Source organism: Convolutriloba macropyga, chromosome 6 (assembly GCF_964194025.1).
Source record: "Convolutriloba macropyga chromosome 6, txConMacr16.3, whole genome shotgun sequence".
Lineage (NCBI taxonomy): Eukaryota > Metazoa > Xenacoelomorpha > Acoela > Convolutidae > Convolutriloba > Convolutriloba macropyga.
In genome coordinates this window covers 19,370,359-19,442,447 of record NC_134473.1, presented here as the reverse complement: position 1 = coordinate 19,442,447, position 72,089 = coordinate 19,370,359, and the positions used below count along the sequence as shown (strand labels likewise).

The 72,089-nt window shown below is 35.8% G+C and overlaps 2 protein-coding genes across 2 annotated transcripts in view; one reads left to right on the top strand and one right to left on the bottom strand.

The window, feature by feature from the left end:
- LOC142340839 (uncharacterized) overlaps positions 1 to 17,738 on the top strand; it is a 23,001-nt gene extending 5,263 nt beyond the window's left edge. Inside the window, exons 2-4 of the mRNA XM_075391581.1 lie at positions 5,194 to 5,350; positions 6,189 to 6,375; positions 17,523 to 17,738. Of these exons, the coding sequence (XP_075247696.1) occupies positions 5,212 to 5,350; positions 6,189 to 6,375; positions 17,523 to 17,559 (363 nt within the window). The 5' untranslated portion in view covers positions 5,194 to 5,211 and the 3' untranslated portion in view covers positions 17,560 to 17,738. The remainder of the gene's footprint in view (positions 1 to 5,193; positions 5,351 to 6,188; positions 6,376 to 17,522) is intronic.
- Positions 17,739 to 22,237: 4,499 nt separating this feature from the next.
- On the bottom strand, positions 22,238 to 52,808 carry LOC142340838 (uncharacterized). Its single transcript, XM_075391580.1, has 5 exons — positions 52,800 to 52,808; positions 50,113 to 50,374; positions 43,149 to 43,408; positions 42,275 to 42,531; positions 22,238 to 22,553 (listed from the first exon to the last, which is right to left on the bottom strand). Exons 2-5 carry the CDS (start codon positions 50,205 to 50,207, stop codon positions 22,407 to 22,409), a joined length of 759 nt encoding a protein of 252 aa, XP_075247695.1. The 5' UTR covers positions 50,208 to 50,374; positions 52,800 to 52,808; the 3' UTR covers positions 22,238 to 22,406.
- Between the last annotated feature and the right edge of the window lie 19,281 nt (positions 52,809 to 72,089).

Genomic DNA, 72,089 nt, shown 5'->3' with positions numbered 1-72,089 from the left:
TTTCACTTCACCAAACATCAGGTAAGAAAGTTTTCTTCATATGTCGAAGTTTAAACTTAAGTTGCTAAGTTCGTTACATCTCGATATATCACATCCTCCCTCCTTTTTTAAACAAGTTTGTAGGAATAGCTTCTTCAAATCTTTCTGGTTGTTTTTTATTTCTGCTTGAAGTTCTCGTGGCCACTGAAGGTTGTTCCCCTTCAACTACTGAGGTTTCTTCAGTAGAGTTGGGTGATGCCACGTGTATGTCGTCCCTACTGCTCTCAGACTGTGAGTCAGTAGACTCAGTCTTGATGTCGTCAGGATCCAACCGTGCAATTGGGTTGTCACTAACAAGAACTGTCTTGTTTGAATTCTCCGGCTGGATGAACGAAGTGTTCATTCCTTTACGGATAATGAAAGTAGCTGGAACCGTTGGTGAACTCTTCGTCGGTTTGAAGAGGACTCGTTCACACAGATCAAAATCAGTGACTGCTGGATGTCTTATTTTGCGTCCCAGTAGCAGTTCTACAGGAGTTTTACCTCGCGTCTTCGTCTTGGAAGTGTTCCGATGTGGCATCGAAGCCCGCTGTAGGAAAGCGCCAAATGACACATTCAAATTTGGACTCCAGGCTTGAATAGCCCGTTTCACTGTTTGGACCGCTCGTTCAGCAATCCCATTTGCTCTTGGATGGTAGATGGGAGATTCCATCCTTTTAATCCCAAGTGATTCACACCATTGCTTTAGGTCACTGCTCACAAACCAAACTCAGGACCATTGTCTGATACTAATGTTCTTGGTATCCCAAATCTTGCAAAGATTTGACTCAAGTACACCTTCACTGTTTGTGAGGTTCTATTTCCCGCAGGAAAGGCTTCTATCCAACCTGATCCCGCGTCTACTATCACTAAGATATTACCTTGATCCTTAACGTAGCCCCAGTCCATGTGGAGTCTTTCCTAAACTTCAGCTTCCGGCCAAGTAGATACTGTTTTCTCCAGGCTAGGCCTGTTTTCTTGGCATTCCTTACATTTACTAACATATCGAAGAATATCTTGACTGATGCCGGGCCACCAAGCCATCGTTCGAGCTGCTGTTTCAGTTGCATTTTTGACTGGGTGAGTCTCATGAGCATTGGTCATCACCATGGGTCTTAGTTTTGGTGGAATGAAAGGCACAACTCCTCGAAAGATCATTCCATTGTGAATGGTCAAGGCGTCTTTCTGTTGTTCAAATCCTTTCTCTGCTTCTGAGCACTGTTTCCAGATGCCACTTTTTAATCGTTTGATGACATCTTGAAAGAGTCGATTCGATCCCAGCTCAGTTTTGATGTCTGACTTGGTCACCAGGTCGGATTGGACGAAGTAGATATTGTCAAGAGCAAAGCAGACTCGATCATTGTCATCGTCATCATCAAAATCTAGTCTGCTCAGAGCATCAGCGTGGGGGATCTGTTCTCCGGGTGTATATTTCAATTCGAAGTCAAATCCCATCAGCGATATCGCCCATCTTGTGATTCTTGCTGATGCTGTTTTGGAAATTTCTTCGTCTGGGGCGAAGAGATGTTTGAGAGGTTTTTGGTCAGTCTGTAGAGTGAACCTTCTTCCGAGTAGGAATTGTTTCAATCTTGTGACCACAAAGACGATTGCAAGTGCCTCTCGCTCAATATTGGAGTAATTTTGCTCGGCTTATGACAACTTCCTCGATACGTAGATCACAGGATGTCCTTCTTGTGAGAGTATCCCACCTATAGCTTTCTCTGAGGCGTCTGTTGTCACGGTTGCTTCCTTCGTTAAGCTGTAAGGCTGTACAAGAGGGTTAGCACATAACTCGTTTTTGATGTTTTCAAAAGCATTTTGCTCTTCCGTGTCCCATCTGAATTCTTCTTTTCGAATTTTGTTTAAGGGTAGCATTTTGGTTGCAAAATCCGGTATCATTCGCCCATAAAAAATTGCTAAGCCGACAAAGGACTCAAGTTGTTTCATATTTGATGGCGGTTTTGCTTTTTTGATTTTCTCAACATGTTTAGGATCGGGTGCTATTCCTTCTTTGGAAACAGAGTAACCAAGAAAACTTACGCTTGAAACTGGTTTTGAGTTGGATTTCTTCTCATTGATGGTGAATTTTTTCACGTAGCCGACTCTTGACTGCAAGCATTCGTTTCTCGCATTGATCCTTTGTTGTTCCATATACCAGAACGTCGTCTTGGAATATGACCACACCCTTGATTCCTTTGAGAGTTGACTCAATGCAATTCTGGAAGATTGATGAAGAGTTCTTTAGGCCCTGAGGAAGCCTGCACATCTTGAACAATCCTTGCGATGTGTTGATTGTGCATATTTCTTTTGCATCCTCGTCCAGCTCAATTTGATAGTATGCATCTGATAAGTCAATTTTTCCAAAGTAAGAGGCCCCATGGAGATTATGGAAAATGGTCTCCATGTCTTGGATTGGATAGTCCTCGTCCATAACTTTGCAATTGATGTGAACTTTGAGGTCCACGCATAGTCTCAGAGCTCCATTTTTCTTCCGCTGCCACACTACTGGTGATGCATTTGTATCCCCAGGATGCCCCAGGATGCCCTGTCGTACCATTGTCTCAAGCTTCTCTTTGACCCTGTCTTGGAGAGGTAGAGGTATCTTTCTGGCTTTGCAGAACATTGGCTGTGATCCCGGTATGAGTTTCAGATGCGCTTTGTATCCTTTGACTGCAGGTAGTCTTTCATCACTCACTGCATTTATGCCTTCTTGGGGTAGTATTTCTCTCCCAAGTAGCCCAAATTTTTTGTCGGATTGCACAACTGCTAGTTGTTGTTGCCTGTACGTGCTTCCGTTCCACTCAACATCACATGTTAGGTATCCCAGAAGCGTCAGTTGATGACCATCATAGGCCTCAAGACGTCTGACTTTCCCATTTAACTGAGGTTTACCAAGCTCAGTCCAGATTAAGGATGATATCACGGTGCTATCAGCACCGGTATCAACTTGCATTTTTATTTTATGGTCTTTTACTGTAATGTACTCCATGTCACCGACATGTTAAAAACGTTTTCCCGCGTATAGTACATTCCCATCTCCATTTCGGACGATGTTTGACCAGGCAACTTATCTTCTTCCTCGCAGAAGTTGTTGTGCTGGTCAGACTTACCTGACTTAGGCTGGGTTTTACTTCTGCACATTTTTGAAAAGTGCCCCACCTTTTCACAGGTGTTACAATTCTTGTTTAAGGCCGGACACGGCTTGCTGTTGTTTGGCTTACCTCCTCATCTATTACACAAGTTACCATTGCCTTTATTACCAGTGAACTTTGTACTAGGTTTTCTGAAGGTCTTTTAGAAGTTGTATCCCACTTCTTCTTTTTTTACAAATGATCTATTACCTGTTGAGGAACTCGCAAAAGCCATTGCTTGACTTCTGAACTGTAAACTTTCTGTCATTTCAGACAGAGACATCGTTGGCTTAGTTTTAATGCCGTCTAATAGTCTTAATTTGGCCTCATGGTCTCTCAACCTATGATAAATTTTAATTCCACCAACTCCTCTTCAGGGTTGGTTACTGTTTTAAGTTTTTCGAAGTCACAATAACGTGACGCGCTAAAAAATCGTCGTCAGGTTCTCCAATACCTTGGACACCGGACAGAAATTTAGCCCTTTCTGCGGTTACTACTCTCTCCTTAGGTGAAATACAGTTTTGAATAGCTAGTCTGATCTCTTTAAAAGGATTAAAAGGAGTGTCTAACAATTTTTTAGGGCTCATAAGGCTCCTAAGTTTAAGAAGTGCGTCCTGGCGGCATATACTAAGAAAGAGATTTGTTACCTGTATGTCCACGATCGTACCGTCGTTGTTGACTTTATCTTCTTTCCTCTCTGTTGTTTGCACTTAACACATTGTTCTCCCTACCTGAGAACATGTCATTGCTATCTACTGGGAGGGTCGGAGAGTTGGTTGCCGATCGTGTTTGGTGGTGGGAAGGTCGAATCCATCTCACAAATTTATGGTTTATGTACATTGATAGCCTTGTGGTGTGAACAAATTTGAATCGACGATTCGGTTCAAACTAGAACCCATTATTCAATTTCACTTCACCAAACATCAGGTAAGAAAGTTTTCTTTAAATGTCGAAGTTTTAACTTAAGTTGCTAAGTGTGCTACTTCTCGATATATCACAAAAATTTTGCTTTTTCGAACAAAATATGACAGTGCGCATAAGCTACTTCTTGAAAATAAAATACTTCCCGCAGGAATTCAAATAGCAAAAACTTCATTAAATAGACTTTTCGATATTGTCCAACAAACAAACATACAAGACCACAGAAAAAACAGAATAATCTGTGACGTTGAAATTAAATTGAATAATCGTACAAATGATTTTTTCTCTCACAAAATCAAAATGGAGTCAAAATTCAATTATAAGAAACTTTGTTCGGAAATGGAATAAACTTCCAAGATCTCTAAGACAGGAAAAGTCAATGAAAAATTTTAAAAAAGAATTAAAGGAAGAGATGCAAAAAAGACACGAACGAGTTCCAATGGACAAAAAAATGAAGGCTTTAAAAGTTTATTTTTTAAAAATAATTCACGATAACTAGAAACTGAACCTTAGTTTTTTATTGTTATTATGTGTAGTTATTCAAGGGAAAGATGTAGTATGTTTGATTTATAATATTACAACATGTAACTTTAACCTTGGGGTTATTCGAATTTACATGTTTGAGATTTAAAAAAAATTACACTTGAATAGTTTTACATTTCCATTATAGTTTTTGATAACTATTTAATTGTGGAAGTTAGCCTCACATTTCTAAAAGTTGGACTTTTCTATCATCGGAAAATTTTTATTGATATGTTAGCGATAAAGATGGAATAATTTCAAAATCATTTCTCAATGATCTCAATGAAAACTTGGATGAATGCATGATGGTTTAGTGAAACAGTGGTGGAAAACTGCAACCTTGAAGTGAAGTTGTGCATCAGTGAAGTTTCAGTGTAATAGTAGTGGATAGTGTCTTCTAATCGAATACAAGGGTGCCAATTAAGGGTATTAGTGAGGGCGCATACCCGGTTCATTTTGCACCGCGGAAATGCGAACAGCTCTTGAAACTTCAAGCAGCTTTATCGGGCAGTAAAAATCATAAAAATAGGAAAATCTTCATAAACTCAACAAACAAACTAGAATAATTTATGCCCTGGTAACGGGAAACGGAATTGAACAGGAATGCTGTGGAAATGGAATGGAGAATGACGATGGCGTGTGTTACTTCGGGAAGTGTAAGAGAGTGGGAGATGGGGGAGTGAAGAGGGGGGAAAGGGGAACACACTGCAACAACATTTCACAGTGCGCAGAGAATCACTGCTGTAGATACATGCAAAGTTAGTGCTTCTGCTTCAAAAGAAGACCCCAGTAAAAAATAACACGTTAATTCCTGAAATGATATATAAACACATCATGCAGGTAGTGTATGTAGTAAATGAATAATAAACAGAAAAGTCATTTTTGAATTGATAACAACAATAATTAAATAGATAGGAATAGCACACATCAATTCACGTCACATCAATTGGCCGAATTGAATTCCGAGTTCCAATTCTCTGACTGTTCTTTTAGATGGATCAAAAGCGATTTCATAGACCAGAAAAATTTCATGCATTAGTTTAATTAAAACACCTTTGGCGTGATTTTTTCTTCGTTGACCTTAATCTACCAAGGTATCATTTCACAAGATAGATGTTAATCTCTCAAGAATAACAATCTTTTGGACGATGATATGTTATTAGATCACCCTCCGGTCTCCATCAAGGGGAATGATAAGGAAAAAGTTTAAGATATTGGTCTGTTAGTTGAATTTAGGCATGCAATCTCAAAAACGGCTGATTCGCACCGAACGGAATTAGTTTTTGACGATAGCGTCAAATATAGTATCTTTTGAAAACCAATAGCGAGCTAGCTGTTACACCCTACAGCTCTTCTGGAAATTTGCTGAGAATTATGATTATGACGTAATTTATGATGAATGAACAAGAAAGATGAACGAAATTTTGGTGAGAAAAAATGTGGTCTTCCCTTCATAGCCCACCAACAAATTATAGCCCCATCATTATGGTATAATTACCATAATGAGGGTATAGGCTATCTGACCACTAAGCTGGGGGGGGGGGCTATAATGGGAAAGACCCTAAAAATGCGTGTACAAAACTTCGAATATTTCAGGCTTTTCCACCAACGTATGCGACAGAGAGAGTCAAGAGGGTGAACAATGTCTCTTTGACCCAGATGATATGGGATCTGATCCAGACAACTACGGGGGTGCCATTGAGATCATAGCCGGCAGTTCTGCTATCAAAATGTCAGGTGGATGTGCTCCGTGTCAGAGAAAGCTCACTTGCCACCACCAATCGTATGAACAATTATTCTTGTAAAAACAAGTTCTGAGCAAATTTTATGTATCAGATAGGCTTTTTCAGCCCAAAAGACGTAGGTAGCAATAAGAGTTTGCAATGGGAGAGTCGATAGGACAGTAAAATTAGTAAAACTTTTATATGTACACTTTCAAGAACGAAGTCGGAGTAAAAAATGGCCTGTATTTTGTCTGCTGAAAATTTTTCTAATGAATTATAGTCCGTTATGCAGCTCAAAACTCTTTCATTTCTTTTCTTTGCGCTGCAATGGGCATCCAAGGGTGGGGGGGGGGGGTTAAAATCACGTAAGAGTTGGGCTGTCAAGGAGGGTGAAACGATGTAAGCGTGGGACTGCAGTAGAAAAACTACCTATATGTGGATCGCAAGATCCAATAATTCGCTGAGTTGGATCTCAAAGAGTTATTAATAAAATTCGAACACTAAAGTTTTCGGCAAATTGAGTGCCAAAAATTGTGGATAATGGATAGGTTATCCACCAATACAAGTGAACGAAGTCTTTTTTTTCTATCACATTTTCCACGGTTTACGCAAAGTATAGTATTTCCACCGGAAATAAGAATGACGATAAATGAGATTATGTGACGACGATTTAAGTTATAAGCGCATACTATGAAGGTAAATAGCTAGTCCGAATTCTCTTGTAATACCTTTACTGAATTATTGAACTGTTGAAATGGAAATTGACTTCTGAATTTGGCTCATATCTGCAAAATATTAATTCAGTTTCCTGAAAGAAAAAATCAAATGACCAAAAATACTAACAGCAGCGTGCAATGATTGGACCAGCAAAAAATTCAGTGACCTAAAAGTGGCATATCAATGATGATTGTAGAGAAAATACGAGGTTGCTCGTGATAAAGTTTTGAAAAAACCAGTTTAACTCGCAATCAGCTCCGTAGCGATTTTCATTCATTAAATTGAGTACTTTTTCTCGTTTGTAATTTATTCATCGTAGTCGCAAAAATTGCATTTGCTCACTCCAGATTACTCACAAATGTTACTGTTGTTTGCAGTCATGTTTTAAAATTAGGGTTGTAAGCATATGTGGAAATTTTACTTACAAAGCAATTTAAGCTCAAATTTGCTTAAAAAATTTGCTACATTTTGCCACGATGCCTTAGTTCGTGCAAGTTTGGAAAACAGCAAGAAAAGTTTCTCCATGTTGTCCAAATCTCCGTCACAATTGTCTACACCGTCACTGATCTCTCCTGTTACCAAGTGCTATAGATAATAACTGTAACGGCTGCTCTCCTATCAAAGTCAAGGAAAACTTTACACCGCCCAGTTCGTTTCAGCGGTTTCAAATCTGTCCGGATATTGTGTTTTTGCAGTTAACTTTTGTGAACTGTATTATCCGCTATACTGTAGATTAGCGTTGCATTGCTTGTTGCTCAATTAGTCTCAATAACTAATTGCTCAGCTTTGCTGTATAACAAACTTGTTTCTCTCAGAATAACAAAATAATTGAAATTGAAACTATCAAATTTTTGTTGAGTTTTTGTTAATGACTGAACTTATAAACCGAAATTTGGAATTCTAATACCGACAAGTTGTAGCCCTATAACTTGGCTATAGTCTCGCAAAGTTTCAGCATTTTATCTCAAAGATTGCAAAAACAGTCAGAAAACTGTAAATGTAACTGAACAACAACAATAAATTTTCTAATTTTAATTTTAGCAAGTCTCTCTATTGGTTTCAATAACACCAATGTTGAACTAGAGTAGGCTTCGTTAAAACCAGTAAGAGCAACTGACTTTGTGTTTTGCACAAAGTTTCTCTTACTTGGGAACTTTGTTCCTCAGAAAGAAAGTTTTGAGAATATCAAAGTTAATTCTCTTTTCACAAGTCAAAGTAAAGTTAAAACTGTAAAATCACTAATATGATCTACAGAAACAAGACACGATAACAAGTAATTTACCGCTCAAGAAAGTGTGCCTCAATACGCACTGTATGTCAGTTTAATACAACCAAAATTGCAAGTTTCAACTGATTTTTGGTACTTTTTCAAGCTCCTTTTATGCTGCTAGTCACGTGGATTTACATGTCAAATTCAACTGTTGATTGGTTGTAGATAATAATGTCGAAAGAAAGTGAACACTTTTCCATAACGTCACTTTTTCAGTGTAAATTTGATGTCATGGGAAATTTGTTAACCATGTAGAAGTTTTGTCGAATATTCTGTATCAATAACAGGTTGATTCGCAATCCAATCGCAAAGAATCTGATGCAATACCGTTAAGTTGTAGTATTGTTTTGCTGGTGGTTGAGGTAGTTCAAGTTTGAGTTATAGTTTGACTTCATGAATGACGATTGTGAACTACTCATAGTTGCTAAATATAAATGTTGAACAAAATTAACAAATCCGTTCGGCTTCGATAGAATGTAGCAATAAATTTCGCTTGTCACACTATTCTAGCTTTAAGGCTTGAAATGGCCTTGAAACGCTATTCACTTTGATTTCTGAGTTGTTAAGCTCAGCCGCAATATCGCCGGCCCTGTTTTCCATCGCGAAAACATCTTTTCCAGGTAGTACTTGGGCGAGCTTCACTACTGGTCTCTTGTACACTCCGTCGTTCGTTCGAACTATAGCTGATCGAATCACACCGTCAGACCCATCGATGGTCTCCGTAACTCGACCTAGGTTGTAATATCCACGCTTATTGCTGTCTTCGACCAACCAAACGAGATCGCCTTCTTTAAGGGTTTCGTTTGCCGTAGATCGCCATTTTTGCCGATTATTCAGAGTTGGCAGATATTCTTTACGAAATCTGTCCCAAATGAGATTTGCATAGGCTTGAGTTTGTCGAAAGAGCTTTCGATGATCAGCAAATTCTTCCGCGCATGGTAGATAGGGTAAGCAAACGTTCTTGTTGCCAAGCAAGAAATGATTGGGAGTCAATGCTTCCAAGTCATTAACATCTGAACTGACTGGAGTCAAAGGTCTCGCGTTCAAAGTCTGCTCAACGATGCACATCGTTGTTGAAAGAACGTCCTCGGTGACTGATCTGTTTCCCAACACTGCATACATTGCTTTCTTGCAACTTCTCACCAACCGCTCCCATACTCCTCCAAAGTGAGGTGCTGCGGGTGGGTTGAACTTCAAACTGATCCCCCGTTGACTTAGATGTTCTACAATCCCTTCTTTGTTCCATGCCGCAACGTACTCCGCAAACTCTCTTTCAGCTCCAACAAAGTTTGTCCCGTTGTCACTGATGATTGTAGTTGGTTTACCTCTTCGGGCAATAAATCTCATTATTGCATTGAGACAACTGTCTGTGTCCAACTTGGGTACCACTTCTATATGCACCGCTCTCATAGTTAGACAAGTAAAGAGACAACATCATCGCTTTTCGTTTCTTCGCCCAATCTTCACAATGAAAGGGCCAAAATAGTCAACTCCAACATTTGTAAAGGCTGTTGAAGCATCTAACCGCTCTTCGGGTAGATCTGCCATGACTGGTGCTATCGTTTGTGCTCTGCCTTTTCTGCAGGTAACGCACTTGTTCTTGATTGATCTTAAGGCGTTCCGTATGCCTAGGATCCAAATCTTCTGCTGAACAATGTTTCTTACACGCTCAGTGCCTTCATGTTGATTGTTCTTGTGCTCGTTTCGCAAGAATAGTTCAACTGCATGATGTTTCCAATGTAGCAATATTGGATGCTTTGCATCGAAGTCCAATTGGTTCTTGCCTATTCTGCCTTTGGCTCAAATAAGTCCTTCTTCATCTAGGAAGGGTGAGAACTGTAGGATTTTACCGCCTTTTAGAATTTCCTTTTCAGCTTTGAGAGATTTCATCTCTTCACCAAACTGTTCTTGCTGTAGTAACTTGAAGATTGTTGCTTTTGCTTTTTCTCTTTCTTCAATGCTGACTACAAGCTTTGCTGGTTTGTGTTTGTTCAATGCTCGCTGTACGTATGCCACTGTATTTACTAGTCTGTTGAAGTTACTGAATCGTTCCCACTGAATAACAGCTTTCTTCTCTTCAGCCTGTGTCATGAATACTGATGAGGGTATATTCTCTTCATCTGATGCAAAGATTAGGTTCACTTGCTCTGGCCACTCGCTTTCTGGTTGTTTCAACCAGGCCGGCCCAGTGAGCCACTCACTTCTCTTGAGTTCTTCAATGTTGATTGCTCTGGTGCCAATGTCCGCTGGGTTGTTGATACCGCTCACATGTTTCCACTGTGAAACATCAGTTGTATCTAGTATCTCAGCTACTCGATTGGCCACAAACACTTGTCGTTTACGATGGGAACTGTGTATCCACTGCAATACTGTAGTTGAGTCTGACCAAAAACTGCAACTATTTATCTTCATTTCATGTTCCTTGACTATCCGTTCTTTCAACCTCACTGCCATGACTGCCGCTTGCAACTCCAATCGTGGTATTGAAAGATGCCTCATCGATGCCACTCTGCATTTTCCAATGACAAATGCTAAGTCAGCTGAGTATTCTTTTGGTTGTGAACGTAGATAGGCTACTGCACACATCGTGTCAGATGCGTCAGCAAACACATGAAGTTCGGTTTTATCCCTCTCTCTGTTGAAGTATCTTCTATCGATGCTTGTTTCAGCCACTATTGGAAGTTGTTCTTTCCATCTCAGGAATTCTTCTTCTTCACTAGGCTCCACTTCGTTGTCCCAATGTTGTCCATTCTTAGTCCAGATGCCTTTCAGAAGTCGTCTCATATGAACACTGAACGGAGCAAACAATCCGATCGGGTCGAATACTGAAGATACCAGTGACAGAATCTTCCTTTGGGTTATAGGTGCTTCAACTTCCTTGTTTGTACCTCTGCATACTTGAAGACTGTCATCAGTAACGGTTCATTGTAGTCCTAGCACTGAAGATCCCTCCGTACTGGGTTCCACTTCGACTTGCTTTGTGTTGCTGATTGACTTCAAGTCTTCCGGGATTGCTTCGGTGACTGCATCATTGTTGCTTATCCACTTCTTCAGTTCAAATCCATGTTGTGAGAGAAGAGGTTGTAGTTGGTTGAAGACTTCAATGGCTTCTTCCGGGGTTTCTATTGATTTGATGAAATCATCCATGTAGAAGTTGTTTTGTATTGCCTTGGTTGCTATTGGATACTCTTTTTCGTTGTCCAGTCCCACTCGCTTGAGAGCATAGTTCGCGCAAGTTGGAGAACTCTTAGCTCCAAATACGTGACGCTGATATTCGTATATCTGAACAGGTTCGTTAGTTCTTGGACGCCATAAAAACCTCAAGCAACTTCTATCCTGTTCAGGAACTTGCACTTGTAGAAACATCGATTCGATGTCGGCTGTTAGGGCTATTGGTCCCTCACGGAATCTGAATATTTTTCCAATCAACCCATGTAGCAGATCAGGTCCTGCTAGTAGCTTATCATTTAGGCATACTTCTTTGTACTTTGAGGCAGCATTGCAAACACGTCTTACTTTGCCAGGCTTGTTCGGGTTTAGCACTGGATGGTGTGGCAAATACCATTCTTTCCCGAAGTTGCCTTTCATTTCGGACTCGTCCAATATCTTTACGAATCCTTTTTCTACGTCTGTATCTATTGACTGTTGATACAAATTCTTCAGGTTTGGGTCTCTTTGGAATCTTCGCTCCAGTGAGTAAAGCTGACCCAAGGCTGAGCTGTAGTTGTTCGGTAGGTTTGGCTCTGGTTCACTCCACAGCATTCCCACTTCGTACCGCTCGCCTGTGAACTTTGTCGTACTCTCTAGCATCTTTTGTGCCTGCAGTTCTTTCTTTGACTGACTGACGACGTTGATTTTGAAAGCATAGGTTTCTATGTCCCACCAGGTTTGGATATTCTCAGCCACTTTCACATCTTCAGTGAAGGCGAAATGACAAACATTTTGTCTTCTTTTGCCCGTCATGGGTCCACTGACTACCCATCCTAGTTCTGTTAGAACGGCGAAAGGTTCACTTCGTGTTCCTATCTTATTGTCCAATGGTCGTTGTAGCTCATAAGCATCTTGACCAAGGATGATGCCAACTTCCATCAAGTTGAAGCTTTTGTTGGGTAAAACACTCAAGTGGTTGAAGCTTTGCTTCAGCTTGTTGTAGTTGTAGTTTGTGTTTCCCAAGGAGATTGACGGGTGTGCAAACGCTTCGATTGAATGCACCTTTGAATGTACTCCCTTTATTTTTAGAGGAACCTTTTCTGTCTTCAGATCCTTCGTTCCGTGTATGCCAGCTATGTTGAGCGTCACATCGTTGCCTTGGGCCCGTAACTTCTCTTGCACACTTTGATCGATGAATTAAACCGTTGATCCACTATCGAGGAAAGCATATGTGTTCAGCCTGTTGCCACCGCTCTGTATTGAGACAGGAACTATCTGAAGAAAGCTAGTAACTTCGTTACTCTGGTTGATTGTTGCTGCGCTTACGTTGACTGCATGATTGCCCTCATCCATTTGGTTTTATGAGTGTAGCAATCGGTTGTGCTTCTTGATGCATCCATTGATGCCGCACGCATTGACTTTACAATCTTTGATTGCATGTCCTTTGCCTAGACATCCGTAACATAAGCGTTGCTTTCTCACTGCTGCGTACCGATCATTCACATTCATATTCCTGAATAGTGGACAGTTCCATTTTTTATGAGTGCCATCAGCTAGCGGGCAGTGATCACTTTGCGTGGGCTTCGTTTCTTTAACGTTGGAATTTGCGCTGAAGTTCGACGTTTTCTAGAACCGCTTGTCTCTATTTGTGCTTCTTCGGTCTTCTTCTCTTCGCTCTCCCTTGAAAGCTGAAAACCCTTCGTGCACGAATGCTATCCTTGATAGCCATTTTTCAAACATAATCAGATCAGGCCAATCTTCATCTTTATCATCAACATAGAACCACAACTTCTCTTTGAGAACTTGAGGTAGTTTATCTACTGCCATATACAGTGTCGAGCTTGATTGCAGATCACCAATCTGCTTGTACTCTTTGAGCACATTCACAAAGTTCGAAACAATAACTGAGAAACTGATCAGACCTGTTGAGTCGTGAGGTTTCACCTGACTTGCTTTGCGAAGGCTCTCCAGTTGTGCATCAATGATCACATGAGGCCTCCCAAATTTCCTCTCCAGAATACTCCAAGCAGCACCATAGAACTGTCCAGAATAGCCCATTCCAGAGATTGCTGGCCTTGCCTTGCCTGTCAGTAGAGTCTTCAGATGGCTCATCTTCTCTGAGTCTGGTATTGGTCGTTGATCCACTGTAGCAATGAACATACTAGACCACTCTGGCCATTCGAGAGGGTTCCCGTCGAAGTTATTCAACTTCAGCTTTGGTAGGCTACTACTACCTGAATAGCCAGTGTTGTATCGTATTAGACCAGCTCTGGGGGAAACGTCTCGGTCTTCAACACTTGAGGATCGGACTCGTGAACTGCGATATCGTGAGAAGTGACTATGCCTGTTCACTTCAGGGGTTACTTCGAAGTGAGCTGTTTGTCGTTCTGGTGTTAGAAGGTTGTCGATTCTGCTGGCCCAGTCAGAGACATCTCTTTTCTTGGGGGTCCAGTTGAAAGGCGATTTGTCTCGAGCACCAGTTGATTGGGAACGAGTATCATCGTTCTCTAATGCTGTTCTCTACACTTTGCGCTCTAGCTCACGCTCTTCCTCCAGCAGTTGATGCTTGGTTTCCAGTTCCTTCATTTGCATTTCTAGCTCTAGCTTCCTCCGCTCGAACCGTGCTTGTTCCATTTGCATCTTGGTTTCGAATTCGATATCGAATTTCTTCATCCTTTCCTCTCGCCTTTGCTTTGCTGAAGATGTTTCCGAAACATTCTCCGTCTCTTGGCCACTTGCTGTTGCTCCATTTTGCACTGTTTGAACAACTGGGCTGTCCGTTGGGTAGTTGTTGTGGCTCTCGCTGTCATTCACAGCTTGGGTTGCGTTGTTTTGCTCTGCATTCATTTCTGGTTGCGTGCCTTTGCTTATATATGAAAGCCAATGATAGTCCAAACTTGCTTTGCACTTCCTTGCTTCTTTCAGATGTTCTTCAACGAAATTTGCTTGGTAGGGCACAAGCTTGTTTTGACGCTGCAGTTGCTTGGGTATTTCTTCCTCTAGGAGGTGGACAGTCTGTTGATAGAGGACCTTTAATTTGTTGGGTCGATCTGAATCTTCAATTATTTTGTAGCCAAGACTTCTTTTAGTGTTGACTTCTTCCACTAAGTCTCGGAATCTCTTGTCGTACCTGTGAGCTGTTGATTGAAGCTCCTCTCTGCTGGTTGTGCTCGAATTGCCTGGTTGCTGTTTGCTTTGCTTGTTCCGTTTAAAAGAGGTCAATTCTTCAACGTGTTTTGTGAATTGCACTCTTCTGTTCGCCTCACTGGCCTGTTGCTGTTGATTTGTTTGATTCTCTTTTGGGGTTGCCTTCGGCAATCTCTTCATCAGGTTGGACAGCAGTTTGTCTTCCACTGTCCGGGTGGGCGGACCAAATGTAACGGCTGCTCTCCTATCAAAGTCAAGGAAAACTTTACACCGCCCAGTTCGTTTCAGCGGTTTCAAATCTGTCCGGATATTGTGTTTTTGCAGTTAACTTTTGTGAACTGTATTATCCGCTATACTGTAGATTAGCGTTGCTTTGCTTGATGCTCAATTAGTCTCAATAACTAATTGCTCAGCTTTGCTGTATAACAAACTTGTTTCTCTCAGAATAACAAAATAATTGAAATTGAAACTATCAAATTTTTGTTGAGTTTTTGTTAATGACTGAACTTAAAAACCGAAATTTGGAATTCTAATACCGACAAGTTGTAGCCCTATCACTTGGCTATAGTCTCGCAAAGTTTCAGCATTCTATCTCAAAGATTGCAAAAACAGTCAGAAAACTGTAAATGTAACTGAACAACAACAATAAATTTTCTAATTTTAATTTTAGCAAGTCTCTCTATTGGTTTCAATAACACCAATGTTGAACTAGAGTAGGCTTCGTTAAAACCAGTAAGGGCAACTGACTTTGTGCTTTACACAAAGTTTCTCTTACTTGGGAACTTTGTTCCTCAGAAAGAAAGTTTTGAGAGTATCAAAGTTAATTCTCTTTTCACAAGTCAAAGTAAAGTTAAAACTGTACAATCACTAATATGATCTACAGAAACAAGACACAATAACAAGTAATTTACCGCTCAAGAAAGTGTGCTTCAATACGCACTGTATGTCAGTTTAATACAACCAAAACTGCAAGTTTCAACTGATTTTTGGTAGTTTTTCAAGTTCCTTTTATGCTGCTAGTCACGTGGATTTACATGTCAAATTCAACTGTTGATTGGTTGTAGATAATAATGCTGACAGAATGTGAACACTTTTCCATAACGTCACTTTTTCAGTGTAAACTTGATGTCATGGGAAATTTGTTAACCATGTAGAAGTTTTGTCGAATATTCTGTATCAATAACAGGTTGGTTCGCAATCCAATCGCAAAGAATCTGATGCAATACCGTTAAGTCGTAGTATTGTTTTGCTGGTGGTTGAGGTAGTTCGAGTTTAAGTTATAGTTTGACTTCATGAATGATGATTGTGAACTAATCATAGTTGCTAAATATAAATGTTGAACAAAATTAACAAATCCGTTTGGCTTCGATAGAATGTAGCAATAAATTTCGCTTGTCACACTATTCTAGCTTTAAGGCTTGAAATGGCCTTGAAGCGCTATTCACTTTGATTTCTGAGTTGTTAAGCTCAGCCGCAATAATAACAAGTCCATTAGAATAAAATGAGAGAAAAACTAACTGGTGATTAGTCGGAGAAATGCTCCTCGAAAATCTAATTGTGGGTTAAGAACACAATTAACAATTCTGCCATTGCCTATATGTGGATCGCAAGATCAATTAACTCGTTGAGATGAATCTCAAAGAAATGCTAATTAAAATCGAGCACAAAATTTTTAGGGAAGTTGAATGCCGAAAATTGTGGCAATGGATAATTTATCCACCAATACAAGTGAACGAAGGCTTGTTTCTATCACATTTGTCCACAATTTTCGTAAAGTATAATATTTCCACCAGAAATAAGAATAATGGTCAATGAGATAGTGTGACGAAGTATTTTCACTGTTTTCCACAAAAAACCAAGGGAGCCTGAAAGGTAGCAAATTGAATTGTTGCAGCGTAAAGGTGAGATTTTTTTTTTAATTTAGCTGACACAGTATTCTTTGTTGTCGATGAAAACTATTCATGACTAAACATATCATTATTTAGTCCATGTTTCGAGTGACAGGACTTTGTCTAGCATAAAAGTTGAACCAAAATTGCGTCAATTTGGATAAATTCTATTTGCACAATTTGTCAAATGCAAGATGAGATGATATAAGAGTGCCGAAACTGCAATTGATTTTAACTTCACTGAAATCAAGAGTTATTAAATATCAAATAAATGCTTGCCAAAATACTTTTCAAAGTGACCACAAGTTAGTTGTGATAGATTCAAATATCTCTCATGAGCATCTAAGGCATGGCCATATTCCGCAATTACATTTGTTTGCTTAAAATTTATCGAGTGGGAAATAAAGGAGATTTTGGCACTCTTAAAATTGTCGGATTAGTTGAAGGCCGCCATTGGTTTCTGATAATCCTATAGTTAGATCTGTCTCAGATGTCATACAACAGTTTGTCAACAGCAAGCACTGTAAACAAAAAGAATGTATTTTTTTATTTGAAGGATAGAAGTTTTGAACTGCTTGACGGATCACAAAGATTGTTTTTGCTTCAATGGCTCTTTTTGTACTGTTATTGAAGATAAACGCACTTATTATTAAAGTAAACACAGTTACGCAGCAGAAATTGGATTCTTTTTCCGATACCATCCACTCCATACAATAATTAATTTCATACCGCGCAAAATTTTATGACAATTTGAGGTGCAATTTATTCTATAGAGCAAAAAGTTTTCTGTTTCTTTGTGCACGCAATATTTAATATCAAGCCAAAATATTTATGATTGAGTGTAGAAAATGCATGTGACAATAGATGTAATCCAAGGAATTATAAAGTTCAAAAGTTTTGAACTATTCAGTATATTTCTTTGATCCGGTTTCGCAGTGTAACAGCTACCAGAAATTTTAATTGCTTTTTTTCAGACTTTAGAGCAATTAGAGTTTCAAAATTCCAACACGCGACCATAATGATTGTGTTTTAGAAAAACATGCGTGCCGAGGGACGCAACACTTGACTGAGAGAAACAAACAACACTCAAAGAAACGCAACAACCTACATTTTATTCACATTTTGTCAACGCTCGCGGTCCTGTTCAGTGCAATAGATATACGTTATAATGAAATATAGTTAAGAGTTATAGTTATTTATGATTTTAATTGTTTCATTATCCCAACGAGTTAATTCATTCTCCTATTTATTTCGCCTCATAAAAAGTGCATGTAAAGAACCATCAATCTGCTTACTTTAGATTTAAAAATGTTAACTGTCTATCTTCACTTTTTTGTAGATACAACCAGCCGATCGATAAATATTACGCAAAAATATTGGCATTACTAAAATGCCCCTAAAAGTAATTGGTTGTTAAACTGATTTACGCTCATGCAATTTTTTCATCTGGAAGACCTACAAAATCCTCGATATAAGAAACACAAAAATCTGTTGAACAATCTAACCGCTCGCCAAGAATTACTAAATTCTGAAAATTAAACGCCTGATAAGGGTTTACTGATTATTAAGAGATGCTAGTTAAAAAGTTGAGTCTTGAGGTTGATAAAAGTTCTGTGATGCCCACAAATCATTCTTTTTTCCTGCAAAAGAGAAACTTGAGGTGATTTTTTTTTAGTTTTAAGTTATCTTCAAAAGTCGAGAGCATATAAAAATATAATTTATATAAAATTTAAATAAATATAATTTTTGTTCTGGATTTTTCCACTTAGAGAATTCTCGTGCCTAACATTCAGTCATCATCAGAACTGATTCAGAAGATTTTCAGAGTAATATTAATTTTCAGTAATAATTCAAAAGATTTTCAGAATAGTTCTTGTTTCGATTCTGAAACCTCTTTGAATCGGAGCAAAAATTCAGAATCAGTGTTCTCTGAATTTCTCCGAATTAGAGAAAATTTCAGAATGCAATTCTGAATTAACTCTGAATCAGAATGAAAATCAGAAATTTTTCTCAACACTGTAGACAAACTTGAAAAAACTTTTCATCAGTTATTCAACCATTTTTATTAGGTTTTGGAGCAAAATATCAAAGATTTTAGTGAAACATATTGATATTGCTTCTTTGCAAAATTCCCGAATTTAAAAACCTTAAATTTGTTCTTTTTCTTCTTACATCTGAATCAGTGCTGAATTGTTTCGAAAAAAATCTCCTGATTCAGTACTGAGCACCTCTGAAAGTTAAGTAGAGGGAGATAGACGGACAAAATGGAACTTTAAGAAAATATGATACAAAAATTCTCGAAGAAAGATTTTATAATTGAAATGTTGTAGGCAATAACGTATCAAGGCTTTCAGAAGCTCAATTACTCTTTTAAAATATTATTATAGCAGATCAGAAAAAAGGTATCAGAAAACCCTGAGGTTTCCTAAATCCTGGAAAATTACATTAAATATTTTGACAAAAGTAACAGTAAAATAACCTTTACTTTGCACACACGCAAGCACATAAACAAATGCACACACGCAAGCACATAAACACACACACACACACATGAAAAGACACGCAAACATACTCACATACACACACACGCACACACAAAAGCAGGCACACATGCACACATGCACAGCAAACACACACACGCACGCACAAACACACATGCAAGCACACTCAAACACATGGACACACACACACACACGCGCAGACACACACACTCCCACACACACACATGCACGCCGCAACATGGACAAATGCAACATGGACAAATGGAGAAAAATTTTCTTTAACCGACCACTGCTTTATTTCTAAAAATCAAATCTTCGAAACAGATATAATAGAGTCAGTACTTGAAAATGATCATTTCACTATTGTATATCAATCATCATTGAAATTAGAATGGAAGCAGCAAAAGACACAAAATTTAATGCGAGATAAAAAGAGATACACAAGAAGTAAGTTTAACCGTGATATTGCTTTGCAAGACTGGTCACTAATGTACAAAACCATTGGAGCAAATGAAATTTTTCATAAATTTATCGAAATTTTCTAAAATGTTTTAAATAGTCACGCACCTTTGAAAAATATAAAAGTGAAAATAAAAAAGGAGCACAAAAAATGGCTATCAAAAGAACTGCGTAGTCTCATTAATGAGAAACATCGTGTATTCAATGAATGGAAAAAATATTCTAACCAAGAGCTCTTTAACAGTTACAAAGTACTTAGAAACAATGTTGATAGAAAATTGCGTGAAGCATCTGACGATTATACGAAAAATTTTTTCGAGAATCTCCCAACTTCAAAAGAACAATGGAAATTTATCAAGAACAAAATTAACTCAAATAAACAGACAGAAAAAATTGCAAAGCTCGAAGAGGGCTATAACGAATATCAGATGAAAAAAGCATTGCTAATTGTTTGATTAATTGTTTTTCCCGTCTTGGACTTTACAAGTGCAAAATAATTGCTCCTAAGTTGCCTTCTTTTAATTTTAAGGGAAATGAATTCAACTTCAGGTCGGTAACCAGAAGAGAACTATACAAAGTTATTGACAAATTACCAACACAAAAATCAGCTGGACCAGGGTATATACCATCCTGGGCACTGAAAGATTGTAAGTTGTCCATTGGAACCCATTTACACTTTGCTATTAATGAGTGTATGAACGCAAACACATTCCCTGAAATTTTAAAAGAAGCCTATGTCACTCCCATCTATAAGAAAGGAGACAGGCATAACCCCGAAAATTTTCGACCAATTTCGGTCACTCCAACGTTAGCAAAAAGTTTTGAAATACTTCTCTTGGAGCAAGTGTCGGAACATTTAGATATGAATAAAATAATTAACAAAAATGAATTTGGTTTCCAAAGCAAAAGTTGTGTCTCAATACAATAATTGCACTGACAGAGAAAATAAATCATTATACTGATGAAAAAGATATAAAAATTTAACAATCTTTCTGTATTTAGCGAAAGCTTTTAACTCTATCCTTGGACATTTTTATTCAAAAAATTAAAAAATATGGTTTTGGAGAAAACGCAAGAGTCTTATTGAATTCGTTCTAATTAACAGGAAACTGCGTGTTAGAAATGGAATAGTTGAATCCGACTGGATATTTATAAATCATGGTGTTCCACAAGGTACTGTACTAGGACCACTAGTATTCACACTTTATGTAAATGACTTCGGTGAGGAAATTGGGAAAAGTTCGAATGTATTACAATTTGCAGATGACACAGCAATCTTACGTCATGAAAAAAATGAACAGTGTTTAGAAGCAAAAGCTAAAAAAATATTGATGGAAACTGAACAATATATGAAACAAAACAAGTTAACTCTAAATGAAGGGAAAACAAAAAATTGGTTTTCAAAAATGAAAAGTTATCAACTGTCATTTGCGTTGAATTTAAAAGTCACCTATTGAAACCAACTGATGAATGCAGATACTTACGTGTTATTCTTGACAAAGAGTTGACATACCAAAAACAACTTAATAATGTGATCAGTAAAATGGTTTTAGCTATCAGATCAATTTATTTGGTACGCAATCAAATACCTTTAAAGGTTCGAATAAATCTCTTTAGATCACTTGTTTTATCGCATTTTGAATTTAGTGCAATTTTTTTTCAAAGTTTGCCGTCTTGACAGAATAAACAAACAAGTTAGATGGGACATAAAATTTGCTTTTTTCGAACAAAATTTGACAGTGCTCATAAACTACTTCTTGAAAATAAAATACTTCCCGCAGAACTTCAAGTAGCAAAAACTTCATTAAATAGATTTTTCGATATTGTCCAACAAACAAACATACAAGACCAAAAAAATTCAGAAAAATCGGAGACGTTGAAATTAAAGTTAATGATCGTACATATGATTTTTCTATCACAACAAAACGTAAATCAAAATGGAGCTAAATTTCAATTACAAGAAACTTTGTTCGGAAATGGAATAAACTTCCGAGAGCTCTAAGAAAGGAAAAATCAAAGAAAAAATTTAAAAAAGAAATAAAGGAAGAGATGCAAAAAAGACACGAACGAGTTCCAATGGACAAAAAAATTGAAGGCTTTCAAAGTTTATTTTTATGAAATAATTCACGAGAACTAGAAACTGATCCTTAGTTTTTTATTATGATTATTATGTTTAGTTATTCAAGGGAAAGATGTAGTATGTTTGATTTATAATATTACAACATGTATCTTTAACCTTGGGGTTATTCGAATTTACATGTTTGAGATTTTAAAAAAAACAAACACGCACGCACACGCACGCACACACAAACACATTGACACACACACACAAACAAAATTTAAATCGAATTTACTTGAATTTTTTTTCCAGAACTGAGGTAATATAAAACTCGGTAGCTGTTGTTTATTTGTTTTGATGTTCATCTTCGCTTGCGAAAGCTACTACATGACACTTCCAAGATAAACTGAATTGCTGCTATAATGAATTCTATGAAGTAGTTTATAACCTTATAACCAGAGCCGAAAAATATTGTACTTATGGTATCATTATTTGCACAAAAATTTTTTAGAGAAAACAACTTTATTTTTTAAACTGTGAACCATTCAACAAACCTTTTGCTAAAATGGTGCAAAAAGAGTGCTGCTAAACATGGCAATCTTTGAGGCCCTCAGTATGATTATCTTTTACCAGGACATTATCAGTTTTTCAAATACAGAAAATTTGCTTCACAAAAACTTTAAGATATGAGTATATAAAATCTTGTAATAATTACTTATCATCAAAAGATTGCAATCAAAACATATTTACTGGGAGATTATTAAAATTTCAAAGGCGTGACATTTATTGAACTTATAGGATAGCGATAATAACTTGACAACCGTGGAGCTATATGGTAAAATAATGTTATGTCAAACTTAGTTTACAATAACTATACTTATACTTTATAATAATTATCTTATAACTTTTCATGGCCTCTGACATCCGCTTGGCTGTAGGAAACTACTTCGGGAGTTGTTGACTGCTGTTTTTGTTGCCTCCGCTGTGTTCGTGTTTTGAGCCATTCTCTCACGATTTTCGCCATAGTTACCACAACGATAGTAATCTGAAACAATTCAACCAAAATATATTAAACTGCGAGTGCACTTAAACTATTTTTTCGATTTCAGAAAGTACACCCCGATTCTAGACATCGAATTATTCTATGTATCATTACCATATTTACAATTTATTTTAAATACACTGCCCATAGTCCAGCTAGAATTGGTGATTCACGGGGGTGGTTTCGAAGCTTAATTAACTCCCGTGATAACAGAATTTATGACTGAATAAAGGCTTTTTGTCGATGAACTTGCTAGAAAACAGTTATCCTGATAACAAAAGAGCTATCACTTCTCTGAATAAGCATCGATCTTTCTACAACATCAGTGGAACTTTTGTGCACTTTTAGCACACTTTGGCTCATATTTTTTTTGCACTTAAGCTGTTCCAATTTTTGAGAGCGAGCTTTGTTTCATTTTTGTTAACTAAATCGGTTCATTCCTTACGTCATCAGCGTTCGATAGTCCTTCGAAATGATCTGAAAAAATTAATATCTTTGAGGGAAAAAATCTTGTTTTCGAACTTTAGTTTTTTTTTCAGTTGAAATTAAGAGAAAACTCCAGATCGCAATAAAAAATATATTTGCTTTTTGAAAAAATGGGATATACAAAAAACGTTTTTTTTATGAATTTCAATGTTATCATCTGGGAACTCTGATAAGTGTTCAGCGCAATCAAAGGAAATTTTTATAACAAATTTGTATTATTTGTCGTGTTGAAATTCAGACATATAATAGCAACAATTTCATTGATTTTTAAAAAGGTTGTTCTCCAAAAATATTGATAGCCTCGAAACTATCAATACATTAATAGGTATAGATTTCAAATTGATGCAACGGTACTTAGTTACCATAAAAAGCGTACGTATTATTGGTTAGTTATTGGATCTTCGAGAACAAACAACGCTAAAAAACTTTGCTTGTGATATTTTTTAAACTTTTTCACAGTTTTCGAACTGTTCTTTTCTGTTTTGATTGTAAACTTCGCAGTAGAGATGGTTTTAGAGATAGTGAAAAACAGACAATTTTTTGAAGCAGAAAAATTGGAAACTCAGATTTTTGTTTTGTGATAAAATGTCTGATATTAATTAACTGAAATATTTTCTAATCAGAGCAAACCTTTATTTCTTTTACTTTATTTTCAGTTTATACCAAACAAAATTGCAATTTTTTCCTGTATCTCATACCTTTATTTACTGTCTATATAATCAACTAACCCAGTTCCTTGTTACTGTTTCAGTGGTACACGCAAGGTCAGCATAACACCACCCGTTTATGTAACAAGGCAATGAAGTATATAGAGTTCCCTCGAAATTGATCTCCCTTTGTTTCTATTTTCAATGACACAACTTCAAGTTAGTGGAGCGGATGCTGTTTCAGCCTTCTTTTAAACAGGGTTTGAGATTTTATTTTTCGTATTTCAAAAGGAAGTTTGCTCCACGTTAGAACTTTTTTTCGTTGTAGCGAACGGTTGCTTGTTTTTATATTGATGAGTTGTTGTGTTCTGTATTTTTTTCTCACCAAAACAATGCCCCCAATTAAATGTTGTTATGAATTGTCTGTATGATTTGCCGCTCACATACGAATGTCATTTCCTAACTTTACAGTAGCCAGCTTCAAATACTAAGTGAATTTTTTTTCATAAATAGCAGCGTGAAGTAGGACCTGTAGTTGTCTTCCTATCAAAAACTTAGAAACTTTGATAGCCCTTGAAATAAAATGTCGCAGTCCAAGAGCTTTGTGATTGCCAAGTAAATCAGTTGCCTCGTATAAAACTTTTAGAATAATTTTCCGTTAATTGATTTCCTCTTTTACAACAAAACTAGAAAAAACCCGATCTCCCACTTTTTCCAGATTCCTCATCTCTAAATTTTGAAAACTCTTACTCAAGCAATTTTCAATTTTTAATTTGTTCTCTAAAATGATACTACCATCGTGATTCTTGTCATTAAAAAATTTCTCTTTTTCCCGTCCAATTACGTTTTTGACAAAATTCCACTGTTCCTTTCCTTACTTTTTCAACAGTCAAGGTAAAATTGATCGCAATTTTTGTTTTTGGCTTCTTTTAAATTCAAATTAAAAAATTTTTTGCGTTCTTCTAACAATTTATGTGTTTGCGTGGAAAAAATTTCTCAAATTGTGCAAGACGTTTGTCTAAAATCTACGTTTGTCTATAATCAAAATATCAAAATTCTTGTTGAACAAAATTGCTCTTGTGACGCACTTTCATGGAGAAGACGAATTTTTAACTTCGCGTGTGTATTCAAACTAGCGCTACAAAAATCAACAAAAAATTTTTTGACAGTTGTCATACGGTATGGATATTATCCTCATATATCCATCACCGTATTTAGTTTTTATTGACCATTTGAAGAGCAGGTGCTTCACATAGCTAGTTTATTTTAGTTCATCATACGTTATTGCAACTTCATGTCTGTTCATAATTTAGACAGAAAAATGTCTGTTCACAAGGTAAACAAATTGCGGAGTTCTTCCTGTTCAATGATCATGTCGTGAACAAAATGTTATTTCCTTTTTAATCTTAAATTGTAACTTAAAACTTTCATTCTTCAATTTGCATCACTGTAATTGAGCTTCAATTCAACTTCAATAAATCGCTCTCCAACTACGCCTGCTCAATTCAGATTGAGCCATTCGCACCGCGAATAACCATTTCGGAGTTGAGAATTCAATTAGCATAAAGATAATTGGCAATCGCGACGCAATTCCCCTAGCTCAGTAGTTTGATAAGCATTCGCGACTCAATTGACTAAAACAATAGTAATTGAGTATAACATGGCGCAGTCAGCAACTGAGCCCAAAAAGAAGCCTCTTCATGTCGACGCTTTCTGGGAAAATCCTACTGCCACTCCACCGCTAACGTGGGATAAATGGACACAACAGTGGAAGCTAGCACTGCTAGCAAAAGAAGAAATTCAGCTTGAAGATCTTTTGAATGACCCACCAGCCACGGTAACATACCCACCCGAGCCGACTCACGAGGAACCAGTGGAGAACCACACGCAAGCCACTGAAAGGGACCGAAAGACCCGCAACCAACAGCTCAAGGTAAATAGGCAAAATCGTTGCAAAAAGATCGATGAAATTGGTATGTTGAGCGGAGATAAACCATGGGGATCTGTGAACAAAAATCAATATCACTACTCTACTTGAGCATTGGAAATGAGGGACGACGTATTTTCAAAAGCAAACATCCCCATTTCCAAATAGAAAAACAGCCATTTAAAGAATTATGGCAAGCAATGGAGGACTCCTTCACTAAAGTTAGAAACATCACGTACGACCGCTTTGTCTTCTATTCTTGCAAACAACAGAAGGGTGAATCTGTTGAATGTCGTCTAATTGAACAATCAGAAAGTTGTAGTTTTGGGAAGTGAAGAAAACTCGAGAAAGTGAAGAAATTCGAGATGCTTTTACACATAACATGATAGATCACGAGATTCAAAAAGAGTTACTAAAGGAAAATGTTGAAGCTTCCAAAGCACTCGAAATTGCAATTCAGATGGAAATGCGTGCACAAAATCAACGAAAGTTAAATCAAAACTTGGCTCTAACCACAGACTCAGTCAATGCTGTCAACACTTTTCAAACTCGAAATCGCAAAGCGAATTACTAATCAGCTCGCAAGGACTTCACAAGCTACCCCTCTGTACCCCAAAACTACCAATACACGAGTGTTTGTACAAATTGTGGCCAACGATGGAGCTACAATCATAAACAAATCTGCCCCGCGAAAGGAAAAAAGTGCAATAATTGTGGTATAATTGGACACTTCGCAAGGAAATGCAGAAAACCAAAGAGATCACAAGGACAGACGCCCAAACCTCCACAAACAAACGTCAATCAAATTGATAACACTGCTGAAAAAAGTGGTGATGAAAAATCCGTTAATTATATAACTAGCTACCAACAGTTATATGAGCAAGTCTATGACTCTAACTATGATAGCGACTCTGATACTTATGTAGCGGCATTTCCTGCGATTCAGTTCATCAACTGGAACCCCTCCTTGCAACAATACAATTTGGCGAAGTACACGCAAACGAAATGATCGAGTCTGGAAGTGTAGTTAGTCTCTTCGAACTTCACCATCTGCAAAATGGATCACTACGAAAGAGAGGAGGGAATGAAAAACTTTTTCAAACGAGCCAATCAAAGTCCTTGGACATCTCGAGGCCACAGTGTCATACAATAACTGAACATGTAGAGATGATCGCCTAGCAATTGTGCAGGACGGTCACGAAATCATCATCGGGAGAGATCTCTTCAATAGCCTTGGCCTTGCAAGAGATTGGTAAAAGTATTAAAAATAATAATAATTCTACTTGTAAGATTAAAGAGACAATCGCGGCACAATTTCCTCATTTAGTCTCAAAAATAGCCCTCTCAAAGACACATGTAGCGAAATCAAATTTTCATCAAAAGTTTACAACAAAGCACCAAAAGGTCGGCGCGTTCCAATTAATCTCCAACCTAGGGTTACAGCAGAATTGGAACGTCTACAGAATGAAGGGCATATCGAAAAATAACCTAGTTGCTCAGACAAACATTTCATATCTCCAATCGTGATCACAGTTAAGAAAGACTAATCTATCAAATTGGCATGAGACTCTAAAGTATTAAATATAGCCAAACATAAAAACAAATACCAAAAGTCTAACATTGACATGCTAATTGTCACAATCTCACAACACCTTATAAAGACTCAAAACGGTCAACAAGCATACTTTTTCCACATTAGATCTCAAATATGCTTATAGTCAATTAAAACTACACAATGATACTGCCAAACACTGTAACTTTAATATTAATTTTGGAGAATCAACTGGCACTTATAGACTTAAAACAGGATTCAACGGCCTCACTGAAATGCCGGTAGAATTTCAAAAAGCAATGGACTATAAACTGCTAGGCCTACAAAACACCTATTGTTTCTGAGATGACATCATAATTGTTAGTACTGGGACTGAAACAGATCATATAGCATATGTCACAAAGTGCTCAAAAAAATTAATTGAAGACAACCTGAGAATTAATCTTCAAAAATGTCACTCTGCCAAAACGGAAATTGAATGGTTGGGGTATAAATTTACCCAAACTGGTATATCACCACTTGAAAGCAAAACTCACCACTTCATACCACACCTAGCACAGTTATGTCATCCACTTAAACCATTTCTCAAAAAATCCACAAAATTTATTTGGACAGAAGAACACACTAAAAACTTAATTCTATAAAAGAAAGAATTGCTAGCAGCACGGAAAATAGTTACTACAATCCGAAACTAGACGTTGGAGTTAAATGTGACGCTTCACGTTTAGGACTGGGAGCAGCACTAAAACAGAATACAACCGAAGGATGGAAACCAATAGATTTCCCGTCACCATTTCTAAACTCAACAGAAAAACGTTATAGTGTTAACGAACTAGAACTATTGGGAATAGTTTGGTCGATTGACTATTTGAAATACTATCTGTATGAAAAAAACTTCGCTGTCATAACAGATCATCGGGCATTTTTATCCATTAAAAGAACACAGATCAAATATATCTTACATTAGCCTACTTTCTAGATGGGTAGACAGATTACGTCCATACAGTTTCACGATTGAACACATGCCGGGAGCAAAACTGGGCTTAGTGGATTATAAATCTCGAAACCCATTTGCAAAAGCTAAAAAGATTTCCACATATGACGAATATTTCGTAGTAGCAACAATATCTAAAATTCGTAATTCAATGAAACACTTAATTAGAAATAAACAGAACACAATACAAAAACTTGATAGCATATTAAAGTTACATTTACCCTCATCTAAATCAAACCGGTTAATAGCACCGCAAATGCATGCATCATTAAATACTAATTCACAATTTAGTACTAAACCAGTTGCCTCACAATCATTACAGTACAGAAAGAAATTTCCATTCTTGCCGCAATTAACATTTTCAAATTCAATAGTTAATCCGCAATTAAATATACCATTAGCATCGCAAATGCTTCTTCAAAATACAAAATCAGAATTTGCACTAAATAGCTCCACAACAAATAATTCACATTCCATTACCAAATTTACTAGAAAAGCAGTGCAAAAGTCAGACGGTTAAGAATGTGAACAATTATGCCCAATAAAACCCATTAATGGTATTAAATCAAACAATCCACCTAAATACTCTAAATTAAGCGTGAAAACACTTGTTCCTAATTATAAATACCACCGGCAAAAAAACTCGCTTTTTGCCCAAAACAATTTCAGAATTCAGTCCTCTTCCAATAACTCTGTCAAATCAATCAACTCAATCAACCCTGTTCATTAAATCAACAATTTGCCGAAAACAAAAGCCAATAAATCTACTCCGACGAAGGCCGGGGTCACCTTTTTCAGACACTAAACCGTCGACACTTGCAACAAATACGTCATCGAATACGGAAACCACTCCATCAGGCAGTTTAATCGACGCGACAGACGATATATGTTTCACGGAAGCACTCAACAAAATTTTCAGCAAAAAACTTCTAGCCATCCTCACGGGAAGGATGCAATCTTTAAGGAAGTTCGCGATTTTATTATACAAAATGATCCCGATAGACTACGCGAGTTAAATGTGACGCTTCACGTTTAGGACTGGGAGCAGCACTAAAACAGAATACAACCGAAGGATGGAAACCAATAGCATTCCCGTCACCATTTCTAAACTCAACAGAAAAACGTTATAGTGTTAACGAACTAGAACTATTGGGAATAGTTTGGTCGATTGACTATTTGAAATACTATCTGTATGAAAAAAACTTCGCTGTCATAACAGATCATCGGGCATTTTTATCCATTAAAAGAACACAGATCAAATATATCTTACATTAGCCTACTTTCTAGATGGGTAGACAGATTACGTCCATACAGTTTCACGATTGAACACATGCCGGGAGCAAAACTGGGCTTAGTGGATTATAAATCTCGAAACCCATTTGCAAAAGCTAAAAAGATTTCCACATATGACGAATATTTCGTAGTAGCAACAATATCTAAAATTCGTAATTCAATGAAACACTTAATTAGAAATAAACAGAACACAATACAAAAACTTGATAGCATATTAAAGTTACATTTACCCTCATCTAAATCAAACCGGTTAATAGCACCGCAAATGCATACATCATTAAATACTAATTCACAATTTAGTACTAAACCAGTTGCCTCACAATCATTACAGTACAGAAAGAAATTTCCATTCTTGCCGCAATTAACATTTTCAAATTCAATAGTTAATCCGCAATTAAATATACCATTAGCATCGCAAATGCTTCTTCAAAATACAAAATCAGAATTTGCACTAAATAGCTCCACAACAAATAATTCACATTCCATTACCAAATTTACTAGAAAAGCAGTGCAAAAGTCAGACGGTTAAGAATGTGAACAATTATGCCCAATAAAACCCATTAATGGTATTAAATCAAACAATCCACCTAAATACTCTAAATTAAGCGTGAAAACACTTGTTCCTAATTATAAATACCACCGGCAAAAAAACTCGCTTTTTGCCCAAAACAATTTCAGAATTCAGTCCTCTTCCAATAACTCTGTCAAATCAATCAACTCAATCAACCCTGTTCATTAAATCAACAATTTGCCGAAAACAAAAGCCAATAAATCTACTCCGACGAAGGCCGGGGTCACCTTTTTCAGACACTAAACCGTCGACACTTGCAACAAATACGTCATCGAATACGGAAACCACTCCATCAGGCAGTTTAATCGACGCGGCAGACGATATATGTTTCACGGAAGCACTCAACAAAATTTTCAGCAAAAAACTTCTAGCCATCCTCACGGGAAGGATGCAATCTTTAAGGAAGTTCGCGATTTTATTATACAAAATGATCCCGATAGACTACGCGAAATCAGCCCATACATCTTCTCGTACTGGCGAGACCTCAGTGTTAGGCATAGATGTATCTGTCTGGATGAAAGGATAGCAATACCCAAGGCGATAAAAGATGCAGTGCTCAAAGACATCCATTCAACCCATTCTGGGAGCTTCGCGATGCTAGCATTAGCACAAAATTATTAGTGGCCATATATCATTGGGATATACTGGCAAAAGCCAGCGAGTGCAAAGCCTGCACAGAAATTGGGAAGAATTTATAATCAGTGATTCTGCACTGCAAATGGTCACCTCTACCAAATGTGTTGAACCGAATGACGAAATACAAATAGATTTTGGCGGACCAATGCTCAACGAAAAGGGTATAGAACAGTTTTTTATTACAAGCATAGATAGATATTCAAAATACCCTACAGCAGAAGTAGTGAATAACGCTTCCAGTACGTATTGAAATTTCAAAATAACTATATATATATATATATATATATATATATATATATATATATATAGCCATGGGGTTCCCAGAACTGTAAGATTAGATCAAGCTAGATGTTTTACAGGAAAAAAGTTCGAAACATTTTGTACAGAAAATAATATTAAACCTATATATGCACCAGCAAATGATCACAGGGTAATAGGTCTACTAGAACGTCTTATTCAAACAATTGAACGCCAATTATCATGTATGAAAACACGACTGAATTAAAAACTCAACTTAGAACATTCACTACATGCAATTATACAACGACTAAGAATTTTAAAACAAAAAACAATAGACATTACACCATTTGAAGCACATTTTGGTAGAGCATGTAACACACCAATTTCAAATATCACCACCAAACTTAACATTAAAAATTTGAGTTACAACAAAATAATTAAACATTATTTAGATGAAGACACAATACCAATCCGATCCTATCTGACAGAGGAACAGTGAGCGGACACATTCTTATGCTCAGATACGTAAATCGAGAAAGTCATTTGCGCTGCAAATGCACGTGCCAAGAAAGTGCAGGATAAAATGAAAGCGAACCGCGGCTCATATGGTCAGAAGGAGTGAACCGACGAATTCATTGCAGCGAACGCAGTTCACAAGTGAAATTAGCGAGAAAGATTTTCGAAAATCAACGCCAGAAGAAAAACTTAGATGGTTTATATGAAGTCCTCGCTCCTGGTAATACTGTGTGTAATACAAGCCCAACTACGAGTGTTATTAAGGAACCTAACCGACAGGAATTACGCGTGCAAAACTCTGATATCGCGAAATTCGGAGCAAAAGCTGAACGTGATACAGATTTGGGGCTAGATATAGAACGCAGACCAAAGAAAGATTATGAAAAAGCGATTGAACAAAAGATCAATAAACACAGAAGAGATGTAGTCAGAATAAACACCGGAGACAAAAAGATTAATCGGAAAAGGAACAATCAGATGACATCAGCGTCGTATCATCGGGCAGTTATTGTATTTCAACTTTGCACGTTCATTAAAGATGAGGACCCCAAACGCAATCCGAAGCACGATAATGCTTTCGCTAACAGACCCGACCTAACACAATTTTTATACTTTAGTCCACTTATGCCACTGGCAGCACCACCGAATAATCCGAACATAGCTGGACCATCCACGGCACAAATGGCTTCACCAAAACAGCCAACGCTCATTTTACGCAAAAGTCAGCGTAAAGAAAAACAAAAAATGGCAATAAGTGACACATCCGATTCGGATACATCATCAGTCAGGAAAAAAAAGGCCCTAAAAAGACAGAAAAAGACTACGACATCCATAGTTGAAAAAATTCAAAATACAAATGGGTATTCGGCCGACATTCTTGAATCAACTACAGCATTCATTGGGGAAGTGTCACCACGAAACCCCAATGAAAGATGGACTACTGACCGCAATCCAAATCTACCCAGAGAAATGACCGTTTTGCAAGCCGAGAACTGGGAACAATCGGATTCTGAATAAAACACAAAAAACAAATTGAAATATATATTTTATCGATTATTTAATAATTTATTACCTATATAACCGTGAATATGTATTAATTTTTTAACTTTATGTACTAATTTTTCTCCCAACAGGGGGAAAAGTCATACGGTATGGATATTATCCTCATATATCCATCACCGTATTTAGTTCTTATTTACCTTTCGAAGGGCAGGTGCTTCAGTTAGCTAGTTTAATTTATTTCATCATATTTTATTGCAACTTCATGTCTGTTCACACTTTAGACAAGAAAATGTCTGTTCACAATGTAAACAAATTGCTGAGCTCTTCTTGTTCTATGATCATGTCGTGAACAAAATGTTATTTCCTTTTTAATCTTAAATTGTAACTTAAAACTACGCCTGCTCAATTGAGATTGAGCAGGCCTGCTCAACTACGCCTGCTCAATTGAGATTGAGCCATTCACACCGCGAATAACCAATTCGGAGTTGAGAATTCAATTAGCTTAAAGATAATTTGCAATCGCGACGCAATTGCCCTAGCTCAGTAGTTTGATAAGCATTCGCGACTCAATTGACTAAAGCAAAAGTAATTGAGTATAACAACAGTGTTTTAAACTTTGAAATGGTAAAAATGACTCCATTCGTGAAGTGACATTTCTAGACAAAACTTACTTTGAGTAATTTCTTTCTATTACTTGCTATAATACTCTGTGGACTGTACGTGGATTGTAAAGAAAAAACCGATATAATAAAAACTGAATGCGCAATGTCTAATGGTGGGTAAAAACTCATCTATAAAACTTACTTATTTCTTATCGATAGAATGTAGGTTATAATGACCGAACAATAAAACACTTGATGTAATTGAAAACGCATTGGGTGTCTCAGATTTTATTCCCTCAATAAAAAAATGCAAAATAATTGTTTCGACAATGTCAAGCATTCATTACGACTGTTTTAATTGAATTTCTCAAAAAACTCTCATAGGCTCAGTTTATCTCATCTCTCTTCTCTTCACGCCATTGCCTTAAGAATGCACATTGAACGCCTGCCCCAGACTGTCATCCGTTGTTAATGACTGACTCTTCAGAAAAATTGTTTGGAGGTCGAAAAATTTTCTCTGGCTTCTCCGTTTTCTTGTAGTCATGTTTCAGTTTGGGTGGTTATTGCGTTTGGGTGGTCTCTACAGTTTTTAAAAAAAATTGTGTAAAATTTGATCTTGTTTAATGAGAATACGTAAATTAAGGAGACATATGTTATCTGTACCAATTTTTGTCCACTTTCTTTAAAGAAACAATGGTTTGTGTACGTAAGAACAATCGGGGCGAAAACTTGGGATGTGAACGAACGGATCCTTATTTTGTTGCAATTAATTTCATATTCATAATCCTTCGACCTCAACAAAGTGTAAACTCTTTCTTGGACAATTTCGAAAAAATGAAAATGAATTGAATAAAAACACCGCATTTGTGCATTTGTCGATATTCAATGTTGTTTTGTGAGAGTTGACTGACAAAACAATATTTGAATAATTGACTGACAAAAAAATTGAATATTTGACAACTTTGCACTTTATGTAGATTTAAAGGAGCACAATCATTTGATAGATCTGACGTAGAAATTTTTCACGTCAGATGCTCGAGCTTTTTCCTTTCTCTAATGCGAAAGATTTCTGTTGCACTCTTGCTTATATGCTTTTTGAGTTGTTCACTAGCAAAAATAATTGAATAGCGTCAACAATGAAAATTTTTTTAACATCTGGTATCTTTAAAGGGCAGAGGTTTCGCAAACGTCAAAGTTCCACTTTTTTCATTGCTTTCGGCACAGTTTCAAATAATTGACTTGCTGCCACAACTCAGATATTGTTTTATCAATGCTCATGTGATCTTCGCAAATAATCAAAAGTTGATGGCTGGCATCTAAGGAAGAGTGCTCGATTGTTTTTCCCAAATCGGAAATTGTGGCAGAGGAATATGAATGAACGCCAGTATCAACTGAAATATCGAATTATAATAGTAATTATAATAGTAATAATAATGAATTTCACTGAGCTCGGTTTCACCAAGCTTAGTTAGTCCCTAGCGGGGCTTGAATTTGGTTTCCCTCAAACACTGTCCATCCATATGGGTACGATTTGTAACTAAAACTCTTCTAGGCAAAATCAAAAAGATATTCTTTGACTTCTGTTTTGAATCTGGGAGGACTTGAATATGGGTTATAGTTGGGAAAATTACGCACCAGCGACATCGAATTGTTGAAGTTTGTAACTCGGTAGAAAAAATTAGATCGGCAACGCTGGCGATTACATTCGTTTGAGTATAAAGTTTTTTTTTCTCGTTTGATCGTGTTTTCGGATGTCCATTCCTTATTTGCCCAAATTGCTCTGCCTCAAGTGGAAGTTTTCTTGTCAAAATTCTGTTTAAAACCAAGAGATCCAGAAAGACAAATTGATATGTGATCGGAAGTAAATTTACTGACTGAAGACAATCATTGTATTCTTTATCAGTAAAATGACTGTTTGATTTTATCCATTTTAAACTTTTTCTCTGAAGCCTTTCCATTTGCCTGACGATAGTTTTACTGGCATACCAAACATTCGATCCATAAAGGTTGCATTTGACTGACAATTTTGTTTCACTTGGAATTCTTCTGTTTAGATAAGCAGGCTTCGGATTTGTTTTAGTAGAACAAAACTTAAGTGATGATCCCATGATAAATTTTCTGAAAAATATATGCCCAAGTCTTTGAAGTGTGTTTCCTGTGAGATGGTTCTATTGCTGGGAAGACGCAAATTTTGCTTGTTTTGGTTTTTAAGTGATGAAAATTGCACGCTTTTAAGTTTATCGAAATTGGAGTTTAACCGATTCTCCTTGCTCCAAACAATAGCATTTTCAAAATCTTTTTCCAGCTGTATTTTTTTGACTACAGTGCTGACAATTTTTGTGTCATCCGCGTATAAATAGCACTCATTGACAATTATTTCGGATAGGTCATTTGTATAAACGGAAAAAAGAAGGACTGTAAAAGTTGACCTTTGAGGCCCACTGTGATTGGCCGAAGGTTTGATCTTCCGCAAGATTTTACAACTCTCTGTTGTCGATCAGTTAAATATGACGCGAAAAACCTCAAGAAAGCACTGTCAAATCCCATTCGATATGATTTTAAATGCATGATATTATAATTGATGGTATCAAAGGCCTTTGCTATGTCTAGATACAATGTCATTGGCCTTTTGTTTTCTTCAAGTATTTCAAACAACCTGTTGCAGTAGAGAAGTAATCGAGTGATGTTTGAACGATTTTTCATGAAACCATGTTGCTCTACGCAAAGCTTTTGTTGCAGAAATATCGAGAACTGTTTATACAACATACGCTCAAATAGCAGTGACAAGGAGCTAAGCATGGCAATCGGTCAGTAGTTCTTGATATCTAATTTGATACGGCTTTTGAAATTGAGTCGTACGTGCACTTTTTTCTACTCACTGGGAAACTCACATTTGCTTACACAGCAACTGAAGATAGACTAAAGTTGATTCGAAATGTACAGTAAAGCAGACTTCAAAAATTTTGGGCTGATTCCATCAGAAGAGTTAGCACCAATACGTATGTATTTGATTTCCTTGCTCAGAGCCGCCTTGCCAAACTAATTGTCATCAAGAAATATTGCTGGCATTTGAATAAAGTGAATAACAACTTCAGAATCGTCTTGAACAAAAACAGATGCGAAGTAATTGTTATAACATTCTGCAATGCTCTTGTACCCAAAGAAATCTTTTTCCATGTACACCATTTTCTCAGGAAGAGCTGGCTGTTTTGTTGTTTGTCTCATTATATTGTATGAATGGTTTGTTGACCTAATTTTGCTTTTTTCAAGGTAATGTTTCTTGCCATTAATTAGAGTAATAGATAAATCTTCTCTAAGTCGTGAAATTTTCTCTGCGTTTTGTATATTTTTCAAACTTTTTCTGAGTTTATTTTCTAAATGGATACTGTTAGAGGACATGTAAAAAAGCGCAATGGTTTTTCTAGAGGTTTTGAGCGGAATTGCAATAGAAGACGCTAGGACTAATTTATGGTAAAAGGAGTCGACAATATTATCAATTGTGTCAAATGAAGACATTGGAAAGTTAAATTTGCTCCTAAATTCGTCCCAATTAGCTTTGACAATATTTAAACGTTTCTTTTTTAGGCAAAGCTTCTTGCTCTGCAAATAAAATTGATATTTCAACTAAAAAATACTTGTGATCTGAGAACGATTTCTCCTCTAATAATTCGCTACACAAGTTAGCTTTGTTACTAAAAAAATGTCCAACAAGCTTGCATGAGACTGCAGTGATGACATATTTAATTTTGTCAATTCGTTCAAAACTGCTTTTTTGTATGAAGAATTATTACTTCAAGTACGCCAATCTGTGAGTGAAGTTAATGTCACCATTCAAACAGAAAGTAAAGGATTCAATGGATCTTTGATATTCTTGGACATCTCCTGAATGGTTTTGCAGTACAAATCTGCACTCAATTTATAATTGCTGTCAGCTGGGGGATTATAAGTGGTGATAATAACGATTGTAACCTTCTTGAAGATGTATAAGCAACAACAAATGAAATCTGAATTTGTTCGCAAAACCTCCATTTTGCATGATAATTTGTTTCGGTGTGCTATTAAGACACTCCCTTGCGGTCCAAGTTTTCTATCTGATCGCGACTGGATTGAATAAGATTTACTAATTAGGACTTCCTGGTTTTCAATAATTGGGTTTAACCAGGTTTCTGTGTGGCAAACAATATCGGGATTAATAATTTTCAGGAGGATAACCAACATCACTCGTCTATCCATACTTAATATTGAACAAAAACTCAATGATAGTACACGCAAAATTTTACTTGATTGTAGTCAACTGAATTCAGGAGGGTTCGTTAGTTGGCGACTATTTTCTTCTATAGATAAGTTAGTATCAATCATTTCGCTCCTAAAAAACAGCTAGATGATCTCATTTTAATATCTGAACGGTTTATATTTATTGTTTGAGCAAGTTTAAATCAATACTCTTCAGCTTGTTTTTGTTTTTCCCAATCAGTTTTCGATAAAAACTGTTTGATAAAAATATTGTTGGCCTTCAATTTTGAATTTGACATCATCATGATTCTGCAATTCCAAGTGTTTGAAAGTATCACCACCAGTGGTCGTGGATGAGTTTGGGTTGAGCTAATTTTACCCAGGCGAAAATTGTCTTCGATATTTAATGTCTGGATTCTAATTTTTCGAGCAAGTTCTTCACCATATTTTTGTCATGAATGATTCTGTTCAATACGATTACCATTGTATCGCTTGTTTTATCTGGTACTCCGAAAACTATGATTTTAATTTCTCGCTCTGATCGACTAGTTAGATCAGCATTCGCTCTTGAGTTCTCAGTAACTTTTTGAGGTTCATTCTCGTATCGTAAACTATTAAGCGTCAATATATTTTCTTCTATGTTGCTAAGCATTTCGGTTTTAAATTCAGTTATCTCTTTTAGCAAGTTTTGTCCTATTCCAGCAACGATGTGTTGAAAATTATTTTGCAAATTTTCTATTTACTTGTTTTGGTGATCTAAGATGTTTGATGTACAGGCTACGCAGGTCCAAAGCACCATTTATCTTGTCCAATGCCACGCGGCTCTCATGCAACAAATCTGTACAAGAAACGTGAAGTCATAAATTGCATTTAAAGCAGTTAATGCATTACTTTTTGCAATTCAATTTGCAGGAGCAGCAAGGAAAATTTTTAGAGGTGTTGTTACTTGTTTTTGTGCCTTTCTGTTTTTCCATTTCCGACTTGTGCATAAAAAATAAGCGTTGGGTAATGGTTGTTGCTTGTTTTCAAAAGCAAACCGCCCCAGAAAACTTGGGGGGATAGACTGAACCTTTACAGTTAGACCACCCCGGAAAATTGAACCAAGAATAGGTACAATCTCACCGCAGAACTGATATTGAGCACTTCGGCTAGCCCCCGTAGACCCAATTAAATAAACTGCAGTCCACTGCACTCCACAAAAAAAACAGATTGTAGCAAATGTGGGTAAGATTTTCAATAAGAATTTTCAGTTTTCAAATCAATATTCCATCAACTCAGCAACTCAATCATAAGCACATGCCATGTCAATCGTATTTTTTTTTGGTGTGTTCTATCCAAAATTAATAGGTGATTTTTTATTGCATTAGTTGAATAAGTATTGCTCAGAAAAACTGCTTTTTTATTCTTTAGTCCAATTAAATTTCCAAGTCAATGATCTGTTCGAGTTGCATAGGTAACAAACTTGGCATCAAAAGTGATCAATCATTAGACGCCAACTAATATTTGTTTTTTATTTCAAATTGTTTTGTTGATTCTGAGTAAGAATAATCTGATTCCAACCATTAATTGTTTCCTCTTGCTTTTCGATCAGCTGTTTAGTTTTTGTTGTATTTCATTTTTCTGCCTCATTGTTTTTTGAAATAGTAATAGTCAGTTTTGACAGCTCGTTGCTCATTTCAGCCTGTGTAAGTTGAGGCATATTCAATCAAAACTTTTGTTGATTTTATATTTTCCTCAGTAATTTTCATTCACTAACTGTTTTGCTCTTTGAATTTTGCTCTTTATTGACTATAAAATTTTTTAAATTTCCTTCTTTTGGAATAAAATGATTCATTTTCTTCCTAGAATGCCATCTATTTTTACGTGACTTTAGAGACATTTGTCGAGATTTCAGATTTAATAATGAGAACCAACAGGACTCATCACATTGCACGGTTCTTTGCTAAATTTGTGCACCTACAAATACTCTATTTTTTTCCACAAACTGTCATAGACATAATTGAAATTGTTTTTAAGCGCTTATATCTGTTTTTGAGATAGCGTTTCAAAATTCTGTAGATTGCAAGCGGTCCCTATTAATATGGCGTTCACTGATGCATCGAGCGTAAGAAGTGTTGTTGTTTAAAGTATTCAAACTAAAATTGTAAGAAAACACTAACTTTCGACAAACTCAGGGGATTAACGAAATGAGGTACGGGGAAGGCAATAATGTTCCACACCACACAACTGATTGGGAGATACGCCTGCCAATCATCTCAAAAGAATTTCGCGCTTTGATTGTAAGCGTGACTAAACGATCTATGTAACAACTGATCAAACGAGATTGCCAGTTGAAATAATCCACTCATGTAGCTTTTCACATTCAATATATGGCGGCAAGTTCGACTCATATAGGTCGAAAATCACATTGCAATGCAATAATTATCGTGGAAAATTAAATGGGAGATTTATGTGAAATTATTTTCGACTACAGTGTATTTGACGTACAGTGTATTTGATCTTTATTTTTTAAACTGTTATTTCGATAGTGCATAGATGTTTTCAATAACGATCAGACCTAACAAACCTCACGAGAAGATTTGTGATGCCAACAGTGAAGGGACTCTGTCACCCAAAAGATCGATCAAATATAATAAACCAAAGGTTTTTAATTCGTGAAGCAGGCGCTCCTTGGTTACTCTGCTGGATCTTCTCTTCCGCTCTCGTAACTGTTCCACCTTAGATTGTCTCAAAATAAGTAAACTCTGAATCAGTCCCTTATTATCAATTCTGATTAGCAGGGGTAGCAAACTACTTGCATTTTAGTGGAAAGAATAATCAAGACAGTTTACAAAAGTAATTAAAATAAAAATAACAAGAAATCCGAGGTTCACTTCCCAAATTGAACTTAACAAGAATTCTCATAGGAATCGCAACTGGTCTTGCACTTACCACTATTTCCAAGTTTAGTCTCACTGAATTCAGAGCTGCCCAGTGTTTCCGCTAGAATTCAAACTTTTGAGGTGGATTCGCTTGAGTATCGATTAGAAGCTCTCTGCTATCTCTCTTTCTTCATCAAGCTTTTTCCAAAGTTTCCAAAGTTTAGTCCAACCAAACCACCTGCTCTCGAACTCTGTAATTTTTGCTACCTCGCAAGACAACTGTCTTCATCAAAACTCTAACCACTATGTCTCTACGTGCATCGCTTCAATTTGTACTCAATTACCACGCTTTTATCCTAAGCAAACAAACTTCAATATTGTTAGTAAACATTGCCTCTTGCAGTCGCAATCTGTCAAAATCAAAAGCAGGGCTCTGTTTACTCTGCAATCAAATCATAGTTAATTTACGCTCCTACTGCTGCCAACCACTGTTCGTCTTTTAACTTATCTTAAACAAAAAAAACATTGGAATCCTATCTGAAAAAAACACTTCATCTGTTAATATGCACTCTATTTGCGCTATCTGAACCAACTAGCTGTAATCAATCTCTTTTCAAAGCCATGCGTTATTTCGTCGGCCACATTTAACCCGAAATCTAAGAAAATTGCTGTTGGTCCTATTGAAGAATAATTTCAGACAATTTCTTTCAGTTAAACATGCCAGAAAGACCAGATTTCCAAAAAAACCCAAATTCTCTAAAGGTCATCAAGGGGTCACATGTCTAAAACGAGGAGTCCATTTGGTAAAAACAACGGATGTCGCGGAAATGCCATCCACAAGTTCACCCACATAGAAATTTTCACAATCTAAAGACCAGTAATAAATGAGCAATGAATGCGCACATGTCTCGTGGTAGCTGAGAAGATGTCGAAAAATCAAAATCAAGTGGTCATATCTCGTGCATTTAGAAACTGTAGAACGTCAATTAGTAGCTTGCCTGAAAAGAGAATTTTTAATGAAACTGTTCGATGAGTCATGAGTGCTGAAATCCAAAACACCTGAGTTCGTTACAATCGACAGGGGTGGGTAATTAATTAACACTAAATGTCTCAAGTTATCTTACTATTACCAGTTTCAAGTCATTTTTAATCTCTGCTCCTGCTTTTTATAGTATTTCACTTACGTTCTCGTCGTTTCTTATATTCCTAACCCTCAATTTTTTGGGGAAGGCAAGCATTGGGTAAGGCGAGCTTTGAAAATGGAAAACGCGCTATCATTTGGCGTAAACAAAGCTTAGTTAGATCAAAACTCAACACCAAAAACTTTCATATATTTTTTTGACCTGGTTGTTTGTTTTTTCGTAAAATGAACCTTTATAAAAGGCAGTAACAAATTTGAATTTTGTAATCTAAACATGTAAATTTCATTGCTGTAGCAAAAGCCCGTGTCGAAATCCCCCTGATTACCCCCAAACTGATGTAAGAGTAGGGGGTAATTGTCTGGGGGTGGGGAAACGATGTATGATTAGGGGGCTATTGGGGGGATTTTTAGATTTTACCCCCAAAAAATACCACACAAAAAGATTAGGGGTTAATTTTAGAGGTGGGCAAAGCGATGTAAGATAGGGGGGTTATTGTGGTAATCGGGAATAGATTCACATAGATGGACCGTCAAGAATTGGGCAAGAATTGATGGTTTGGAGGCTAAGCTGATGGTACAGATGTTGTGGGTTAAAGACTGTCAGTCTTTGAGTATGGGGGGCTAAAGTAATGTATGATTAGTGCTTCTTAGTGGATAAAAGGATACATGAGCCGTTTTACTCCCAATTAACCCCTACTCTTCCATCAGTTCGCCCAAAATTGTCTTCTTCTCTTGCACCATCCCCCCCCGCCCCCGCCAATTAAGCCCCCCCCGTCCATTACCACCCAAAAAGATGTAAAGTAAAAGTTTCGAATGGAATATGCTGAAAATTCCCCCGATTACCCCCCTAATCTTGCATTTTTTTGGGTAAAAATTCGACAGGGGAGTTGAAACAGTTACATTTCAATCCAACTGATTATTAAAATCATCAAATATCATTTGAAAAAACTATAAGTATAATTAAGGATCATTTACGTTTGGCTATCAGCTTTTATACGTAAAAGAATAACACAAACAATTTACCTGGGCCAGAGTACCAAACAAGGCAGCAATGTTCCCTACGAAAAGGTACATTGTTCTCGATCTGTACTCGCTGTATCTGAATTCCTTCCATGAAGACCACGACACCACCAGTAAAAATATCCAGGTGACACATTGCAGAACAGCCAGAGTCAGATCAATACACAAAACACAGAATTCTGATCGTTTCCGAACCGCCTTTGAAGCACATATCAAATCGACGAGGAAACTGCTCATGATGAGAGCCAGAGATATTCTGCCTGAAATTCAAGACTAAATCTACTCTTGAGGTTCTCAATTGCCACGCAAGTCGAGATCTTAAGAATAGGTTTTTATTTTTTTATGATCCTTTTATGACTACCAAGAAATCATACAAATCATATATGACCTAGTACGATTACTAAGAATCACATATGACCTAGTACGAAGTCCAAGAAAGTTGTATGATCGATGACCCGGGTTCACAAATCAAAATACCGTCCTTGACCCAAATCTTCCATGAAAATATCATTTAGGTCTATAGTTTGATTTCGTGTGGCCGCTTCTGGGTCCTGAAATTCCAGTCAATGTCGTCAAAATGTTCCCCTGAACTTCGTGGGCCTTTTCATTGCACTTGGATCTTGACGAGCACATCCATAAGTAAACTTATGAAGGTCGACGCTGCTATTAATTTATAGGCGTTTTTTGGCGGATTAATTTGATTATTCATATTAAAATGAGTTCGATTATATATTGTTAACTCAATGCTTTTCTTTAGCTGATTAAATGAATTGTTTTAAAACGGTTTTAAAAATCCTTTTACGAAACCAGTGTATTCCTTCACTGAAAAATAAATGTTCCGGTGTAGTAAATTGTTTAGGTTAAATTGTTTACTCACCTCCCCATTTGAAGACATCTTCTGGTTGGAACATGTAAGTGAACCAATTAGGACAATAGATGTACCCATAGTCATATGAGCACAAATTCCCATAGGAGTAACTTAGACTTCTATCAATCAATAACAAGATGATAGCAGCACCTATAGTCACAACGTGACTGAATATTTTCCACCAGTTGTGACCGAAAGCCACTTGTAGATAAATGATCAACCATCGGCAGTAGTTTGAGAAGCGAATTTTCCACTTGCTTTGCAACATCCTGAAAATGTGAGCAATTCAGCTTTCTTGCGCAAAAAAAACCAAAGCTTATAACCAACTAACATCTTAAACTGAAGACAAGGCCCTAGTCAAATAATCCCGACTGTCTAGCAAAATTGTGCAACAGGCTTCAAAACCCCCAATCTCTCTGGATCTAGCCAGATAAGGTGTTTATCTAGTCTTTAGACCATACACTTATTTTCAAGATAGCACTAAAAGATGGCAGAACAGGGCGATACTTACAAAGGGTGTCTTCTTATGTATATCTTTAATGTGTAAAACTTCGATTGATTTTAGCAAGCCAAATTATGTTAACCTGTGGTTATAGAAATCAGTACGAGAATGAAACTGCTGCATGACATTTTTTTTGGTGTGTGTGGCTGTATTAGCTATAGCAATTCACATAACCAAGTTGTTCCTGAATCCAAATAACGCAACCCGATATCAGTGAGCTTTACCTAGTCGTGTTTTTCCTCACTTGCAGTTTTGAACCTTATTGTTCCGACCCCTCTTGAGGGGGTGAGGAACTATATACTCAACTGTTTTTTTTGTTCAGACAATTTTGAACGATCGATATGCACATCATAGAGAGTTGTGAGTGGTATCATTAAAGAGCACGTCAAGCGTAGAATACGGAACAAAAAAATTTTAGTGATTTTTGTTTTCTAGAGTGAGTTATCGCGGTTTAAATTCTTGGGATATTTGACCGATGTGTGTTTATTTTTTTCACATTTTCCGGAATTTTTGTCTAAAATTTCATCATTTTTGCTTATATGTGAAAAATTTGTTAACAATAGTAGTGATAATTTTATTTTTAAAGACAAAAAGTATTGTTGACTATTTTGATTTAATTTTTTTGGCTGAAATTTTGGCTAACTATTTCAAATTTCAGCTTTTTCATCAAAAACTGTACAAAGTAAGCTTCCCTTGTCCACTTTATTAAATTTGCCGGAACTACACACCCAAAAACAACTAACACAAACTCTGTAAACTACGAAGGGAGCTAGTCCTATTTCCACTTCAACTGAGAGCATTCTGGATTTAAAATAAAATTTTGCCGCTTTTTGCTAACTGTACTCGATGATTATCAAAAACAAAGCATTCATTTTTAATTTCTTACCTCACAAATTATCTATAACTATAACAATCGAAAAATTAAGTTTTCCTAATGGACGGAAAGCGTTAGCTGGGCCAGTTTTGCATCAATCGTGGACTGTTACAATCCAAATTAAATCGGATTGTAATGAGTCGGATTTTTTAAAAAGATTTTCAATTATTTTTTTTTAATTAAAAAACAGAACAGTTCAAAACAAAGCTCACTGGTGATAGGTCCAATTGGCTTCCTAAGTAGTTGCATATTCTTGGATCTAGTTTTTTAATTGAAAACTTTTGGTTGTTTTGACTTTAAAAGTTTTTGCGTTTTAAATAAACAATTGCTTAATGAACTTTGCCTGTATATTTTTCTTAATTTGGTCATGTTGTAGCTTACTGTCAGCAAAGATTGAATTCTTCTTTTTTACTGAATTAAACTTGAACTTTATATTGCGGTTTTACGCTTTAAATTATTGTTTTCTGGCGTTGATACTACTGTATTTCACAGTTTTCTTTTCATTTTAAGGCCGTTCCCCATTTTTCCTGCCCTAACAGTCTATCTAGATTTATAAAATTCGAAACAATTGATTGTTCTAAATGAACAAACAGCAATAGCCGGCCTGGTTTTAGTCAAGTCTTGGACTGTTGTATCTTTATTATGTTAATTAAAGAACAGCACAAATCAAATCAAAGCTCTTTGTCGATAGGTCCATTTAACTTTCTAGACATTTCCAAATTGATATGAATAGTTTCTTTTTTTGAAAAGATATGGTTGTTTTGACTTTCAAATTTTCTATTTTTAAATAAACAATGGCTTATTAAACTTTCCCACTATTTTTCTCTTAATTTGGTCAACTTGTAGCTTTGTGTAAGCAAAGAAAGAATGCATCTTCTTCCTCTTCTTTCTACTGAACTGAAATTTAACCTTTTTTGCGGTTTTACGTGCTAAGTTGTGGGTTTTCTGGCTTTGATATTACTAGATTTCACAATTTTTGTAATTTTCAAATTTGACCTATTTTTCAAGTTTTTTTCTCGTTTGTCACATTATCACATTGCTGATATTTCACTTATTTCGTTATTGGCGTTCAAAATAACGCACTATTGAACATATGAAAGTCCTTGAAGGCATGAATTATGTTCTAAACGGCTTCGAAACCCATTCCTCGGTGAATTAAATTGAATTTTTTACATAAGTCTATAATTGTCATTTTTACTTTGTCTTCTTAGTCGTATGAAATCTTCTGGGTAATGACAAGTTTCATTGGTTTTTTATGGCAGAACAAAAAAGCCGATATTCTGATTTTAGTAGATAGATAGCTGATGGCCTCCATGACTTTGAAAAAATTGTTTTCAAAAAACAAATAGAACACATTCTATCTTCGTGTTTTTGTTCTTTTTGTCTATTTGTTACCTAGTAACGTTAACTAAAGGTCTCAACGTTAACTAAAGGTCTCACATGCCATACGTGATTTCAGGGGGGATGGTGAAATTGTACTAAATCTAATCTTTTCAAAGAATTCGTTGTGAATTTACTGGCCTCGACAAGGGTATTTCCCAAAAAATTAAACTAATTTTTGATTTTTGTCTAAATTTGACTTTTTTGTTAGCATAAGGCGTACTCTGAATAATTACAGGTCTCAAATGCTTCTTTTCAACGAATAAACAAACCTCTTTAATTATTTTTGTAATTAATGACTTTCATATCTTTGAAAACAATTTTTTTTCGAAAAAACCTTATTACTATATAATTTTGCAGTTTTTTCTCTTTTTCGTCTATTTATTACCTATTCCTATTAAAGAGAGGTCACATACCACATTTTTGGTGTTAAGGGAAGGCCTAATTGAACATATTTTGAGGGGCAAAATTTGGCTTTACGGCTTCAACAGCCTTTTCTGGCAAATTTTAATTGAATTTTTTTTGTTGTCTCTATTTGTTGTTTTTTTTGTAACCACATAAAATAGTTCATGATGACAGGTCTTAAGGCCCTCCTATAGACGCGCTATGTGACCATAAATTTGTTGGAAGTTTTAGTTACTATTTAATGATTTTCATTGTTTTCGATTAATTGTTTTATAAGCCAATTTTTTTAAACTTTGCTGGTTTTTTTTTTCGTTCTTTTTCTGTTACCCAGCGTTATTATGGAGTCTTCTCATATCTTTCTGGTATAGAACATTTTTTTTGTTTAGTTTTTTAAATCTTACGCTCTTTTGACTTTGTTAATATATTTTCTTATTAAAAATGGAAATATGTTTTGGATTTAATTAATGTTTGTTGTTGTTGTTTGATTTTGTTGTTCGTCTTGATTTAATTTTTTAATAATGACTGTTTTCATCTGTCTAATGCAGAATTCTTTTTTCCACTGAGTTATTTGCGTTGGAAGCGATTTTTTTGTTAAATATTTTTTTTTGAAAAATTGTTTTTTGGGTTATTCCATCTGTTCCTCATTTTTTAGACGTTTATACAAAAATATGGATGAGCGGGGCGGAGTTTTATGTGCAAACGCATATAAGCGAGCATCCTTGTTAAGGCTATAAGTTGATCTTTTACAACAGTTTTTGAAACTTTGGCAAGTTGAAAATTGTTATTGCCATTTATTTCTTCCTCTTTGAAAAAAGAATCTGCACGCATGCTATAACGTTGAGATAGGCACAGAAATTAACAGTGCAAAATTCTTGTTACATTTTTATCAGCTTTGAAAAAGTAAAATTAGGACGGTCTTGGGCAAAATTCTCTTTTCCTGCTCCAGGGGCAGCGGGATTCAACAGTGGGATTCAACTTTTCTTGCTCCATTCAACAGTTGATAGGGGCAGCTTGCTTCATCGTGCAGATTGTTTGCAATTGTAATTATTGTTCTCTAATATTTATTGAACAAAGAGGGCTCGCTAATGTGCGTTCGCACATAAAGTTGCGACTCCGCTCATCCATATTTTTGGCATAAACGTCTAACAAATGAGGAACAGATAGAAAGACCCCACAATTTATTTTTCAAAAAATAAATATAACAAAAGAATCGCCTCCAACGCAAATAACTCAGTGCAGTAAATAAATTTTGCATTAAACTGATGAGAACAGCCATTATTAAGCAAGCAAGTCAAGACGAACGACAAAATCAAACAACAATAGAGCAAACATTACTTACATCAAAAACTTTATGTCTTTTTCATTAAAAAAATTATTAACAAGGTCAAAAAAGCGTCAGATAAAACTGAAACTAAAAAAATAGCTTGCAATTCACTAGAGGAGATATGGGACCGCTTCACAATAAATTTCGGTAACCATTAGACGAAAAGAACAAAAAAAGCAAAGATAATAAATTGGCTTATGTTTTTAAAAATAATTAATTTCAAAGTAATGGAAACCGGTAGATATCAATTCGAAACATCCAAACTGTTTATGATCACATAAACCTCTGTTAAAGGACAATAAGAACTGTCTTTAGTCGATTTTTTTATGCGGTTTAAAAAAGAACAAAAAATAAGAGACAACAATCAAAAATTCAATTAAAATTTGCGAGAAAACGCTGTTGAAGCCATAAAGCCATATTCTGCCCGAAGAAAATTTTTATTTCGGCCTTCCTCGAACACCAATAATGTGTCATGCGACTTTTTTGTAATAGGAATAGGTAATAATTAGACAAAAAATAGAAAAAAGTTCAAAACTTTTTTGTAATTTTCGAAAACAATTATTTTCAAAGATATGAAAGCCATTAGCTAAAAAAAGAAATAATTAATTAGGTTTGTTTTTTCGTACAAAGGAAGCAATTGAGACCTGTAATTATTCAGAGTATGCCTTTCTCCCAACCCTTGACAACAATAATGTCATATGTGACCTGCAATTAACGATACTGGGTAACAAATAGACAAAAAAACAAAAATTCAAAGTTAGGATGTGTATTTTTTTGTAAGCAATTGTTTTTAAAAACATGAAGGCCATCTGCTATTTAATAAAATCAGAACATCGGCTCATCTGTTCATCTATAAAATCAATGAGGATTGTCATTACCCAGGAAACTTCATACGACAAAGTAAAAGAAGACAAAGTAAAAACGACAGTTACAGTTATATGTAAAAAAATTCAAACAAATTTTTCAAGGAAACGGACTCGAAGCCGTTAAGACCATAATATATGCCTTTCAAGACATTCATATGCTCAATTGTTAGTTATTGAACGCCAATAATGAAATAAGTGAATAGTCAATATTGTGAAAATGTGACAAACGAGAAGAAACGTGAGAAATAGGTCAATGCTTAAAAATCAAAAAATAAATTGTGAAATCTAGTGCTATCAAAGCCAGAAAGACACATTTTAACTTGTTAGTCCCGAAACAGGATTAATTTTTTTTCAGTTGAAAAAACAGCAAGAAGGAGCTTTCTTTCTTTGCTGACACTAAGCTACAATTTGACCAAAATAAAAGAAAAAAGTGGCAAATTTTAACAAGCCATTGTTTATTTAAAAATAAAACAATTTGAAGTCAAAACGACCAAAATCTTTCAATTAAAGAAACTAGACATATTAATTTGGTAATGTTTAAGAAGCCAATTGAACCCATCGACAGTCAGCTTTGATTTGAATTGTTCTGTTTTTCAATTAACATAAAAAAGATAGATTTCTTTTAACAAAAGACTGACTGATTACAATCCGATTTTTTTAGATTACAAGAGTCCAAGATTGGACCAAAACCAGTCCCACTTTTGCTGCTGGTCAATTAAGACCAATTATTTGTTTCGAATGTAATATATATATATATATATATATATATATATATATATATATATATATGTATATATATATATATATATATTTATAATTTGTTAGATAAAAGATCAAAAAAATGCTGCATTTATGATAATCACAGAGTAAAGATAGCAAAAAGCACCAGGATTTCATTCCAGACCACTCTCAAAGGAAGTAGAAATAGGATTAGCTCCCTTTGTAGTTTAAAAAGATTGTGTTAGTTATTTTGGTTGCGTACTTCCGGCAAATTGAATCAAAATGGACTAAAGATTATTTCGTACAATTTTTCATGAAAAAAGCTGAATTTTGAAATTTTTAGTCAAATTCTATCCAAAACAATTATATCAAAATAGTCAGCAATACTTTTTTGTCTTTAAAAATAAAATCAAGAGTACTATTGTTAACAATTCCGAAAATTCCGGAAAGTCTGAATAAAATAAACGGAAATTGGTCTAATATCACAACAATTTAAACCACGATAACTCGCTCTAGAAAACGAAATTCAAAAAAATCGTTTTAATTCCATATTCTACGCTGGACGGGCTTTTTAATGATACCACTCACAACTCTCTACGATGAATAAATGGATCGGTAACAATTGTCTGAACAAAACAAACCCATTTCAGTATATAGTCCCCCCCCCCCTCAAGAGGGGTCGGAACAATAAAGCATTCTCTGAACAAAATTAGCCCCTTTATAATCAGGCAATAAGGAGTGAAACTCGTGCATTAGCAGAATAATTATCGTGTACACGAATGAATAATTCATTCGTGTAAAAAACGCAGTTCACGCCCCTCCCCCAACCGATTTGTTCCTTAATAATTGTCCGAGCAATAACTTACAACTCTTTGGTTATGGTAGATCGGATACTAACTAACATGTCGAAAGAATCCAATTGAAATTCGACATCTCTGAGAATATCCAGGTACCTCTTTCCAATTCCCTCCAACTTTCCCCTTTCGGAACTCACCATCAATTTATCAGTGACTTCTTCTACAGTCTTCAAATTTTGGCTGACAGATTCTCTGCAATGGTTGATGTCGAATCCAACATCTTTACCCTGTATCGCTTCTTTCAGTCGCACAATTATGCCTTCAATTTTGGCTATATTGAAATCGCGTTGTTGGATCCATGCCTGTTCTTTTTGCCCGCAAATAGCACTCTTATTGTTAATCAGCCATTTTCCAAAATTGTTACACTATTGTATCATCATTGTTAGTTAGCAACTTCAGGATGATAATTGAACGAAAGCATAAAAAATTTGGCATTAACGCCTGCACATCGCCCGCGCGTGTCTGCATTTGCGCGCGCGCGTGTTTTTTTGTGTGTGTGTGTGTGTGTGTAAGTGTGTGTGTGTGTGTGTATGTAAGTGTGTGTGTGCGTAAGTGTGTATGTATGTAAGTGTGTGTTTGTCTAATGGTTAATTTAATAAAAATCCTTCAGTTTTGTTTCATTTTATAGATAAAACTGGTCTATTGATTATTTTAATGAAAGTCCCTCAGTGATAGTTTCTTTTCAATAGCTGATATTTGGGTCTTAGAAAGCAAATTGTAAAGAGATCTAAAATGATAAAGCAAACCCCAGTCGAGACCAGATGGTTATCTTGCAAGATTCTGCCAGAATCTTGCAAAAACTGCCTATCTTGCAAGATCTGGCAGAAAAATGGTTATCTTGCAAGACCTGGCCGAAAAATGGTTATCTTGCAAGATCTGCCAGAAAAATGGTTATCTTGCAAGATTCTTGCAAGTTCGTTCCGGTCGAGCTGTCCTCTTATTGGCTCTCTTTCATGCAAAACATTTTATTTTTAGCAGAAATTTACTTAAGAATCAGTTGCGTGTTTTTTAAGAAAAATAAAAAAATTAAATAGATTTTAAATCTGCAAATATGAATTATCTGAATAAAATAAATAAAAATCTGCAGTACAGAACTGTTAACACAAAATAAATTACTATTAAAAACTATTTTCCTTCAACTTTAACAAGATTTACAAAACTATACGTCTAGATTAACTTTTCTGATGAAAAAATTATGTGATATTATTCTTTGCATCTTAAACAGCTTCCTTTCATTTAATTCAGCTCCTTACGCTAAAGTTTTTTTGCCAATGGACAAAAAATGTTATTATTCACGGCTTGTCATTTTTTTAGCTTCAAAGGACTTTAGAAGAGCTGTCGCGCAAATCTCTTGTTGTCAGAATTATTCGCCTTAATCAATTCATCTTGTAGGATCTTGTGCAAAAAAGTGGATATACTAGAGGATTCTGGCAGAAAAATGATAATCTTGTAAGATTCTGGCAGAAAAATGGTTATCTTGCAAGATTCTGGCAGAAAGATGGTTATTTTGCAAGATTCTGGCAGAAAAATGGTTATCTTGCAAGATTCTGGCAGAAAAATGGTTATCTTGCAAGATTCGGGCAGAAAAATGGTTATCTTGCAAGATTCTGGCAGAAATCTTGCAAGATTATGCATAATCTTGCAAGATTCTGGCAGAATCTGCCAGAATCTTGCAAGATAGCCATTCGGAATCGACTGGGGAATACATAAAAAAAGAATTCAAATCGATCTCTACTAGGATGAAGTTTTCTGAATTTTTCGCTTCTGCGATGAAGCATCTGAATTGGCATACGCAAATTCTCGATAATCGTCATTGGGGGAAAGATTGATAATTGTTTTTGTTGTTATTGTTATCTTCAGCAGTTTTAAAACTTAATCACGATATTCTGATATTTTTTTACTCTAATGGTGTTATCTTGGCTGTCAAGTCTAATCAAATTGCAATAACTCCAAGAAACAGGTACATTTTTGAAGTTGTTATCTCGCCAGATTTGAAACTTTTTAGTAATTACCTGAGCTGATGACTTGTTTTTGAAAAAAAACCAACGCTCGACGATCGTTCTTATTACCCAAGGCCATGAGCAATTTGAGAAAAATTTCCCCAGTGAGCAGTCCGAAAAAAGATCAAAAGAAAGTTTGGTTGTAGAAGAAAATAATTTGGTGAAACTTAAAACTTTTCATTATCTTTTTTTTAATTTGCTCTATATTATTCATTAATTGACTGTTCATGTTATTAATTATTTCCTTTCACTTTGCTTGATTCTATTCTATTAAACTAATCAGTTTTATTTCATCATTATTTAATAAGATAAAAGTTACTCACCTGAACATCATGAACATCATATTTTCTGAGGGACTTTGATACAAAAATTATGTCTTAGTTAATCATTCACTGTTCACTAATAATTTTTCATTGGTCATTTGTAGTGGTTGTTTCTTTGTTAGTGTTCTTTCATCATCTTTGCATTTAGAATTTACCCCCATTCTTTAGGGACAATTGCTTCTGTTCTTTCTATCTGAAGCAAAATTTGAAGCAATTAAAAGCAATTAAAGTAATTCAGCTAATTTTGAACTATAAGCCACGGATAACATTTACATTAGATCTGCTGTTAATAACAACGCGGATAAAAATTACATTAAAGTTGCGGACAATAGCGACCCGGATAATGGTGACAAAACTACGGAAGAAAGCGGTATTTTCGCTCTCTTGTACTATAGGACACAACAATTACTTAGGCCTGGAAATTTTAACGCATAGTAATTTGTCGGAAAGAAATTTGAACAAATCGAACAGATAAGTCTACGGGCAAATTGAACAATAAGTCCCTCATACTGTTCCATGGTGTAACTGAAGCAAAATCAGAACAAATAAGTGAAGAGATAGATCACTCGAGTAAAGTTTGCGCCCGAGTCTTTGTTCATCAATCTATGCAAGCAAAACTACAATGACTCTTATCCCGATGAAGATGCTCTTTATCTTCTTCTTCTTTGTAAAGTCAGAGTCTGAGAACTGTTGATCTGTAGCGACTAGTTTCGTCATCTATCTTCTTTAAATCTCTTTCTTTCAAAAACCATTGTTTGCTATAAGCTGTCCATATCTAATCACTACACGTAAAAGCAACATTTTGAGCAACATCAGCAACTGTTGATCCTTGTTCATATTAGCTATTATGATATAATGAAATTGTGTCTGTACTCCTGTTAAGACAGTTCAAGCTATCTGTCAGATTATTGATGCCTTGAACGAATGCATAAAACAGTATCCTTAAAGACAAATGCACATATTCTAGTCATCTCAAGCATATAATTCAATCCTTTCCCTACAAAAAGAAACCTTACAGAAAAGTTTATTTTCAAACTTCAAAGAAGAACAAGAAAAATAACAAAAAGATCACATACATCTAATTCATTTTTACCATGAAAACCTATTAAAGATGTTGATTTTGCTTCCCGTGCTGTAAAGGTATGAATGACCGTCTCCAGAAACAAAACTAGGCACAATCAGACTTTCCAGACAAAAGTTTTAGTATAACTTTAATGTTAAAATCTCTTGAAGACAAAAAAAATAAATTTTTCAAAATTTTGTGTGCGTAGATATAGGACGTCATGATTCAAGCAATTTGCCACAAGGCATCAAAACATTTTGGATAAAGCCTACCCTAAAACCCTTCTTCACTAGCAACGTTGGAAAAGACATGTGAAAATTGCAGTTCTCGCGAAGGAAGGAAACTCAATTGAAACTTGCTTTACAGTGCCTTCGATAGCAATGACACTCACAGACCAACCAATATAATAAGTAAAAATTGCAAGCAAAAACTCTCAACTAGAACACCAATGGTAAGACTGAAAGAAACAATTCAGCAAAACATGGAAAAATAATTGCGAGAAAGTGGAAGTGATCAGCCTTCTCAATGAATATACATACCCCTTTGAAAGTTTGTGATTCTATAGCTACCCCAGCCAATTTAGAATGGTTATCTTGCAATATTCTGACATGAGTCTGGCGGAATCTGCCGGAATCTTGCATGATTCTGCATAATCTTGCAAGATAACCATTTTTAATCCAAATTCTTTCAAGATAATCATCCACTCTGCTAGAATCCCGCAAAATAACAACTTTCTGTCCAATTTATATAAGATAAGATTTTTTCCAAGCTAAATGTCCCTGGCAGCTTGTTTTTTTATTCGCCAGAGTAATAAAACATAGTCAAGTACCAATTGAAGATGCAAAAACAAAAAGTTTGAGCAGCAATACTGCTTTGATAAATAGTTTTAAATCAAGAAGTGCAATTAGCAGAAAACCTTGAAAATAGAAAGTAATATTATTAGGTGGTAGTAAACATACAAGTCGAATTTGAGTAACCAAACAATTTTTCTTATGAAAACTGTCATGTGTTTCAATTAACTGGATAAAAGACAATGTTAAAAAATTGAAGAAAACCGCTATTCAAATTTTAGCGCGACCGGAACGAACTCCATTGTCTTCTCAAGAATCTTGCAACAGAACCATTTTGTTTGGCAAAGCTTTCAAGCTTACCATTTTTTTCAGATCTTGCTAGATAACCGTCACCTAAAAAATCTTCCCGAATCTTGCAAGATAACCAACTACTCTCACCTGCGGGGTGTTCATATCAAAATATGCTAGATGGCGAATATCAGAGTGAGCTACTAACGTAAACATTAGCAGCAATTTGAAGCTTTTTATTAGTTTTTCAAAACTTTTTCCGACCTAACAAACTTCATTGATTACTCTTGTGAGTATTTGGTATAAAATGGCGTAGAGATGGTATCAGAATTCCAGCAAATTGCCATAAGGTATCAAAGAATTTTGAGAAAAATCTACACTAAGATCGTTCTTCGCAGGCAACCTTGGAAAAAACATCCAAAAGTTGCTTTTATTGCAAAAGAAGGATTATCAATTGATTCTTGATTTGCAGTGCCTTTAAACGCAAAAACACTCACTGAAGCAATAGTATAAAAAGTAGAAAATGCAAACCAAAATACTCAACTAGAACATCAATGGCAAGACAGAAAGAGACATTTCAGCATAACATGGATGCATATATGCCAGGAAGTAGGAGTGATCAGCATTCTCTATGAATATACCCCTTGGAAAGTTTGTGATTTTATAGCTACCCCAGCCAGTTTGGAATGGTTATCTTCTAAGATTCTGGCATGACTTTGGCAGAATCTGCCAGAATCTTTGAAGATCCAGCATAATCTTGCAAAATTTCTGCCACAATCTTGCATGGTGACCATTGATTTTTCCAGGGTCTTGCTAGAGAACGATTTGTGTGCCAGACTTTTGTGCTAGATATCATTTTTTGAGTCAAATTCTTAAAAGATAACTATTCATTCTGCCAGAATCTTTCAAAAGTTTTTGTCCGAATTATATAAGATAAGAATTCTTCTAAGCTAATAAGCTAAATGTCCGTGGTAGCTTTTTTTGCCAGAGTAATGAAACAATGTCAAGTACCGACTAAAGATGCGAAGATAAAGGATTTCAGTAGCAATTTTTCTTGATAACAGGTTTCAAATCGACAGCTGCTTTTAGCAGAAATCAATGAAAAATGTAAGTAGTGTTTTTTAGGCGGTAGTAAAAATTCATTTCAATTCAAAGTAACCATGAATATTTTTAAATAAAAGCTGTCCTACTGAGTTTCAAATAATTTGGTCAAAAAATGTTAAAAATGAATATAGTGATCAGCCAATCATATCACAGGTCGACCGGAACCAATTCTATTGTCTTGACAATAATCTTGCAAGAAAACCTTTTTGTCTGACAGATCTTGCAAGATAACTATTTTTCTGTCAGGTCTTGCAAGATAACCGTGTCTTTAGAGAATCTGCCAGAATCTTGCAAGATAACCAATCAACCTCGCCTGGGGGTGTTCATAACTAGATATGCTAGATGTCAAATATCAGAATGAGCTACTAATGGAAATATTAGCAGCAAAGGCAGCGTTGATAGCAATCGCTGGCAATAATGAAGTAGGCATGAAAACTAGTCAAGAATAATTCGACTCAAGTTTCAACAACTACGGCATCAGCTGTTTGACGAAATAAAACACTTTGTATTTGTGGCGCAAAACGGGGATAATCCCAAAACTTAAATTCGGCGCCGCAAAGAAGACATCAAAACTACCCACTAGTTAGAGCTGTGGCTATCGTGAAAAATGTACAGCAAAACGGAGAACCTACCATAATATAGGTGCTGCCAACTATCTTTCTAACTTTTTTGCAGAAAACAAAATTTTCAAAACCGAAACCTGCCAAAAAACTATTGACAATAAGTTGAGACTGATACAACGAGACAGTACACAGCAATACAATTCCATCTGCTCTTCTTTGAACAAACATTGAGTCCATTTTGTAGATGTAGAAAACCAAGTATGAATTGTGGAAAGTGTACCAGTTTTTTTAGGAAGTAAAGATGCTAAAGTTGAAGTGGATTTTGGCAAAAACCCAGGTTCAGGTCCAGACCTAAATTGAGCTATGATCAGACCCAATGGAGCGCACACCCGTGTGTTTCCAGACCGAAATTACAGGGTCTGGAAAGCGGTTCGAGCGCACAATAGTCTGGACCATGGTCTGATTTCTGTCTGATCAGAGGTCAATTCTGTCTGGAAAGTCTGATCATAGTCTTTATAGTCTGGACCATGGTCTGGGTTCAGTCTGATCAGAGATCAATTGGGTCTGGAAAGTCTGATCATAGTCTTTATAGTCTGGACCATGGTCTGGGCTCGGTCTAATTAGAAGTCAGTTCGTTCTGGAATGTCTGATCATAGTCTTTATAGTCTGGACCATGGTCTGGGTTCAATCTGATCAGGGGACGTTTGAGCGCACTTGAGTTTCATCAGAGGACATTTCGAGCGCACCTAAGTCTGATCAGAGGCAGTTTCGGGCGCACTTGTGTCTGATCTATAGACTTAGTATTAACAGAATGAACTATTCAAACGATCATCGAACTATTTTTGCGGAAAATTTATTTCGAATACATTTCGACGGTACAGTTTATATGAAATTTTTGTTTAAGCCCGAGAGGAAAATCATTCTAGGGCAACAATATCAACTATCTAAGGCAACAATAATCTAAAATATCAACTTAGTTCTCGTTAGATTGTCAAAAAACTGAATAAAATTGAAATTTTGCATATAACGATTTTCTCCAAAAAAGACAACTTTTTTGGAATTTTCACATTCTGACGGAATTTTTACATAAATTGTTCATGGTACAGTTGGTACTTTCCAGGCAAGTATAAAAACTCCACAAAAAACGCAAGTATTGCACATCTACAACACCTAGAAAAAAGGAAGACTTTTGCAAGAAATTTTAAATAAATTTTCTTTTGCATTATATTATAAAAAAGGCTACAATTAACACAAAAAACTTTGCATCAAATTTTCAAGAGAGTATTGGAAAAACAAAAAAAGCATGTAAAGTACAATATCTACTTTCTTATTTTTTCAGCTCGCTATATTAAGTCAGATAAAACATTTTGTACTGCAGTAACTTGAATAATTGCGATTAAAGAAAGGACTGTATAAAAATTCTCTAAATTTTTTTCAACAAACAAAAATTTGTGGCTGTGGTTACTTAGCTTACTTTTAACTTTGAAACAGAGAAAATGGGCATTTTTCCAGATTTGGTTTAGATTGAGTCTGTTAAGCGGTCAATTTGGTCCGCAAGGTCTGATCATATTCTTTTTATAGTCTGGACAATGGTCTGAATTTGGGTCTGATCATAGGCGCACTATAGTCTGGACAAAGATCTGGGTTTGGTCTGAAAAGCGGTCACTTTGGTCTGGAAAGTCTGATCATAGTCTGTTTATAGTCTAGACAATGGTCTGAATTTGTGTCTGGTCATAAGCGCACTATAGTCTGGACAGTGGTCTGGGTTTCATCTGATCAGAGGACATTTTGGTCTGGAAAGTCTGAACAGAGATCATTTGGTCTGGAAGGTCTGATCAGATGTAACTTCGGTCTGGAAAGTCTGATCCGAGGCCGTTTCAGTCTGGATAGTCTGATCATACTCAATTTGGGTCTGGCCCTAAACCTGGGAATTGCACTATTATTATTGAAGTCCTGGAAAATTCAATGTTTGATTACATCAGGTTCAATTGATTTGAAACTACGGTACACAAACCAATAGAGATGTTTGCAACTGACCAAATCAAACTATCGGCGCAATTGAAACTTCCTTAAAGTGTAACAATTGGACACTGAAGGCAATCAATTTAATTGTGCATCTGATGTTTAACTCCACACCCTTGAAAGACACTTGTTGTCTGCCTTTTGCCTCTCCCTGAAATGGAAAGCAATAAAGAGACACATCCTTCTGATCGAAATTTCATTGTGATTACACAATCCGTCAGAAACGATGACGAATAGTGATTAATCTAAGAAAGTAACACAGAAAATTGTAAATTAATAAACGAAAGTCAAATCAAAAATTTTATCTTATTGAGCTGTTGAAAACTTTATTTGTATAAAAGAGGTCAGTCATTAAAGCCCGCATTAGATTATAAAACCATTTGCTGACAATCTAATTCAGTTACTTAAAAATGCTTACAGTTCAGATCATTTTTTCACATCATTTGCAGTAAGCGGCAAGCCAGTCAAGCTTAAATCCGGCTCACCATTTCAACTTCAATGCCCGGCTCGAGAAAAAATTGGAAAAACATATAAGATAAGCCGTGAAAAGTTGGTTTTTTCACCGCAAATTTCTTACTTAATTTTCCGGTGAAATGCGGTGAATTCGGTGAAGTTATGTAAGTTCACCGCCAGAGTAAAAGATACGCGTTGAACTTTTGTAAGATTAGCGGTGAAATTATAAATTTTATTGGTGAAATGTGGTGATTCTTTGTAAGTTCATCGCTTACGCTAGTGGTGAAATTACATAAATTCAACGCCTAAAAAAAGCTTCAAAAAGATGTATGACTGTTTTTCGGGTAATTTTTCCGTTCGTCTTTTAATAAATGTATCTTAACTTCGTTGAACAAAATACAATTCGAAGCCTTTTCTAAGCGGTGAATTTATGTTATTTCACCACTAAGTTGATCGGTGAGTTTGTGTAATTTCATCGCATTCACCGCTGTTCTCACGCAATTTTAACACTTTTTTCTAAGCGGTGAATTTATGTAAGTTAATCTCTAAGTTACGTGGTAAATTTATGTAATTTCCTTGCATTCACCGCTTATCTTACATAATTTGGACACTTTTCAAAGCAGTGAATTTATGTAATTTCACCGCTAAATGTGTATGTGTACCCGCACCGAACTCCAAGTGTTAATCAGTACTGGGCAATTGTAAATGCAAAGTCTCCCATGTAATATAATTTGCTCGCTTTCTCGCTTGAAATTTGCTTCTTTCAAGCGTATTAGAACAGCGCAAAAGACATACAGTCGACAGTCACGGTGGCGCAGTAAGACGGACAAAGACCTAAGGAGATGGAGAGCGTGGGTTCGCTCCCCGTACGGAACTTTATTTTCGCACTTTTATTTAGAGTGGCCAAGTCTGACAAGTCTTAAATGTGTTATGATCATAGCTCTGAATCAGTACCGATATCTAGACTTGAAATTTGACTTGCTCAGTACTGATATTGACTTGGCGTTAAGTACGGGTATGTGTTTGTAAATATGTATGCGTATATGTGTGTGTATGTGTGTGTGTGTATGTGTACATTTTTGTGTGGAGCTAAATGTTTTTAGTATCAGCTTTTTGCAAAAACTTTTACGGTCGTAACTGATCATTGATTTTTAGCAGACCCGAATGACAATTGCTCTATTAAATTCTACCTTAGCAGTTAAACACATTGGATTGATCGCTTACCTACTTTGATTTTAGTTTTGAATATTTTATCAAGGAACGAGAATAGGTATGGAAGATTTTTGCTGCGCCAACCTAGTCAAATAGCAAAAGTTGCATTGAAATGTGACAAGAAATGGAACTAGATGGTATTTCTCGTTTTCGCAAGACAATTTCAGCATAATTTACGTTTTGATGATCTTTATCAGTCATAATTCAATATTACCTGTAGTGAAAAAAGTATCTATTCTAACAAAAGCACCTCAAAGTGCCAGCTCGTTACAATTCACTTTCGGGAGCTTTTCTGTTTCCCCCCAGTGTTTTCTATGCCCCAACTTACAAATTATGGGTTGTTATATAGTAGTTGTTATATACGTGTTCCGTGGGGGGGGGGGGGGGGGGGGGGTTGCAAGATATATGACCACTAAGATGGGGGGGGGGGGGGGTTTGCTGAATCAGAATAGATCCCACTTTACTACAGTTGTTTTACAGCTCAACCAATAGAAAGCTCAGATTTATGGCTTTAACTTTTGTTCAAATCATTTATTTGGAAACATCATGTCAACCATGGATCAAGTAGTCCACAATAAAGCTTTAATATCGGCATTGTTCATTCATGCGTTCCTCTAGCCCTGAATATCTCTTATAACCATTCTCAAAATATGTACATTTTCTGCTTCATGTTGATTATTCCAATCAAACTGATCAAAACTGCAGTCAATGAAAACATGATAGAACACACAAAATTTATTAGTTTTTTTGCAGTTAAGTTTACAATTTTAGAAGTCCGTATCACTCTCGAATCTCATTTGAACCTCATGTGATCTGGTCCAGAAACATTTTTTGTAAGATATGCGCTAAAAATTGGTAATTTTCTCAGTAATTTCTGCTCAAAATCTGGAAATACTAGAAAAATTATGCTCTTATTTCTTTCGCTGTTTTCCGATATAAACAGTAGATGAGCATAATGTTGGAAGTCTAAATATACGCTGATAAACACCGAGGGTTGACATGCGCTAAAAATGAACTGCCAGCTGCACTAATTTTGTAAATGAAAAGTACTGACGATGACTGATTTACGGTTTTACCCATTCAAACTACTATGTGCTCCGTTTTGTCCTCAAAAACATTAGTAATACCATGTACTCTAGCTCAGAAGATGTTTGTGATGTTAATTTGAATTTTCTTTACAAATGAGATACAAATGAGATTCTAGTCATATTCAAAAACTAATGCTTGCATTGGTATCACAAATTTACACCGGTTTTTAGTTAAGTTCGACCGATCGATATCTTTGGCGGGAGATACAAAAAAGGTATCATTGTAAAGTTCTTGAAAACTGAATTGATTATCGAACGGAGTTTTGGAAAATTTGAGTCTTCAATGCGTTTCAAATTTCTGGACTTTCGTGCCTATGGAAAGAGAAGTAAAAATGAAACAAACAGGAGGCTTTTGTTGATGTATAATTTAGAAACAAGAAAACTAGTGGTGTAAAAATGTTTGCGAATCCAGTGACTAGTAAAATGTTTTGTTTATGTGCAGCATTTTCGTAGCTTTTTTTCAATTGTTTTCAGTTTTTGAGCCTTGTTTTTAAATTTTGGGCCACCAATTTTTTTCAAAACAAAATTTGTATGCTGGGGAGCTATATGACCATTTTAGCAATTTCAGGACATTGGAGCTCAATTTTGAGCTCTTATTTTCTTTAGCTTTCGTGTTTTATTTTTTTTGCTCTATGATGAAGTTTCTTGGTTGCAATCTTTATTTCCCCTGGCTTCGGTGAGTTTTTGATTTTGTTAGTTTCAATTTTTACTTGTTTCAGATAACGAAATTGAGTTCAATTTTTGATCTGTTTTTTTTTGTCTCTTATAATTGTTTCTGCCTCTTTTGTTTGTATCTTGTTTTTTCCAAAACAATTGACCAAGGACTGTTGATATTCATGAAACTTACAAAAGTTTTTAAAACTGAGGACAACTTGAATGGAGTAGTTTCTATAGATAAGATGTGAAAAAATTTTAAAAAATCTGTAAACGATTCTTCATTTTTTCATTTGTAGATTTTTACTGTTGTGCTGCATCTTGTCGTGTTGTCTTGTTAGTGCCCACACAAATGGCTTCAAATGTGTCTACGGAAAAATTTGATTGGGAGATTTTTGTAAAAACTTTTTCTTAGTTTCATTTTTCTCTTTTATGGTAATTCGTTTCTGTTTAATTGAATTCATATGGGAAGTTGTTGATTGACCTAAAAAGATGTCAAATAAGGACGCTGGTTTTGGAACATGTAAAGAAGTTTTAAAGTGTCTCCGTTCTCATTCTCCCTATTTTACTCTAATTACTTTCTAGCTAGCATCTCTTCAAGATTTTGTTGTTCTCTCAGTGCCCATATGAGTGGCCCATTTGAGTTCTAAGTATTTTAGAGTGAAAAACAGTTTTTTTTGGTTTTCACTTTGACTTAGTGCTTCAACTTTCCGGTTACGTTTCGCTTGAATTCCTTCCGCTTCTTTTTCTCTATTTTGCACGAAGTTACCAGGCTCTTCACTCAATCTGTTCTATCGGCATAGAAATGAGGTGTTGGGCAAAACAGTTTGGACTGAACGTCAATTTTGATAAACGAACCCAAACATGAAACTGGATAAACCAGTGAAACCCATTTTCAGATGCCTGTCATTCATGTATTGGTTTAAATCGTCTAGATCACCAGATCTAAAGCTAATTGGTATTTTTATTAGAAATTTTGGAATCTATTTACGAAGAAAGAATAAAATCGGTCAATTCTCCCTTCTTTTTTTCTCAACTCCCTTCTATCGTGTGGTCATCGGTTCAATGCAAATATAATGAAAGAACAAACTGATGATTTTGTTATAATAGAAGCTGATAAAAAACACAAAGAAATGTGAAATAAAGGTTGACGATTCTCTTAATTTTAAAGATTTATTAAACAAATTTATTCATAGCTAATAAGTTAGTTGATATAATAGGTTTCAATACTATTAATATTCGTTATAATATTATATTCGGTATTAAAGATAAAGGTAAAGACTATGATATATTATGTACCTTTAATCTAATTGAACCATCGGGTTATATGTTAATATACCGCCAATGTTCAATATGAAAATGCTACAAAAATTGAATAGAATATATTGAATTTATTGATAAAGGTAAACATGGTAGATTGATTAATTTTAATGGTGATGTGTTAAGTTTTAATTTACACTCGGTGTAATGTTTATTGGTTTGTTGTTATAAGTCTATACACTCTAAAAAATTTGCAGGTAAATTGATTATAAAATGCAGGTAATTTTACCTAGAATTTGCTAGTAAATTGTTCTTTAATGCAACTTACCTAGAAACTACCTGCAAGCATTCTAAACTACCTGCAACTCTAGGTAAATTTGCCTGCAAAGTACCTAGAAATTGCAGTGTTACCCTCCTAGAATTTTACCTGCAAAAAAAAATTCTAGGTAGTTCTACCTGCAAATTGCATGTAAAAATTGCAGGTAGAATTACCTAGAAATTTCATTTTGCAGGTAATTTTTTTAGGTGAAAATACCTGCAAATTCTAGGTAAGTTCTAGGAAAATTTACCTAGAATTTTACCTGCAAATAAAAATTCTAGGTAATTCTACCTGCAATTTTTACATGCAATTTGCAGGTAGAACTACCTAGAATTTTTTTTGCAGGTAAAATTCTAGGAGGGTAACACTGCAATTTCTAGGTACTTTGCAGGCAAATTTACCTAGAATTGCAGGTAGTTTAGAATGCTTGCAGGTAGTTTCTAGGTAAGTTGCATTAAAGAACAATTTACTTGCAAATTCTAGGTAAAATTACCTGCATTTTATAATCAATTTACCTGCAAATTTTAACACCATTCTGATTAGCAAGAAGCTTCTGTCGGGTGTGCAAAAAAACCTGGTATGACCAGGTTATCAACTTTGCACTTCCCATTATACTGTATTTTTAACGTGGGTCTCAGCTCGCCATGTACATAGTACACGACTTAAACAAAACCACCAGCGGGAAGGCGCCCACAAGGTCTCGAACTTGGGATCAAGGACGGGCAGTTTAAAATTTAAAATAAAACATACAGGCACAAAATTAAAAGTAGCAAAGATTTAAAATTACATGTGATGTTACATGCTTTACATGCAAAATACATAAAAAATTTAATTAAGAAGCTCCAGAGAGAGTTACTGCCCATCCGAGATCCAATTTCCAAAAAAAATACATCAAACCTCTTTCCGGAGCAATGGAAAAGAAACAACAGAAAACAATTTAACGTGCAAAATAAATCAGCTCACAGGCCAGCAGAAGAGTTTAAGTTGATAGGGTGGTACCCTCTACTCAAGTTCCATTCCTCTTTTGGCAAAATACTGATAATATTGAAAGCAAGTTATAGGAAGGCATGCTTTTTGACAGGGCGGTGCCCACTAATCAAAAAGCACACCTGCCTACTCTAAAAATTTGTTTTACATTTCATATCTATTTATATTCAGGTTTTCTGTAGGTTTCTTTTCCATATAAATCGACTCAAGAGTTGTATTATCTAAACTTATTACTTTTTTGTTTTTTATAATGATAACAATCGGACATTGAAAACAGCAGATTAACAAAATGAGGAGCCCAACAAATTCAAAACACACAATAAGAGCAGATGAGGCAGTTTTGGAACCACAATAAATAGTACTGAAAAGGTTTAAATGCAATCTAATTATTTTTCAACTCAAGCTAATCTTTCACTTGAAACGGCAGAATAAGATGAAGGGAAGCTCCACAACTTTAACTACAACTAAAATGATTAAGAAACGATAAGACTTCTAAAAACAATATAGTTTGGGAGCAACCACAATGCATAACAGAAAATTGCAGAACAAAGAGATTACCGTTAGATCGCATTCATAAATACCGAGTTATAATTAAAAAACTAGAAATAAGAAATTAGAAAAGTACTGAATAGGTTTAAATGCAATCTAAATGTTTTTGAACTCAAAACTAATCTTTCATTCTAAACGGCAGAATAAGATGAAGGGAAGCTCCAAAACTTTAACTACAACTAAAATGATTAAGAAATGATAAGAATTCTAAAAGCAATATAGTTTGGGAGCAACCACAATGCATAACAGAAAATTGCAGAACAAAGAGATTACAGTTAGATCGCATTCACAAATACTGAGTTATAAATAAGAAATTAGAAATAAGAAATTAGAAAAGTACTGAATAGGTTCAAATGCAATCTAAATATTTTTGAACTCAAACTAATCTTTCATTCTAAACGGCAGAATAAGATGAAGGGAAGCTCCAAAACTTTAATTTCTACAATTAAAATGATTAAGAAATGATAAGAATTCTAAAAACAATATGGTTTGGGAGCAACCACAATGCATAACCGAAAATTGCAGAACAAAGAGATTAAAGTCAGCATCGCATTTATAAATACTGAGTTATAAATAAGAAATTAGATTATACTAACAATAGCAGCAACCTTTGATTTTATCAGCAGAAATACATATAACTGAAGCAAGCGGAAAATTGATATTCAAAAATCAGACGTTAAAGGAGCAGCGTACGAGACAGATGAATTAATACAGCACATTCGGAGAACTAACTAATTTTTTTGGCTTTTTTTCTTTTTATTTAATTTTTTTTGCTAAAATGAAATACTAAATCTACATGCAAATATTAAGCATTGAAGTTATATATTAAGTTACATATTGGCTTCATGTAAGTAACACTTTTAAGAACTGCCCTCCAACCTTGTGCAATCTCAAAGTCCTAATACAATGTGTAATCTTAATATCAAGAGCAGCATGTCACATATTAAGTCAGAGACCAGTTCAAAACAAATAAAAATTAGGAAAAGTCAGGCACGCAGGCACGATTGAACATGAAATCACATATTTTACTAAGAAGTTTTGCGTATTGGCTTCTACATTGCACTTTCAGATGGTAATTGGGAATTAATCTATTGTTCTGATTGTAAAAAAACTTATTTTGAGCACTATCACAAGGGCGGGGAAAAGCACTTGCTTTAACAACAGTATTGGGAAAATATTCAGCCCTAAATTCAGTCTTTAATCGTGCATTAAAGTTCATTAATTTTGATAAAAGTGGTTCTTCAGTTTGATCACCACGTTCAAACAATTCAACTACACAAAGTATTTGTTTGGGCCACTCAGCAGGCAGATGTTGTTTAAATTGTAAAATATATTGCAACATTTCATCAACGGATTTTTCTCTCAAATCATTACCGCCCAGTAAAATGCAAATATATTTAAAATGTGCTACAGAAGGAAATAACTCTGCTAAATGTGATAATCTACGACCGCCTTGGGAACATACTACAAACTTTTTATGATAAGTTTTTAAAATATCATAAGACCAGCATGTTTCATAAGTATCTCTTAAATTAGAGTCTCCAATAAACACTACCCTATTATCTAATTCCACGTAACCGTTATAAACTTCCCATAATAACTTCACTGCATAATCTGATACTACATGTCCTGGCTGGAGTTTTCCGACATGAAATTCGTCCTCTTCCACTTGTTGATTTTCCATCTCTGAAGCATTGGTTAACCTCAGAGAAAAATTAATATGTATATATATATATATATATATATATATATATATATATATATATATATATATAAAATATTATTTATATATATATATATATATATATATATATATATATATAAAATATATAAAACTAAAACAGCAAAAAACAAAACCAAACCGAAACCAGACCTATGGTTCGAAAAACGAAAAACTAAAGAAAAAGTGCAAGAAAAATACGCAAAACTTTGCTGTTTTATTCACAGCTCACAGAGTCAAATAAACTAGCATAATTGTTGAACACGAGTCTATGACGTAAACAGATATGAGAGAATTGACAACTTTCAAGAAAACAGGAGTGCAGGGAAAGGGGATGGAAATCAAAAACATCTGAATAAGCAACGAACGAAAATTTATGCGCGGAATCTTGCGTTACAGCGTAAGCTCGTGAATGAGAATCATAGAAATGAATTTTCAAATTGACTACAACAAAATAAACATGAGTGTTATTAACAAGAATATGTTTTATTAGACCAAAAATAGGAACATTATCATCAGAAATAGAGATTATGATAGCTTCATTAGAATTATAGCGAGTACCTTTGATTTGAGCATGTTTTGAGATTAAAATATTACAATTTTTAAATTTTTCATCAGCATCGGGGTCTTCACATTTGAAAAACTCTGAAAAATTAACCAACTTAGCACCAGGAAAATCATCCTCCTTCACTGGCAAACCGTTTCGCCAGTCAACAAACTGCGCAATTTGATGTCTCATTGCCAAACTCTTAGTCAAATTTTTAAAATTACAAATGTTGTTTGCCAATTTCTTGAAAAACTGATGTTTTTGTTCATAGCGGAGCACGCTTAGATACAAGAGAGGGCCACTAGATCGAAAAACCCTAGGATAATGAACCATGTGGTGTTGTTTGAAAATCATACTGCTGTCCGTAAAAGTTTGTGCAAAGAAACTAAGGTGATTGTGAATAAGAACACCAAGAATTGAGATGTCCTCCTCCTCAAAAGCAGGACTCAGCAACATCTCGACAAGATTGAAGTAGTCTAGCATGAAAGCCCAAACCGAGTCACCCTCTGGCACCAAGTCACTCAGCATTAGGGGTAAGAAGCGGAAGAGGGTGTACATCTGATCATACTTCTCTTTAAGTGACTTGGATGTCTTTTCCTTTATCCTAGAAAACGAAACGCGAAAGACTGCGGATAGAAAACTTTTGCACGCGTATCTTGAAATTATAATAACCTTTCTACAGCAAACTCGGAGGGCTTTCCGTCAACGTCTCGTCCGTAGTTGAACCAATTTATCCGTGAATTAAGATCCTGCAGTGAAAGATAACCTGATTCAAATATAAGGTTATTAAGAACAAGTTTCACTGTGTGCATCAATCCTCCTTGAAAAATGTCATGGTGCAGGTCAGCTGTGAAATTATCGTACGGTTCAAAAAAAATGTTTTAAGCCGGCATAAAGATTTAACACCTGATCCCGTCACACCTACATCATTCAAACAAGAAGCAGCAGACCGGAGCTCTTGTACTTTCTCCTCGAACGTTTCCTTGAACCTAGACTGCGACAGAGTACATTTTTCGCAGCATAGGCCGCCGGAGAAATTTTCATTGAATCCAAAAACAGAGTGGTACGCTAAATTGTCTGCAACAAAAGTTAGTCTATTTGCTTTTACTGTAAGAGATTTTCCACTTTTTGTTGCGAAGGTAATTCCATTTTCGAGTTTTTTCAAATCATTTGTTATAGCAGCTACTACAGGTGAAAAGCCATAAGACTTTATGTCAAGGTAAGAAACGAGGGCCACAACAAAGGTAAAACGCAAATCAGAATTCAACCAGGGGGGCAGACTTTTTAGGCACCAGTAAAAACAGCCAATTTTATGTATGGTTGCTCTAGAGCCTATCGGATTTGCAGTCTCAAGTTCGTCAAAATAAAGTTGAAGAGATACATTCACTGAAATTTCGCCTTCGCACTCAACAATTGTATCGAAATCTATTATTACTTTTGCTTTATCAAGATTAAGGCTACCCTTACACTGATTGATGTCAAAAAGAATTCCACGAGCTGACAGTTTTTTCAAGTCGTTATCATAAGCTAAGCAAACCTGGAAAACATCTTCATGCTGAAAAAGAATTTTTGAGAGAACATCAGAAATCGGAATAAATTGACCTGTTCTTATCGTCTGCTTAAATTTACTTAGACCGTTAACATTTCTAATCTCAGTCTCCTCTCCAAATTTAATATCAACTGGCTCTACAAAATTAGGTTGTTTCTTGAGAAACGAAACCAACTGGTACTGATTACTAGTGTCGCTAACACTGAAGTTTTTAGTGCAACATAGAAGTTTTTGGAAAACCGGTGACTCAATCACCGAAGGTACATCTTTTTCGACCTGCCCTAACGTTAATTGATCTGATTTCATTACTTCCTCTAATGCAGAACAAGCGATTGACGAGAACGAGAGACACTGAGTCCAAGTAGAGGAAGTCTGACAAAGACTTTTGAGTAAAACTTCACGGCCGCAAAATCCATTTGCTATGCATTCTAATTTTCCTATAATATCAGGTTGCCACTCTAGATCATCCAGGTCTTCGATTTTTTCGTCCTCGTCAATTACTGATTGTGGTTTGCTTTTCTCGTTTACTTCAAAAGAACCATGCATTTTCCTTACATGTTTTTGCAAATACTTTAGCGATGCGAATTCTCTAGGACAAAACGAACACAAAAAACTGGACGCCAAAAAATGAAAATCACCCAAGTGTCTGTCATAGTTCCCAAGCGTTACACAGTTAAAGAAACAACCTTCTTGTTTACATCGGAAATTTTGTTTGCTTTCTAAACTGTAATTGAACTTCTTTTTGGACCACGGATAAAATCTTACAGGCTTAATTTGTGTCTCATCAGATGTGCAATCACTTGAGCTATTTTCGCAATTTTGCGATAACTTATCGGAGTTTGAACTGGGGCAATTGTTAAGAGTTGAAGAGTCAGCACACCTGTTCGTTATTTCAACCAATTCTCTACCAGCACAATTAGTTTTAGTTTTTTGAAACCCAGACCCGACATGACTGCTGTTAATATTTTCGTTTTGCGACGACGTTAACTTTGCCAGATTTTTCGATGCTAAATCAAAAAAATGATTTTTCAAATGCTCTACAAAACGAGGATAGCTGCAAAAAATGCGCTGACAAAAAGGGCACGTAAACAAAGCTTCCAACTTATGGTTTCTCAGATGAGATATAAATTCGGAGGACGTCTTCAAGACTTCTGCACAAAATTCACAACCTAAGGAGATATTACTCGTTTCATTCTCTTCAAAAGCTTCTTGTTGCTCTCTTACTCTTTTTGAAAACCTTTGACTTGATGCAAACCTGAAGGCACGTCAGAGCTGCATAAAACACCACCGGATGATGTTGCATTCTTATCTGTGTCGGATTGCTCCGACAGCAGCCTCTGTTCACCTGAAGCGTTTATGCTTGTCCACGTCTTCAGTTTTTTAGCAGATTTTTCCGAACCTGAAACACAGCTAGGAACAGCAGAGGATATACCAGCTAATGAAGTTTCGTCCGTTTGACTATTTAATTCAGCGTTGCCAGAAGTTATTTCAATTCGATTGTCAATTTCATCAGACGAGCTGCGGTCTAAACAAGACTGAGCACTTGATCTTTTCAAATCCGACCTAGTTGTTGAACATAATGCATTGAGGTGGAAAATGTCATTGAAATCCTTTGAGACATGCTTTTCTTTATGTGGACATAAACACAGCTCGTTGTTTTTCCCAAAATAGTCTTTTCCGTAGAAAACAGTTATTTCATCACCTTTTTCAACATCCCTGATAACCTCAAGTACAGCAAGCCCACTTTTACCTTTTGGTTCCTTATACCTACAATTAGGAATACAAGAGTGATTAACGAACGACAAAGGTCCTTGCAGAGAATACGAATTTTTCTCCTTAAAGAAGATCGAATAGTTCAATTCTGGAGTGTTATCAATATCTTGAGGGCAAGTTGCTACAACCCCTTTCAGTCCAGGTATTATTTCACCTACTTGAAATCCGCTTTTTGAAATAATTTTGTAGCCACAATAACCTCTACTCTCATCCTCAGAATAGGTTAGTTCTTTTTCGTAGGAAACAAAAGAAAAAGAAGTTAGATACAAATCCTGAAGGAATTTATAGAGACTTGACTTTTTCGATACCACCTTTCTCTGATCAGCTCTGATTGCCCGATGACTCCTCACACCACCCTTATCAAGAAGTTCGTCCAAAAGAAGCCAGTCTACGCTCGCGACTTCATAATAATCCTGAACACTTGTTTCAACTTGCTTGCTCATTTTTGATCTGAAGTCAGTGTTCAACCGCTGTCACCTGGTTTTAGGAATCTTTCGCCAATGAAAACAGATTGTCAACTGAAGTAAAATGTTCTGTACAAACGAAAGTGAAATTGTATAATGATAACAAAAAGATACAAGCGATAAATCAATATTATCAGATAACACGTAGTTTCAACACTTAGTTTTTACGATTACCACTTCAGTTGCAAAAGAAGTTTCCGAACTCAAGCTATCTGCGAAGTCGCGTCACGCAATTTAGCCGCAAAGTCGTCAATTTGAGGCGGCACATATGACACATGTAATTTATAAACCACTATCTGTAAGAAACTCCACTCAACGAATGTTTCAGTGGGGAACTTAAGATTCAGTACGTAGAAAAGCTTTATGGCCACATCCACCGCCTGAAAAATGTCCTCACATGGCACTACTCTTTTGGGTCCCACAACAAAGACCTAAATCGACAATTTATCAGCATTTGAAAAATATTATTTCTACCGACAAAAAACTTAACGTTAAATGGGCAATACCTGGCTGCTTGTGCAGAGTATAGTACCAATACTCTCGTTTTTGCAGGTTTCATCAAGGTTTCCAACATCCTTAAAAACAAGAACTATCAATATTATTAGGCAAAAAAAGTGGGTATTTGTGGTACTTAACAACTACCGGAATGTCACGAATAAATTTCGCCACAGCAATTGTTCGCAGTTCCGCATTAGTACTTCTCCTTTCTTTTCCAACAACTTGTTTAACCGGCATTAGAGCAGGAAGTGCTCTCAGTGCAAGCACTGGGTCCGAAACTACATCAAAGATCAGCATGAAACAATCGAAACAAAAATAATCAAGTTAGAGAACACAAAGGATCATACATCTTTTGCTTCTCAAAATGAGAATTTTCTCAGCGGCCTCTCTTGGTGGATCGTCACAAATTGCCAGTATCTTTGAGACAAAGGGCAGGAACAACTTTCCGAAGCCGTCCTTAGGAGCATTCGGTACCCACAATAAGAACTCGTTATCCAGCTTAAAGCAAAACTAATTAAATTGAGAAGATTGGGCAAAAATTAAATGAGAAAAAAACTGCACAAACTTCGATTTTGTCTTTAACTGCATTCCAATGTAGTAGAGGTATGTGTCATAATTGACAGTACCAGCCTCTGATAGAAGCCCCTTTCTCGTCTCGAAAGTCTGACGCCTCCTTACTTCGAAATCGAGATCATCTTCTCCGAAGAGATCTTGAAGGACGCCCAAGTCGACAACAACCGTCTCTTGAGTCTGCGAGACTCTTGCTCTCTTAGGTTGCGACGCCGTTCCTGAACA

Excerpts from the sequence above, each read along its gene's own strand:
- LOC142340838 (XM_075391580.1), bottom strand. The coding sequence starts at position 50,207 with ATGGTGAGTTCCGAAAGGGGAAAGTTGGAGGGAATTGGAAAGAGGTAC. Across the intron at positions 42,532-43,148 it reads AGATGTCTTCAAATGGGGAG|GCAGAATATCTCTGGCTCTC; the intron begins GTGAGTAAACAA and ends CTTGAATTTCAG. Across the intron at positions 22,554-42,274 it reads TGTTTGGTACTCTGGCCCAG|ATTACTATCGTTGTGGTAAC; the intron begins GTAAATTGTTTG and ends GAATTGTTTCAG.